A 60948-nucleotide genomic window follows, 5' to 3' on the forward strand; every position below is an offset into this window, starting at 1 on the left:
TTAAGTAAACGTCACAGCAGGGCGTCACACAATATAAAAAATAATATCGAGAAATATTAAACTACAAAAGAAAGGTCTCAATTTCGAGATCATATGCAATTATTAACTACAAACATTTTAACAATGATTGTATTTTTGGAAAAAAATATACACTGTGAAAATTTTGAATACTTATTTTTAACCGTCGTGATCTTAAAGTAGGGGAACTATATTTATCTCCATCTTGCTCGGAAATGTTCTCATTAATGCCAATAATGATCGTGTCCAAATCATAATATTTAAGGTGTATCTGTGACTTCTCGCACTGCTAAATATTTTGTAACACAGGTATGTTTTTTAAATGTTGTGCGTTTAGGAATTGCCGCTTTAACTAAAAGTAAAAATTTATAATATTTATTTACTAATCTTATAAAGTTTTATTTTAATTTATTTTAATTACTTTGATTTCATTGATTTATTTTATTTATAATTTGATGTTCAGGCATATTCTGCTGCACATGCAACATAAAAATATCAATTATTAATATTTTAATTACTATATTTTATGTGGAACCAAATATACGATTCGGACCCAAATCTTTAATATCGAAATTGAGGCGGACACGTGAATTTCATTTTGTCAAAGATTTTCTGCAGTGTTATTTTTACGAAAATAAAATGAGTTCTACAAGTACCTAGTGACAAAAATATCCTAATGGGCACACCACAAACTCCTAACTCGTAGCGCAGCATCTTTTATCAGTAAGGTTTATTTTTATTACTATTAAAGTCACATTAAAGTGTTCATTTTTTTTAGATTGTAGGTAGATTGTTATATAAACATATTGTATCGAATATTTTTTTTTTTGTATTATTTTTTCGCATATTTGGTGAAAAGCAGTATACAGGCCTCGGCAGTAATGTCATTTCCCGCCCTCTGCAGTATTATACTATTCTGTCACCTAATTTTAAATTTATCACTAATCGGCAATACCCTAATTATAATATCTGTCCCTAAGAAATATATAAGTTATCATATTAATCAAAACTGTCTATAAATATGATTCATGTAAACCTGTATCTTAAATTATAGTTTGATCATCAAAATTTAATCACCAAAATAATAGATCTGTCACCTAATAAATAGATCTGTACCTTAATTAAATGCTTCTACCTATTCTACTACATAGGTCTGGTTCGGTACGACAACGAGCGAAGCGAGGAGGAGTGTTAGGTAGAACTGCGACCCATAGCGCGCGAGCCGAGCAAGCGAAGCGAGCGCGCCGCGGTAGCGGCCGGCGAAGTGCCAGGAGCTAAATTTTTTTGCTAATACTTACGCCAGGATACTTTGTTATTTTAAATTTATTCAAATTACCATCCATAATCATCACCATCATCATCATAATCATCATCATCATCACCATCATACTAATACGAAACGTAAAGCCAGAAAGGGACAACCGCTTGATTTTCACGTAATTTGATAATTAATATTATTTGGTGATTCAATTTAGGTGACAGATCTACTATTTTAAGAATAAATATTATTTATTAGGTGACCAAAAATGTATATATTAAGTGATCGATAAAATTATACCCTTAAAGTACCTAGTACCTACAGCTGGGCGTCACACAATATAAAAAATAATATCGAGGAATATTAAACTACTAAAGAAAGGTTTCAATTTCGAGATCAGTATGCAAAGTACCTATACCTACAATAAACGCAATTTAAGTAAGTAAGTATTTAACTACATACATTTTAATACTGTACATTGTAAAATTATTTGGATTTCTGTGGAATGGACCTATCTACTAAATAAAGCTGAAATAAGTCATAAAGTAAAATAATGTGTTGCAATACGCACGAGGTGCTTAGTGGAAGCTAGGATAAGGCAATGCCCCCGATCTAGATGAACGTATTACTTGCACTTGGCCACATCTTCACATCATAATTACGGCTTTGGATCCTGTACACATGATTACTGCAAAAAGCCTGGATGAGGACTTGTCCAGTCCAATGCCGTGTAGGGAAACATAGGACTTTAACAAATATATACTCGATGTGCGATGATTACCTACCTAAGCAAGAGAAATCGAGTAAGTAGATAAGCCACGCATAACTGTAGAGTTTTGTATAGATGTTTAATCTATTTTTTTGTAGTTTCATTTTGTAACATTCGTCCTTTATGTAGTGTATGTATTATATTTAATGTATTTGTTAATTTATATAATTTATATTATATTTGTATTGTTTTTAATATTTATTGTCTATTAATTCTACGTTTCTCCTGTCTGTTATTTCTGCCACCTACATTAGTATGTTCATATTTATTAATTTCTGAGTAATTGGTTGTCTGGAAGAGATCGCTTCTTAGCGATAAGACCACCTATTGCCTACCTGTTTTATTTTATTTTTGTAATGTTTGCACTGCTTTTGGTGATCAATAAAGAATATTTGTATCGTATTGTATTGTATTCTTCCTTAGTGCATTCTTCCTTACTAATATTATAAATGCAAAAGTAAATCTGTCTGTGTATCTGCTTGATTGTCTGTCTGTTACATCTTATAGGTACTTAAACCGCTGAACTCATTAAGATGCATAACAACCAGCCAAGAGCGTGTCGGACACGCCCAAAATAGGGTTCCGTAGCCATTACGAAATAATTAAGTATTTTTTTCTTAAGATTTCGTATTTTATACGGAATGTTCCAAGTTTAGGTATATTTTATACCTTAGGCTGCTATTTACTCTTAACCTACTAATATTTCTCAAGCAAACTTAGCCGTTATAGTTTTCCTTGTAAAATTGATATACTTACTAACATCCTGATTTTTTTCAATTTTTTCCTAAGAAGTACCTACTATCTAAGCCCCCTCATTCTGAGGGGAGGCCTGTGCCCTGTGACGTACTCGTATAATATAGGCCGTCATTGTGCGTGATTTAATCTGTATTTCGCAAATTACATTAGACACTGACAAAATTGTCCTCTGATGGACTGTCTCTAAGTATGAGTCATCAGATTAATGTAAACCTGTATCCTAAAATATAGTTTGATCATCAAAATTCGATCACCAAAATAATAGATCTGTCACCTAATAAATAGATCAGTTCCCTCGATGCTTCTACCTATTCTACTAAGGCAGGTCTGCTTAGGTACGACGACGAGCGAAGCGAGGAGGAGTGTTAAGTAGAACTGCGACACCAGAACCAAACACTTTTTGCTACTTGTATGATGAATATGAATGTTTGTAGTAGATACTCGAGTCTTGGATGTTTGTATGTATTTAAGTTTATATGTGTATGTATGTCTACCCGTTGTTTAGCACCCATAGAACAAACTTTGCTTAGTTTGGGGCTGGGCCAATTGGTGTAATTTCTGAGAAGATATTATTATTATTATTTCATTCATTGTATATCATTATCGTCAAATTTCAGTTCAATTATTTGATGATCAATATTATTTTCCAGTGATATTAATTTTTAGGAAGCCATTTCTATATTGTTTGGTGATTCAGTTTTAGTGACCATCTATTATTTTGGAACCCAATTTAATTATTTGATGATCAAAATTATTTCCAAGTAATTTAGGTAACCGTTTTTAATATTATTTGGTGATTCAATTTAACTGACAGATCTACTATTTTAGGAAAAAATATTATTTATTAGGTCGCCGAAAACGCATTTATTAGGTGATCAATAAAATCATACCCTTTTTTACAAGCTTTTATTTAGTTTCACCTGTCCCGTGGTAATTCTGTCTGCTTGTCTATCGGTCTGTCTGGCTGTAGTCAAATCTTGCAAGTTAAATTTGATCAGCTTCCAGTAGTCAGATTGACTTGAAATTTGTAATACTTATGTACCTAAATCGCGTGACAATACAATAATTTAGTAGTGACTGTTGGCAACCCCAACACTAAGGTACAGCACTATCTCGACTGTCGATTCTTTGTTAGAATTAAGTTTTTTTCCCCCCCCTTCTCTATGCACCTGTGCGAGCGCAATACACGTTTCCGAGTGAGAAAATAATTTTTATTTATTAAATCCCCAGCACGCCTTAAGCTAGCCCTATAAAATCAACTAAATACAGTGCCTGCTCAACATGGTCCTTCGTTTTCTTATTTATTGCGTGCGGGGCTCAAGATAAGTAAATTCTCGCAAACGTGGACGCAGTGTGCAAGCGACTTCGCCGCCATTTTGGGTCGACCCGGCCAATTTCCCTACGCGTCGCGAATAAAGTGCTTCACTTCGACGCGTGCCGGTGTATATTTCAACGCTGCCAGCGATCCTGCCTTTATCTACAGTACGCGTAATTCCTAGCCCGATGGAGCCATCAGAGGAAGAATCGCGCAACCTTCTACAAACACGTGGATACGTGAAGGCGAGCTTGAGTAAGCTGCACAAACTTGCTCAACCGGAGGCAGCCTTGCAGCAATATTCGGTAGAATACCTGAAGGCGAAAAGAGAACGGGCGCAAGCGCTATTCATGGAGTACGATGACTACTGCCGAAAAATAACATTCTCTGGCTACAAGGACGCGGAGGACGAAACCACTGAGAACAAGTATTTCGACGTCGTAGCGGCGTTGGACGAGGAGATCAACAAACGCGCGGCCGCCGCCGCCGCCGCCAAAGCCGCCGCCTCCGCAGCTGTCGCTCAAGACAAATCAACCGAACACGTGTCAACCGGTAGTGTGAAAAAAGTAACCTTGCCTCCTATAGCAATTCAAACATTTAGTGGTAAGTTTTCAGACTACATTCCATTCATCAATCTATTCCGATCTCTGATAGACAATGACAAGAGTTTAGACACAGTGCAAAAAATGTATTATTTAAGGTCATTTCTGAAAGACGAACCCTTTGATTTAATAAAAAACCTTCCCTTGACTGGAGCAAGTTACCACGAGGCCCTAGAACTGTTAGACACTAGGTATAATAACAGGTACAAAATCATCAGCGAGCATGTAGCTGCAATAATAGATATCAAAAATATTATCAGAGCGACGGCCATAAGCCTAAGACAATTTGTAGCTTGCATTAGGCAAGAGCTAGCTGCACTAAAAAATTTAGAACCTCGTGTCGAGTATTGGGACACTATATTATTGTGCATTTTATCCCGAAAATTAGACAATTTCACCGCACGAGCATACCAACTGGAACGGGACCCAGCCACGGAGCCCAGCATTGAACACCTCTTGAGGTTCCTGGAGAAACGCGCCCTGGCACTGGAGAACGTCGAACAGGGACATGGCCCTCCGGCATCCGAAGCGCGCGCCCCCAGGGTAGCAGCACACGGAGTCACCGGCTCACCATGCATATACTGTAAGTCTAAAGAACATAAATTATATACTTGCAAATCATTTCAACTGCTAGCAACAGACGACAAATTAAAATTCGTCAAGCAAAATGACTTGTGCAACACATGCCTAGGCTTACATAAGGGACGATGCAGATTTCACTTCAGGTGTGCGGAGTGCAAGGGGCCACATAACACTCTGTTGCACTGCAATGAAAAGGCACCACCTGTCACATTAACAGGCAATACTGACAACAATGTGCTTCTCCCCACAGCTAGAATAAAGGTGTTCGGAAAGGATGGTACCGAATACCATATTCGAGCCCTCATGGACAGCGGCTCGCAGGTCTCATTGATCACCTCCAAGGTAGTCAAGCAGCTTGGTTTCACACCCAAGCAGATCAACACAAACATCATTGGCATAGCCAATGCGAAGAGTAATGTAAAATTTTGCATTCCATTAGAAATCCATGCGATACAAGCCCCCTTTAAGACTGCTGTAAATTGTCACATAGTTGACCAAATAACCTGTAATTTACCACAGTATACATTCAATATATCTGCAATAAAAATTCCAGATCATTTAAATTTAGCCGATGAAAAATTTAACATCCCAGGTGAGATTCACATGTTAATCGGAGCGGACGTCATGTTTCAGACACTGTTGCCTATGCAACAGTCGAGTCAGCTGGAGCTGACAGCGGCACCGGACTGCCGACCGCAGCAACACGACGCGCCGAGCTCCGAGGCATCGGCCTGTAACTCTGCAAGTCTGCACATCGTGAACACCGTGTTTGGACACATTATTGGAGGTAGCCTGCCACAATATTTAAGTGAACCCACCTGCAATAAAGTCGTACTTAAATGTGAACTAAGTCTTAATGAAACACTGGCCAAGTTTTGGAATACAGAAAAAGTACCTGAGGTGTACAATGAAAGTACTTCTGAACAACAACTTTGTGAACAAATTTTTCAAAAAACAGTAAAGTTAAATAATAATCAGTTTGAAGTAGCATTGCCCTTAAAATTACCTCTTTCTGAAGTCAATGATGTACTTGGAGAATCTTTCCGGTATGCTCTCAAAAGATTTTTAAATTTAGAAAAGAAATTACAGCAAAATCCAGACTTATTTAATCAGTACCAGCAGTTCATACATGACTATTTAGCTCTCAACCATGGTCACTATGTGGACGTTGAGGTTTATGATCTGCGCAAAGACCCAGTCTATTTCCTACCGCACCATGCCGTCATCAATGAAAACAGCAAAACAACAAAATTAAGAACTGTTTTTGATGGCTCAATGCGCACAGATAAAAAAGTTTCACTTAATGATTTACAACTGACAGGGCCAGTGGTTCAACGCGACTTGTTCGATATAATAATGCTTTTTCGCTTTGGAAAGTACACCTTTACGGCAGATATTAGGCGCATGTTTCGTAATATAAAAATAGATCCTGCATACACTTCTCTCCAAAACATTCTTTGGAGAGACAATCCCAACGAGCCAATCAAGTGTATAAGACTTGACACCGTCACATACGGTCTAAAAAGCTCTAGTTACTTAGCGTCACGATGTCTAGATGAGCTAGCAAATAGGTATGGAAATTCACATCCCCTAGCGACATCTGTGATTAAAAATAATATTTACGTCGATGACGTCATATACTCTAACAATGATCTCGAAACCACTCTTAGCGCTAAAGACCAGTTGCGTGACTTACTCAACCTAGGTAGCTTCTCTACTCATAAATGGTCTTCGAATCATGAGGTAATTCTATCTAACATACCATCAGGTGAACAACATTTTGATAGTCTAGACCTGCAAAAAGATAATTACAATATGAAAGCGCTGGGTTTACAGATCAACATAAAAGACGACAATTTCATTATCTCCTCTCCAGAGCCATTTGACTCTGCAAATTTTACTAAAAGGAGCATTTTGAGTTACATAGGAAGACTTTATGACCCAATGGGCTTCGTAAATCCCATAATCGTCACAGCAAAGGCCATCATGCAAAAATTGTGGAAGCTCAACACTAGTTGGAACGAAAAACCACCACCTAATGTAGAACAAGAGTGGCTTGAGTTCACTAGTGACTTAGCCGTGATGGAACCTATTTTACTAAGTAGAAACATAGACATTTCAGAAGCAGACACAGTCCAGCTCGTCGGGTTTGCAGACGCTTCGAGCACAACAGCCTACGGGTGCTGCGTGTACCTGCGACACACGTATAAATCAGGTGCAACAAAAATGCATTTACTCTGTTCCAAATCGCGAATAAATCCAGTTCAGAATAAAGGCTTAACAGTACCCAGACTTGAACTAAACGCTGCTCTTCTGCTTTCAAAATTAATAGCAAAAACCTATGACACTTTGAAAATTAAAGCAAATGTTAAAGAAGTTTACTTGTTTAGCGACTCACAAATAGTTCTCGCATGGCTCAAAACCGAACTAACAAAGCTTCAGGCGTATGTGGCGAACAGAGTAAATGTCATTCGTCAGAATACCGCTAGATGGAGCTGGCTGTATGTCAACACGCACGAGAACCCAGCTGACCTCATAAGCAGAGGAGTAAGACCGAGCGAACTTCGTAGCAACGACCTCTGGTGGCATGGGCCCCAGTTTCTACGCAACAGTGAGTACGTTTTCGCTTGTCACGAACCTTCAATAGCTCTAGACCTCCCAGAGGTTCAGTCTGGCATGGATTTTTCCAGCAGTCATGTGTTTGTGTGTGCCATTCCGAATCCACTTGTTAATTATTCGGATATAAATAAAATTTTAAGGCTTTTTGCATACATACTGCGGTTTCTTAATAATACTAACAAAAATAAAAGTAAATTAAATACTACTTACCTTAGCAGCGCTGAACTAAAACAATCGCTCATGCTTATAATCAGACATGAACAAAATAAACAATTTCATGCTGAGTTTGATGCTTTAAAGAAAGGTCATGTCATTAAAGGAAAACCACAACTCCTACCTTTGTATGCTAACTTTGCTCAATGTTTGCACTAGCTTTTAACGATCAACTAATATGAAATTTGTAGCGAATTCTTCCTTAGGGTTCTTCCTTACTAATATTAAAATGCAAAAGTTAATCTGTCTAAGTATCTGCTCGATTGTATAATTTGTTTTCAAAAGGTACTTAAACAGCTCAACTCCTTAAGATGCATAACACCGGCCAAGAGCGTGTGGACTTCGCCCAAAATAGGGTTCCTAGCCAATCCGTAAAAGGTAAGTTATATTTTTTTAAGGGTTTCATATTTTCATACGGAACTTCCAGACTTAGGTAATTTTATAGCCTAGGCGGTTATTTGTCTTAACCATAATTTGCGACAAGCAAACATTCAGCGCAAGGAGCCAATTCCTGAGTTTACACACTGCAGTCTTCCCAACCCACCAGGCCAAAGTTCAAATTTTGCCTCAGAAGTATTTATTATTTAAACCTAGTTATTCAGACGGGGGGCCTGTGCCGCTGTGAAGACACAAATAATTTAGGCCGTGCAAAAAACTGATTAACTTATTTCAGCTCAATACAGTACTAGAAATTGAGGCAAAATTGGCCTCTGTTACCACTGTCTTCGAACCCAGACGATTACTGTTAATTAACGCCTGGTCATTTTAAAATATAGTTTGACATGTACAAAATGTCAGTATACCAGAAATTAAAATTCTGGCACCTAATCTAAAGCAAAAATCAAATTTCCACGAATGTTATTTAATGTTTTACTAAACAGCCTGGTCTGACTATTAGGTAAAACGAGGTAGCGTAATCTTAAAAGAGGATAATATGTCCAATGTCCTGGCCTACCAGAATTGTAAAACTTTTTGCTAATGACTTGTATAGATGAATAATAAAATACGCATGTGCGTAGCATACGCAAAATTTGTATGTTTGTATGTATTTATTATATATGTATGTATGTCTACCCGTTAGTTTAGCACCCATAGAACAAACTTGCTTAGTTTAAGGCTATGCCAATTGGTGTAATTTCTGAGAAGAATAAATTAGTATTATTTCATTCATTGTATACATTATCGTCAACTTTCACTTTAATTATTTTATGAGCAATATTATTTACAGTGATATTAATTTTTAGAAGCCATTCTATATTTTTGGTGATTTTAATATTTAGCTTACCTACTTAAGCATTATTACATAGGTCTCTAGGTTAACTTATTTGATGTGTAGAACTATTTGCCAAGAACTAAGTACCTTGCTTTACATTCAATTAAACCTTGTTTTTAAACTCATGATTTCGTGATTTGTTAATTGTATATTCATTATTTTGATTAATATTTCAATATTGATACATATATATGTATAATGAAAACTTGCAGAATAAGCGTAATAGCATTATATAATGTATGTTTGTTCTCTAACAAGCTGGCTGGCAGCATGTTGGCAACCCCAACACTAAGGTACAGCACTATCTCGACTGTCGATTCTTTGTTAGAATTAAGTTTTTTTTTTCCCCCCCTTCTCTATGCACCTGTGCGAGCGCAATACACGTTTCCGAGTGAGAAAATAATTTTTATTTATTAAATCCCCAGCACGCCTTAAGCTAGCCCTATAAAATAATTTAGTAGTGACATCCAGCCAGGATCGTCTCTCCAGGACGGAACTTTTCAACAGTTAATAGCATCGAATGAAATTTGGTATGCAAATGTAGTTTGGGTGACAATGCAAGTACAGTCAGCAAAAAAAGCTTGTATTAAAAATGAAATTTTTATGGTTAGGTTATTTTTCGTATTGTTTTCTAAATATGTAGTTAACAAGAAAGAGTCATTGAGTTGTATTGTAGTGCCTCTAAGCTAAGGAATCGACATTATTAAATGTGGCTTAAAAATGATAAAAATGAATTAATTACCTCCATATTTTTTTTGGTCTGTAAAGAAAAATTACAACCGCGTCGCAAATTACGTAAATACATTATTGACTTTAAAAATGAATTGTACTTGAACTTTCGTTAATTTGCAAACCAGTTATTTAAATTTTATAGTTAAAGCGTACGTTTATCGGCCAGGCATTAGAATTAATGAATATACAATGTCCTTCCGGAAAAATTAACAGCTTATTAGCTGGTTGTAACGGTGCTTTAAATGATTTTAACATTCCATATTGATTTGGACTCGAGTATGATAATCCTAGCCAATTAAAGTTACAGTTTTGTCTTGATTAGATTTAGGCTATAATTAGGCTATAATAGTCTAAAATAGATTTGCCTATAAACGCATCCGTCCGTTCTGAAGATGCCGTCTGACTTCCGCCTTATCATTTTGTAAATATAGTGAGAGAAAACGAAATAAGTGAAAGGACCTATACTGAAAATGTAAAAGTATCATTAATATATCCAGGACCGTGTTAGGCCATTGGGGGGGGCACACAAGTACTTGGGGCTCTCTTGGAAAGTAAAGTATTTTTTCTACTATGAATGTGCTATTTTATTTATTACACACATTTAATATATATAGGTTAGTATGATCAACATACAGGATTTCTTTTGAAAAAATCTTCTATTAAGTATAACTTTTTGACAGATTAAAATAGAAAAAAGTGAATATATCGGTCTTTGGGTGGGCCCCTGAGCTGAAGGCCCCGTGTGCCCCTATGGTAAAGACAGTATATCTCAAAAACATGCAAGATAGTTATATCACTTAGGTACGGTTACTGTCACTTGAAATACGAGTAGCGCGGAGCCTCTAGACTAGAATGATGATTAGTAAACGCATGCCTGTAGGACTTGAGAGCCGCGTAGTAACCAATTTTATTACCCAATTACGTACAACTGTGTAAAACTTCCTGTTCGAGCCTAAACGCAGATCCTGCGGGCACTTGTTAACGAAGCCCGCCCGGCTTGGTTGACCGCGGGCGCGGGCGTCGCGGTAGCAACTTACTGAAACGGCGCAGCTCGGCACGACAAACGGCCAGTAAGCTATTTGACACCGCTAATCAATTAACATACTTTTATTATTAGGGTTGTAATTAACGCAGCTTCTTTAAACTGTCATTTTTGCCTTCAAATTTAATTATTTGTCTTCTGAATTAATAAATCAGCGACTAATTTTAAGCGCCTAATGAATAATTTTCAAGCGACTGTAAATTGTGTAATCCAAGCTACGTTTTTAACCGACTTCAAAAAAGGAGGAGGTTATCAATACGGTTGTATTTTTTTTAATAAGTCAGCATGACGATTATTATATAGCAACTAAATTTGTAATATGCCTACAAATGTTAAGTTTCTAATAAGTGTATCTATTGCATCTTGAAAACAATTTTAACAGACTCTAATTTAATATTGTCACCTCTATTTTTATACATTAGTATATGCAAATTCTATTTTATGCTTTGAGGTACAAAAGGCAACACATGCGACTCGTTGCGATATTCTGAACGCAGCACGCTCATTGGCGGGCCGGCCGTTGCTAATTTTCATTAAAAAAGAAGACGAATTATTAATTTAGTTGCTAAGTAAATATTTACGATGCTCTTTATTGGGGGTTGGTTTTGATTAAATTAGTAGACAGATATTGAAGCTCAAAAATAAATAAAGTAGCTGACTTACAATATTAGTCGCCAAATCATCAATTTTGAAGATAATACATTTATCGGTAGCCGAGTTATATTATTTGTTTGTTTTGCTCGACTTTGCATAATTAGCTGGTGTTGTAAAGATGGCATATTAGTTTAATAGAAGTTGTTCTATTAGCCCGTTGCTTACATACAAAAAAAAATATAACAAAAAATTTAACGGATTACAAAAAAACATGAAAATAATTTTCTACCACTCTGAAGACGGTCGGTGCTGAAGCACGAGCCAGCAGGAGTGGACCTACAATCATCTACCTCACCTACGTACTATATATTGGGCTTCAATCACTCCTACTGGCTCGTGCTGAGGCACCGACCGACTTCAGAGTGGTAGAAAGTTATTTTCATGTTTTTTTGTAGTCGGTAAAAAATTTTTTTTCACGATTTTTAGTGTAAATAATCTAAGATACAATAGTTTAATATCAACTGCTCGTCACCTTTTACGAAAGATTGATTTTTCTGATGCAGAGACGTTCATTATTGAGGAGTCCTCGTGCTTCACCTAACCACCCGTTTTACCATATGCATTACGAGGAGCATAAATTGCTTACCAACTGCGTTAAAGTAATTGAAATTCAACTCGTGAAGTACTTGTTATTGAGTAATCGCTCCATTGGTCAAATTTGGTCTTCATCATCAGTTCCACTTCACCAAATGATGATTTTCAAGAGCAAATGCACGAGTTGCTCCTAAATATTTTGAAATTACCATAGGCGTTCCTACAATATTTGAAGAGTTCCCTCAATTTCCGTAGGATCCAATCATCAGATCCTGATTTGGTGCTTATGGGACCTGATTGAAAGCATTTCTAGACGAACGAAAAAAATTCAAATCGGTTCATAAATGATGGAGTTCTGAGGTAACAAACATGATCGGATTGTTCTTTTTTTGAAGGGTTTTTTTCAAACATTAAAAAAAAATTCAATCACATTCCTCTTTTTTTTGAAGTCGGTTTTTTTCTAAAATGCACACTCCCAAAACATTCGCAATTCAAGCACATTTGGTATGTGTATTATTCACGCCGACAAAATGGAAAAAAACTAAAAAAAAATTTTTACCTTACCTGTCATACAAAGTGGGGTAATTTTTTTTACTCCTACCCCGCTGTGTAGGATCTCGTTAAATAGGTCTTAGAAATATGGTAGTTGTCTTCAAATACCATTTTTCGACAAAATCAAGAGTGACGTAAATAATCGCCTGGAGAGTTCAAACATATACACCCCCCCCCCTTCTTACTTTTGAACCTATTGTGACAGTTGAGCAACTACGGAACCCTATACTGAGCATGGCTCGACAGCGATTGCCCGGTATTATTAAATTTAAATATTTATTAATAGGTAGTAAAGATTGTTCATATTTTGAGAAAGTCCACCTTCTCAGAAAATATATCTTACTAGCTGTTGCCCGCGACTCCGTCTGCGCAGAATTCAGTTATCGCTATCCCGGGGGTATTATGCATTTCCGGGATAAAAAGTAGCCTATGTCCTTCCTCGGGACTCCAACTATCTCCATACCGAATTTTGTCTAAATCGGTTCAGCGGTTGAAGCGTGAAAGTTAACAGACAGACAGACAGAGTTACTTTCACATTTATAATAGTACTAGCTTATGCCCGCGACTTCGTCTGCGCTAATTTAGGTTATCGCGCGGTGGCACCCTATACGGAATAAAAGGTATCCTATATGTTGATCCTTGAGGTTCAAACTATCTCTGTACCAAATTTCATCAAAATCGGTTCAGTGGTTTCGACGTTAAAGCTTTACAGATAGACAGAGTTACTTTCGCATTTATAATATTAAGTAGGGATGAGAATGTGCTCTATCTGAGAAAATGCACTTTTTGAGAAAGTGTACCTATTGGGTAGTGCGAAGCTTTTAGAGACAGTGTACCTTCCGAGAAAGTGATCCTTCTAAAGAAGTGCACTTTTGGAGAACGTGTACGTTTCGAGAAAGTGAGCTTTTCAAAATCTCATTAGATACTATGGAGTATTGTGTAAATATCGAAATCTACGCAGACGACGTCGCGGGCAAAAGCTAGTCATTTAATATGATTATGATAGACCACTAGACTTGTTTTCTTCTTTTTAGCACTTTTATCGCTCTCGGGTTTTTGAATTCCTTTTTTAAAATTTATTGTTTTATTTCATACTTTTTTGTCATTTCTGTGAAAATGGTAGATTACAACTATATAACCCATATACATTTAAAATAGGCTACATATGAGGTTTCATTTGATACCCATATTGTTACATTTTTTTTAATTTCTCCGCCATACTTATTTTTTTCGGAAGTTATAATGAAATATTATGTACCCTATGTCTCTCCGGCAGTTGACGAATCTAATGATACCTCATACGTTATAATCCGTCCAGGCGTTTAGGCTGCAGCGAGGACCAAAGAAATGGACATCCATACGTACATACATACATACGCTCGAAAAACTAACCCTCCTTCAGGCAGTCGGGTAATAAAATAAAAAAAGCAACGCTCGTGGCCTAACTTTCGTTACAGAATAAACCGTCCGAAGGAATTTGGAATAACCCTCCTTCTTCGCAGTCGGGTAAAAAGTCGTTATTCCCGGTTTACATAACAGCGAATCTTTGAAATATGCCAGCTTTAGGCTGGGCGTTTAGGCTAGTCTTACCCGTGACTTCTCTCTCGTGAACCAATAGATCCGGTAGTTGAATTTAAACTTCGCAATCACTATTTTATTTGCCCAGCCCAGTATAAGACAGTACAGGAAGAGACGGCAAATGGGATTGTAATTGTGACCTCGTTAGACAATATGTATTGGTTGTATATGTACTTGAAACGGCTTGGAACATGGAAAGCGGTTGCAAGTAGGTATTTTGTATGCATTTTTTTAATTATTCAGAGCTTGCTGAAAGTTGAGGATTACCTACTATTAATAATATTTTTTTAACAGTAATTAAATACTAAAGACAGTTAAAGTATGTGTGTATCTAAGTAAGATCTTCAGATGTCTTGCACATAAAATACAAACAGATACAGGTATTCAGAAAGAAGTACAAAGGCGAACTTATCTCTAATAAGGTATCTCTTCCAGCTAACCTAGTTAATAGATGAAAGTGTATAAAGGCCGGCAAACAGTCAAAATCACGTCATCAACTATCATCACGTCGTCGTTAACTCTGCCCCACTTCTGAATTCCATTTAACCATCGCAATTTTTTTTGGGTAGATTCTGCTTAGGATGGTAGTTTTTTTTAATTGTTGTAAAGCTAAATAGTACAGTTATAGGAATCGTAAAAAATACCGGTAGATAAAACATTCGACCCCTCGACTGTTAACACGATAAAAGGCATTTAATCGTTAATCACTATAGTCATTAATGTTTGGATTGATTTGCCTAATTTTGCGTGTAAATAAATCTCATTAAATATCGTAAAACATAGTTAAGGTCGAGGTAGTAAATGTGTCACTGATATTTTATGAGAGAAAAGTGATTGATGTTTCGAATGGTTTAGCAAGGTTAAGTTTCAGGAATATTCTATACTAACAGCTTTACAATACTTATTACCCACACCGTTACCTTACCCTACCATCAGGTATAATTAAACCAATATGCGCGTAGATACCAATTGCATTAGTTGTTGACAAAAATCCAAAACAAAGTAAATACAGTCGATTTTATAAACTTGTGAGCAAATTTTTGATAAAAAATATCTGCACACGCTTCTACGCCGTTAACAATAAAGAAAAAAGAAAGAAAGAAAATACGCAGCGACACATTACACAGGTTAGAAAAAAAAGAAGTGTTGTCGCTATAAAAAGGTCAGGAATAGAGTCATGTTCATATATTTTTGTTCAAATTTTGTGAGTGTAAAAACACGTTAAATTGCAAAACTGCATCCAAACATAAATTGCAAGAAGTGCCCTTTTTAATTAATTATCAACAACTTTACCTTCCCTATTGGAAATATACCTACAGCCGAAATAAAAGTACATTTACGCCTTGAGTATGTTCTGTCATTACGTCGTAATAAAAACTTTAGCAATCTATTTAAGTAGGTACTTTTACTAAGCAGAACCAATCGACAGCAAACAGAGCTATGGAGTAAGTAAGGCAAGTGATTCTAAAACTTTTCCGCTGTATTACACAACGAGAGAACTTTCTTGCTATATGACTTTGGAGTCACTCCGAAGTGACAGAGTTCTTAAAGTATACTGGAAGCATGGTCAAAGTCACATATGCAGGTAAGTAAATTTCATAATGGTTTTTAATATGGTAACTATCACCTCACCTCACCATAGCAACTTATATACACTTCACTGCAGGGCACAGGACTCCTCTCAGAATGAGAGGTCTTGGGACGTAGTTCCCACGCGAGTCAAGTCCAGTACACTTCACACTCACCATTTAATTTCTTCGTAGGTGCGTGCAGATTTCTCGTGGCGTTTTCCTTCTCCGTAAAGATCATGGTCAATTTCAAATGTCACGTATCGAATAGACAGATGTGCTAACCTGGGTTCGAACCCTCGACTCTGTACTTGACAGGCCATAGGTTATACCATTAGGCTACCACGACTGTTACTATACTTACCTATATTACTATAACTTATACGGTACTATACTTAGGTGATTAATTTTCGTAAAATCTAAAAGTAAATCGTAAAGGGCCAGGGTGCACGTGAAATGATGAAATGTAAGCATGCTAGAGCATTTTTTGCAAAAACACATACCTACATAATCTAAACTAAAAAGCAATGAAAAGGTACTACCATTAAAGCTTCATTCTTGCGATATTTTTATGACTTAACTATTAAAATGCTATTATTATGCGATATTCCTTCACTGTAATTGACAGTCAGTAATAGAAGAGCTTTTTCATCGTCTGTGATGAGACTACCGATCCGGTGGAAGTAAATGCCGGAATATCATAACGACAACAACAATGCATTACGTTTATGATATAATAGTTGTGTGAACTGGCTGTAACTACAAGAACATAACATACGCGCCGCGCATACAGCGGCCGTCGTGACATCGTTCGGAAGTCGAGGATTCGCTAATTGACTGTAACAGATAGATAAGCTATAACTCAATGGGGAGGACATCAGCTGCATCTTCAATTTATGTCGATGTGGAATCGTGATGCGTCGCGGGTCGGCGTCGGCCCCCGCCACCGGCCCTCATATTTATACGCTAAAGCGGGCGTCCCGAAGAGTTCAAACGTGCGTCGGGCGCTCGGAACAGTAGACGATTGAGAAGCGAATCGCACCGCGTGGGTAGACAAGGGCGAGTGCAGTGTGCAGTGCGTACGGTCGAGTCTTGTGTCGCTGAAAGCTCGCGGCGAAGCCTGCAGCTCTCGCCGCTCTTGGCGGCACCGCGCGAGCCCCGCTCCGCGTCCGCGTCGCGTCAGTGCCGGGCCGGCCGCGCCGCAGACACCACGCTCCGACGACGCATCTCGACAGCTGGACATAGTGACATAAACATTCATCTGACCTGCCCCCGACTACGAGAACACTCGCACCAACATTCATTAAGAGGTGAGTCAAGGCAATCTAAAAAAAAACGCATGTGCATATTTTCACGAATTTTCAGACAATTGTTAATAATTTAATTGTGAAAAAATACTTTAATCGAGTTGAGTGGAAGTGGTAAGAAAAAAAAGCACAGTTAACTGAAGGCGAGCTGTAAACTGGAAGCACTGAGCCGGCCGGCCGGCGAGCTTTTCCGCTGAGCTATTCAGACGGATGCGATTGAAAATGAATTGTCTCATGAATTAGCTTTCTTGATCTGTTCCATTTATAATTTTAGGTGCTTATCAATTGTTTTATTTAATAATATGAAATTGATTAGGTAATTAATACTTTTTGAAAGGTATTTTTGTAAACTTAAATGGTCGAATTCAATGATTTCAATCGTTTAAAATTTTATGAAATCTATATACCTACAACTTATATTTCATACTGAAAGTCAACATATATGAAAATGTAGTTATAAAATTGTATGTTGTGAAATCAATTTATCACAGCTATAATTGTGCAAAACGTATTACTTATTTCTAACTTTTTAATATAAAAGTAAATCATAGTAGTTTTGAAAATTTTAAATTAAAAAGTTTTTATAATACCTAATCAGACCAAATAACACTTTTAGTAATACTATTAAACCTTTCAGCATAATTATAAAATATGCTAGTACGACTTTTGCGATTAAATAAAATAGCTCATTGATTGACGTCCGGCGAATCGGCAAAAGTGAATAATAGTTTGAATAGGTGCGCGTGAGTGGAGCCGATCGCGCCGCGTGCCGCGAGCGTGGCGGATCCGATATTTCACACCGCCGACCACTAATCATTCACGATTGTACCTTACAAAGTACAAAATCAATTCATCTAGCAAATCCATAACACGTAATTAAGCTGAAACCAGTTAATCAAACCCAAATCATGTATTAAGTACCTACTTATAGGTAGGTACAAGGGAAAATGTAGTGAAAAGCGAAAATGTTTTTGTAGCTGCCCGCAAAATTAAGGGTTAGGTACTACAGATCTTTTCTCCAACGTAGCAAGATGCTTTCTTTTCACAACTTAAAATTATTATTGATTAAACGTCAATTTAGATATAAAGGCCCTAAGCAATTAAGCGACAGTCAAGGGATCGAGTTAAGGATTAACAAAAGATCATAATGAACTATTTTTAGCTTATTTAAAAATCTTTTGCAAACTTTTATCAACTTCTTTATGAATAACTGAGAACATTACCGTTTCTAGTAGACAACATTCAATTCCGTGAAAAATCAACCGCACGATCATTATTATCGTACATAATATTCAGATGTATGTTTGTGGTAGACAGATTTATAAACAGCTTAGTATCTAAATAATGTGCAAGAACGAAGAAGCCACTAATTTTACGCTACGACGTGTATCTAATGCCATCCTGCTATATTGGTTTCCCCCATTTGTTTTTGTCCATTACTTGCAAATTGTTTACTTGTTTAGTCACTACCTCGAACGTTGTTGACTGGAGAACTAAATTTTAGCAGATGACATGAGCAGGATAGTACATATTCATTATAAATTGCAAAAAATTTGTATGCATTTTTAAAATGAGTTATTCCTGTCATGTTTCTTATTATTGCTTGAAACAAGTGGAAGTAATTAAGACTTGCAAGTGTTTTCGGTTTTGTTTTGAGAAGGTACAGTGGATGACGAGACGACCTTCGGGCCTTAAAAAATGATTGTCATGTAACGCTCGTTAGCCGTCGCCGCAGTGCACAAATTGACAAGATGTCCTCAATCATTTGCCTTAAACGTAATAGGAAGACACTTACTTTGTCATGAGTACATATGTTATTTTGTGTTTGAAAGTTGTGCTCGTGGTAAAGGTCATTGAAGCTAAGCTTAAATTGCGACGTTTCATTTTATTCATCAGTTATTAAAGTACTTTTTTTTTTCCAAGTAATGTAATGTATGCGGTTAGCGTTTTTTAACCTTTTTTTTAATTAACTTTTTAGTTAGTATTTTTAGGAAAAATCTTATTCCAGTCGTCGGTTTGGTTTGACTTTAAATTTGGTTTTCCTATGCACGTTCGATTATTACAAAATTATAGTCTACAGTATATACCTACAGCGTGTATTTTTGATAATACCTCAAACTGTAACTAGACGAAGATTTAAGTGCTGTGAACCAATATCAACACAAATTTATAATTTAGAATTAACTACCAGAGCGTATTTATTTTTTGAAATATTTTCGAGCAGCAATGTAATGCGTACAACAATTTAATACGAGAGAGAAGCGTTCTGTGACAGCTGTCACGTCAACAAGAGCGACATTTTGAACAAAAAGAAAGTAGTATCACGTAGTGATACATTGCGTGCTAATTAATTTTATAAGGAAAGTAATAAAACTATTTTTTACTAAAACATAATAAAATGTGATAATTAGGGCCTTCACTAACTACCCTTAAAGTTTGAGGTAGTATGAAATATACACGCTGTATAAACTTAGCATAAAGCTTGCATTTAAGATTTTATTCTTAACAAAACCTTCTTTAGTTTTTTAAATAATTTGATAATTAAATAAGTTTTAAAAAGTAGATTTATAGGTCAGCGTGAATAAGCTGTTACAAATTTGAATAAAAAAACTTTACAAAGTATAAAATAAATAAAAATAAGAATCTTTATAAGTTACATTCTTCTTTTACTTCAATGCAATTACAATCACAAAAAAGAGTGAATTAGTGTAAGTTAAGGTACAAGCATTTTATGACAACCTGTGTAACTGTATTTAATACTTCGACAAAACAAAAATCATCAGCTTTTTGACAGTTAATAATGCAAGTGTCACAAGGATCGTGTTAAAAATATTCTACACTATAATAAGTACACACGCACACGCGCAAAAATCACGCCTTATTCCCAAATGGGGTAGGCAGAGCACACGAAACGTTACCGCTTCGGAGCCACTTTTAGCAATGTAAGGCCATCACCACCACCATTACCACAATAACCATTCTACCATACCACCATACCATAATAAGTGATAACCGAAAATATTTTTTTGCCGAAATTATAAGTCAGAACCAACACTTAAGTTTTCGGAGCAGTTTGTAAAGCAACGTCGATTCCGACGTTGAAGTTTCGCGATCTATTCGGATGATTGCGCAGCGGCGCTCGCGCCTGGGAGCCGAGTTCAAGTGCAGGGTGAAGGTTCCGCGGCGCGGCCACACGCCTGCGCGGTGCATTCTAACACCTCACCTTTTGCACTGGGGTTCGTTTATTACGTAAAATTTTCAAAAGGTATCGGAGAGAGTATTTGAAAATGTTTCAAAAACTTCACCATTTAAAAATGATTGATTACAAAAAAAATTGGAGGCTTTTTTTTGTTCTTTGTACATTTTAGTCACTGGACTTTCATTGCCGTAGGTAAAACCTGATTACTTATGTTTATCAACACTACTTAGTCTAACCGGTCACTTTAAGTGGTTCAGATTTAATTTGCAAGAATTGATTACAGACATACTAACAGATACCGGGCGGGACAGGTCAAACTAAACGTGGTAGATTTTTTTTTGACATTCATAAGTGCTTGTTTTGGCCTAAATTTAATAAAGATATTTTGACTTTAACTGAAACAAAAGCTTGTAATTATAAAGTCTTGAAGTCGACAATTTGGACTTGAAAGTGATAGCTACCAGTACTCATCACATAATCATCTCGTCTCGGCCTATGGGTATAAGACCGGCTTGGGCTGTAGTTCCCACATACATTCGGTGCGAATTGGGAACTTCACACACACACCCCTAATTGGTTCGCAGGTATTGCAATGTTTTTAAATATGTATTGGCATAACAATGCCTGCTTGTTTAGGTTAAAAATCTTACAAGTCAAATTTGACCAACTTTTAGAAGTCCAATTGATTTTATATTTAAGATGCATGCAGATTGGATTACAATTCAAGTACAGTTCACAAAAAAGTTTAAGTATGATTAAAACATTTTTTCAACAAAATCTTATTCAAAATCTTAACTTGAAATTACACTGACCGGCTCCTTGAAATTAGTCCGCATATGCACTTGAAAATAAATCTGATCTACATTGACGATCCCTTACATCAAAATGTAAGAAATGTTGCATAACGTAGAATTGTTTTAAAAAAATGTACCCTGTTGAGTTTCTTGCCGAATAATTCTCTACAGAGGTGATTTGATACCGATGATGGTCAATTTATTGATATCCATAAGTGCTTGTTGTAATCTTTGACGTTGTGCACTAAGTACGAAAGTCGAACTACATATAAGTTCAGTGTACTAATTCATGAGTGAGTTTTTTGTGAATCTTTAACGAATTTGTTACAAAAAGTACAGTACAGCGTTAATATTTATTTTCAAGAGATTGCACGGGTTACACCTGGCTAAGCCACATAAAAGTGGCTCGGATATATGTTAACGATAGCATATTTTTTACCAACTGGAAGGCTTAAATTACTTAATTGAAATTCTTGTTCGACGGGCGAAAAAAAACAAAAGCTCGAGGCTCGTTACAGCGAAGATAAAACGGCGCTACGGATTTAGCTTAACAGTATTAAACGTTGGAATTTGAATCTTTATTCCTTTAATTTGGGGAAGTCTTGAGCGTGACGAGTATTTTTAATAATTTAATTGAAGTCACGTATAAACAAATAGCCATTGATGACGGCAGAGTAGCGAGGTCGACAAAAATCAAAACTTCCGATTCTTTTGTTTCAAGTGCTCAGCACTTAGGCCGCGGATACACGCCTTGCCGAGATTTAAACGACTGGATTACCTTCTTCCTTTTTAGTTTTACCTACACTGCCATGCAATTAGCAGTTCTGACAGCAAAAACATTGCACGTTCGTAAACACTTTGTTCCAAAATGCGTCGTAGCGTTTATACAACTAGCTGTAGCGGCTACGTTAGCATACAATTCGTTTACCACTGGTTCATTCTACATTATTAAACATTTAAATAGGCACATAATCAAGCTTACATTTAAAATTATCACATTACATTTAAAAGTAATCATTATTATCTATAAAGTAGGTATATAGTGCAGTCCCCGCCATTTGTTTGGAAATTGGTGTATTTTCCGCTGAGTTACCAATTTTTTCCGTGAATTTTGTTTTAATTTAAAGTTGTTTTGCTTTAAAAGATTAAATTTAGTTATTTCAGTTATTATATAAGTTATTTACACATGAAAATAATCACTAGGTATGCCTTATATTTCACAAAACATTAATGGTTACTTAAAAGTAGAATGGCTCCACTATCTTAGAGGATCTTTGCAATTTTCCGGGATAAAAACTACCCTATGTCCTAAATTCCCAAGGTGTCATACTATTTCCATGATAAATTTAATCTAAATCGGTTCCAACGATTCTAGTATGAAGAGGTAACAGACAGGTAGACAGATTTACTTTCGCAATTATAATATTAGTAACAGTAGGGATAAGGATATAAAAAATAGTTTACAAAATTTTCGTTGAATTTCACAAAACGAAATGTAAGCGCAATATAAGTATAATAATATAATGTAATTTAATAAGTACTTACTTTAATTTTTTGTACCTAATTATTGTTATTGTGTGCCCTTACAGGGCGTCATGGACTGACCGATAATAACTGAAACACCTTTTATAACTATGTACAGTCACCAGCATTAATATCTGCCACAGCGGAGCGTGCAAAAATATCTGACACGTCCTTCCGACCCTAGAAATAGAGTCGTATCAGATATTTATGCACGCTTGTTGTGTCAGATACTGGTGCTGGTGACTGTACATGACTTTACAAATAATAAATGAATATGAATAAATTGGCTCTCGAAATTGGGCTTGTATTTGTACGTGCTCGCACACCTCTATGTAAATTAACAATTAAATTCGTAAGTTATACCTCAAGCTTTTCAGTGAGCAAATAATGCACACATAGTGTATCATCAATCAGTACTTACCTGGCCTTTCTCGTTATAACGAGTACATAATAATCCCATTAATATTAAAAAAATGTTTTTATTTAAACAAATAAATAAAAAATAACTGCGAAAGTTTGTCAGTCTGTTTGTTTGTTACCTTATCACGTCTAAACCGCTGAATCGTTTTTTTATGCAATTCGGTATACTTACAGGTAAATTGAGTCACGGGGCTTTCCCTACGCAACTATGCAATTTTCCGGGATAAAAACTATCCAATGTCCTTACCATAAAATTGCATAGTTCCCACGGGATAGCGATAAAGAAAATCTACGCAGACGGAGTCGCGGGCAACATTTCAATAATATTAATAATAATATTAGATATCGGTGATCTTTATTCAAAGCTTGTAGCTAATATTAAGTGTTAACTTAACGGGGACACTGCCGTTTCTCTTAATCAATGGGATAACTACATACGCTAATTCGTGTCATCCATGCTGAGACATAGGCATCATATAAATGGCAACTATAAAATTGAGTGTCCTCGAAACGTAGAAAGGTCTGCTGACTTCGCATTAATGAAAGCACGTCAATATGCGCGCGCGAGTCCCGGCGTGACAGAATGCGCCCGCTGCGCTGCGCGGGCGCGGTGCCACGCGCCGCCGCCGTCGCCGCCGCCCGCTTCCTGGGAAAATGGCAACTTATGGGGAACTGAATCTGCGCCGGTGCCATTGACCTCCGCAACCTACCACACTCGAAGCACCTGTGTTGCCATTCACATTTAATATTTACCCACATACCAGCCATGTAGGTTTATAGTCTTAGAAGAATTAAAAGCCACAATTGAATGGAATGGGCAATTTTAATGGTTGCGGTGAATCGCGATCGATAATAGTAATTAATTGCCGTGTTTTTTGTCTGAATTTTAAGGTTGATGTACCTATTAAATGACGAACATTTTCATATGCCGGTTTTGTGTCCGAAATTGAGGCGAGAGAGTGCAGTGCGCAGCGCGGGCGTACAGCCGGCGCGCACTAGGAACGAGCACCGTTACCGGACCACAAGAATGTCGCAAAAAGCTCGGAAACCGTTTCTGTTTCCCTTGCCATATCGTAATATCGTGACGTGACTTTGATTTCATGGTATATTCAATGAGATTTTCGCGTACAATTATGTAAGTATCAAAGCGTGCAGTTCGTGATAATGTAATCAAAGCATCGTGACAATCGTTATTGTATCGAAACTATTAATACCCATATTAGATGAAGCTTATATTAATGAAAATTAAGCTGAACGTAATGAAAATAGGCGCGAAGCAAAAGCACTAAGACAGAGTTTCAATGTCAAATTTTCACATACACTGCATACCTACCTAGCCGTAGGTACTCGTACAATTTTCAGACATTTTCAAAAGTTTTTTTAATCTAAAAAAAAGTTAATGCAATCAAATTAAATAACACCAACAACTAACAACAACAACAACTGATGGATCCTAGTTATCTGAATAAATAAATATTATTATTATTATTACTAAATCAACTGAAATGGGTAATTTACGAGTATATAATCTACATTAAAAAACTTTTACTCTTATTTCTTTAATTATGATTCGTCTCACATGATTTATAAATGTACAGATGACGTCACTAGCGTAAAGTAAAACACATTTTAATTTGGTTCCATTGTTTCATTCAGATAATAACCCAAGGCTACATGTCTAAGACTTACATCATTTAGCAAATAAAGTGCGTTACATGTAAAAATTAAATAAGAAAACTTCAATGGCAGTAGCTGCGGATTACATTTTCATGGGAGAACAAAAGTTTTCTCAAAAATTTCATAGCTTTATCAGGAATCCCTTACGTTCGCATATTTTTTTGACCCATTTTAATTACGCATAGTTAATTTCGCATAATGTATAATAACATAGTAGTATAGTCGCATAGTAATACTTTCGCCACTACTTTGTTTGGCATATTACGGTTGTAGAATAATTTTAGTTGGACTAATATATATTTGACTAACTTTGGCACAGCCTGTGTCGTGGAGATCCAGATCTTAGAGAATTAACAGAAAGTGCGGCTCTTAATTCAGTATGTAATATTTACCCTGATCTTACATTTTATTTATTTTATACATTTGACATAAACTAAATTTTGAATTGATACGCTTTATATTAAACTCCATCAACATTAGCAATTAGAAAAGGCTAAAGAAAACTGATTTTATGTGTGTGTGTGTGTGTGTGTGTGTGTGTGTGTGTGTGTGTGTGTGTGTAACAATATTATGCGATATTGATGTGAACCGCTTTATCATGGCACTGAGTCTTCGAGTTAAGTCTGAGTACCAGCACAATTTACCATTGATCAAAGCTAATGCAATGATGTATATTCCGCAACTTTTTGTCTTCCGACCCCACTCTCCGTGGGAATCCGTACGAGGACCAACAGGGACAAAAAGTTACTGCCATGTGAGCGAAACAAAGAAAAAGAAATTTCTTTTACGGCAGGATGGTTATTGGTCCCTAATGTAGACGAGTAGCGAGTGTAGTCGCCGGTACGAAACCTCGCGCGGGCGCCGCCTGAATATCAATATCAGAATAAGAGCTGTGATGCAGGTCACAATGACCGATAAAGAGAAACACACAAATATGGCCCTACCCGAGGTCCGTTTAAAATTCACATTCAATAGCGAGCTCGCTAGGCGCTCGCTGCCGCCAAATGGAATGTAGGTTATGATGTTATTTAGCCCGAGTTTTTTGCCGGTCTGAGTTTTTATTACAATAGTTATCTCCTTTCATGTCAATCAGCATCGTATAAGGCGTGAAAGTACTGACGACATTGTGCCAAATCTCGCCTCTTTAATGTGATATCACCCCTGGCTATTGGATCGACCTGCTTATTCGGACCCAACACCTCACTTATTGCCCGTACGTGGGAATCAGCTCACCTACATTAGTTTTGAAATAGTTAACTAAGTAAATTATTTTTCTTAGATACTTACCGGATACCGGTACTTTAGAGCTATCTTAGGTAATGTAATGACAATAAAGTAGGTGAGTATAATAGTTAAACCAACTAATCAAATGGGAGCCGCTCGCTATATTGATTAGGTACAAAGTAATTTAATCGATCACTTTCATCTAAAACGAATGTACCAACGTTTATTTAAGGACACCTGAAGTAAGATAAAATAATAGATAAAAATGAATTTGCATGGATAGTATAGGTTATATTAATTTATAAATCTTTATTTTTTAATTATTTTCATTTCAAAGTACAACAGTAAATTGCAGAAACATTTATGGTAAATATAATAATAATTAAAATTTATAGTTCTAGATTTATTTATTAACAATAAATAGATACTTTTGGAATTTACAGCGACATAAAATAAGAAATGTAACACTATATGTGCTTAGCTTTTTAGCACTTGTCGGATGCATTGTCTTGTAGATTGTTTTATAGGAAAATATATTTCGTTTCAACTTCAGCTATCTTGATGTAGAATCCTACATCTGGTCATCCTTCCTGCTTGTTAAAAAAAATAAAGTTAAGAACTCACTAGCAACAATGTTGCCATAAGAGGGTTCTTATTTGTTGCCCCAAGTCGACTAAAGAGAGGCTATGGCTACTCAGCCGCAGCCTAAAGAGGTTGAATGGGCGATGCCTGCAGTCGTGGCACACACGCTCTAAGTAACAAGACAAATAGACATGTCCACTTTACCATTTACCGAGTAAAAATTCTCATGGCGTGTTTGAATAGGCCTTTTACCAATTAGTATTTGTACCGATATACGACGTTTGAGTCAGAGAAGGGTGTCTGTTCCACTCGGTGCGCTTGTGTAGTGGCCGCTGACATACTGCTCGGCGGTCCAATGCGGCCTACGAGCTGCGAGAAGAGCCTTTCTTAACCACCATCAATGTTTTGTTCGTTTTTGAACAAAATGAGGCTTTATTTCAATCATTCCACATAATATTTTTTCACTTCTCATGCTCTAAAAATAGGTCAATATAGCCTTACGGGGCGGGAGTAAAGTGAGTACTTTAGTCCCTCGGGAGGTAAAGTAAATAATTTTTTAATTTACTTCGAGTGACTTAGATAAACTCAAACAGCCAGTACTTGCTTAGTTTTTGGCATAAAATAAGATTGTGTGTGGACCATTTTCATGACGAAAATGTTACGTTCTTAGTCTACGTGTTCTTAGTTCTATGCTTTTTCAGCATAGAAGGTGGCACCATTCTATTTATTCCAGTTTGTATATGGACCATTTCACCGATCCGATTGTGTTATATATCTGTATCTGGTTGGAAAAGAATACTTACCGCGAAAACTTTGAAGTTGTTGTAGAGCGTAAATCATAAACTATTAATACTTATTTGTTTCTCGCAATCGAAGTGAAAAATAGAGTTTTCACCTCGAGACTAAAACTCGATATAAACCTTCGGATAAGTAGACACCTTCGCTAAAGCTCGGGAGACTAACCACCTCGGTAAAATCCCTCGATCCCTCATCCCTCGATAAAAATAGACAAGGCAAACGTCCAAGGTTCAATCATGATCCTTTCCCTCTGTAAGTATTAAAGCTAAACCACTATTTGATGGACATGTCGTTATGTAAACGTCGATCATGACATCCGAGGCAATTTGAAGGATGTGCACGTTCGCCTTTCAATCATGAACCTTAGCCTCTTTTCGTGATTAAAAAACCAATGGATTTGCTATTTTTTGGCATTGATGTACCGTACCGTATAGGTAAAAAGCCTAAGAAAATTACCTGTTGTACGTACACAGTAGTAGTGCACAGAATTGATTTTGGACTAAAGTCATTTTTCGAATATAGAACGTCGACTTATCTAGATACGGCCATGTTACTAACATACAACAAGTAATCTTATAGCTTTAAAGACTATTTGAAACATTTTTGAACTTATGTTTACGTAAATATCGCAAGTGGATGTTCTCGAAAAAACAGTTCACTGTTCGCGAAACAAGCGTAAAGTTCTTAATGACGCAATTATAAGTTGAATCTAACAGTTTTTACGCGAGTAAAATGGCTCGAGCAGCTCTCCATAATGTCCAGATTGTGTTTTATCGTGCGGAACGCGCGATGTCATTGTCCTACGGCAGCAAAGCGCTTATTCCTCCACTGCCTCCAACGGATACTTCCATCGTCTCCGGAAGTCTAAGAAATATACTTTTTTTATATAAATTTGCTCTTATTAAAATTAAATAACTAGATACGAGTATGTAGAACATTTTATGAAGAGTTACGAATAAATTAGATAGCATTGATATCGAACTTAAAATTTGATTATAAAATTGAATGATGGCATCAGAGAATATTCCCCTAAATGAGTCTTTTCATTTCTCACTTCATATCAAAGAAAACACTTTAAAGGCCATGGAGTTGGAGTACGTTTATCACTCTCTACTCTTTTAGGGGGGAGAGACTCGATGAAAGTAATATGTCAACCGAGTCTCCACATGAATTATTCACACTTGAGCAACGCTCAAAGGATATGTGTAACGAAAATCAATAAATTGGCGAAAAAGGCTGCCAAGCGTTTACATTGAAGTAAAACTATTAAAAGTTGACAGTATTTATACCGCAAAAGTAAGCGGGGTATGCATAATTTTATAAAAAACCTACGCTTTCTTATCTTCAAACAGGTAATCCTTTGCCTATGCTATAAAATACATATAAATACTCTAAATACAGATAGTAATTAGTAACATACAAAGTGATGAAGGAATCTAAAAATGGAATAACCCATGTTTTGCAGATTAGTTCGAAAATTATGGAACGATAGATGTAGATTTAATTCTTATAATTTAACAACCGAAACGATCACGCAAGTATTAATCCGCGACAAGTACTTCCTGATTCGTCGCTTCCCTGAATTTAGCTCTAGACATTCGTGCGCCGACATCTTCACCTTGAATGAATATAATATAGGCATTTTTTGATGCTGGTTTTTTATAACAATAATTATAATTTTAGAAGTATATACTCATTCAATATCTTGATGTTGGATGGAGCTAATCACGATCGTTTCTGTTCTTATGTGCTTAAGAAAAAACAGATACGCTTGATGGCCATTATAGAGCTGATAACTATAGTAATGATGTAACCTTTTATATTTCCTTACTCGTTTTTATTGCTTTAATTCAAGTTTTATTTTCTTTCGAACATCTTTGCAAATACTGTTGCAATGTAGGTCACATGCGCAAATTGTGAGTATTGTGACTAAAACCAGATTCACCTTGTGCTTTTATTTGTCAAAGAAAGTAGAACAGAGCATACTGTAAGTTATAGACGTTTAATTAAAAAAATAATGTAAATGTCCTTCCTTGTAAAAAGCCAAAGTCGATAAAAACAACAATGACCGTACCATAATTTGTTAGCACAGTACCTATACAATTGACTGGTACTGAAGTGAGAGAACATATTTATTAATTAAGAGTCAAGCTATTTAAATTTGGCAAAAGCAATTTAATTATCACAGTTTTATTCAACTCGTATGATAAAATTACAACTACATTCATAGCAAAACAAAAAAATTAAGGTAAATTATTTAGTGTAAAACGAGTGTAAAGTAAGCTGGTTAGTGGTTTTAATGTAATAATCGCCCCTGACAAAAGAAATGACAGCCATGCCGAATGCGCGATAAAGATGTCAGCTTATCTCGCTCATGGATCTGAATCTGATTCGACTTTTATGTTCATCTCATTTGCTCTTGTAAATAAAATATTAGACACTTATTTTTTTAATATTTAAATATAATGTTTATTTGTATTACTATAAATAAAAAAAGTTTAAAACATTTCCAATTGGCCGCTCTGCCAGTTGACGGGTATAATATTATTACGGGCAGGTAAACATGTCTTTCGATGCGGTAAGTGGTTTCTTAAAAATTACGGCATCGCAGTAACGGTACAAAACCACCATTAATATTGCATGTTGCATAATGACAAGTACTTATAATATAAGCTCATTTCCTGCACTGGATTCTTCTCTCGTGTTTATTGGACGATAAGCTGTCCTTAGTTTAAGCTAAGTACTGATAAAGCTTTACGATTCATAAATACAAACCAACGATCCAAAACGTGTTTGGTGTATGTTTTTACTGAAGTAAGTACATGAGTTGTCTAATTAGGCGGAAGGAGAGGAGCCGCGGAAGGCGCCAATGTTTTTTGTTGAAAACACTTTACTAATCGGCAATTGATGAGACCTTTATTTATTTCAAATTGAAATATTTTAGACTGCGGACTATGTAGCGAGTAACACTAAATGAACACATAGACACTACTAGTTTTCTGGGCGCGGTCGCTCTACTAATTTCGAACCCATTCTTTTGTTTCTCACATTGTCTAAACATACTTTGGTCCAAAAGATGTAAAGATCTAAGATCAAAGATTAGCAAACTATACAGAATTATTTAGTAACAGTACCTGACTTAGAACTTAACATGTTTTGTATTCATTATTCTTTTTTTTTAATTTCTAAACCTCGCTATTCATTTTCTTTTGATTTAAGATCTTTGGATCACACGCGTGGGAAAGGTTTCATCAAATATTTATTTAATATCACGTGACCTGGTCATCTTGAAAGCAAGTAATTTAAAAAAACCTGATGTTAATATGGCATCTACGGCACTCGCGACCGCAGCATTAGGCTGCGCGGGCGCGCCGACCGCCGCCATTGTGGTTCCGACTTACTAAATCAATATTTGCGCAGATGTCGGCGCAAGACCATGCTTTACTCGTAGCGACCTAATATCCATACAGCTTATATGGCGAAGTTAGCGGTAAATTTTCTCAACAGCTACTTGTAATCCTTCAAATGTGGGTCGATGCTGCACGCACAGGTTGACCCCGGCGGGCTTCGCGAAGGGTAAGCCGCTCATTCAAATTGAAGCTCGCTCTCTACTGTTATCTTCCCTCGTTCCCATGCACGAATGTCGCATGTATTTTGCTGTGGTATAGGCCCTAATTATTTACTTCCGCTTCAAAATTTTGTTGTAACATCAGACAGTGTTGTGTCAGTCTCAAGTGTACCATTAAGCCTATACTTAATACTTTATAACGCACTGTAATTATCTCAAACATAAAATAAATCCATAACTCATAACGTTTATGGCAGGCTCGCAGACGAGACTGCATAGGCCGTCATTAAAGAAAGGCTATAACCCTATGCTGCTATAAATACACGTGAAGATGGTTTTAAATAGTTGATTAAAAGTCAGTTTTTATAGTCATCCCTTTATAATGCCTAAATAACAATAAACCTAGGAGGATCCTTGATAGGAGTTGTGTTGTGATGTGCATCGTTAAGCTATCACGCTATAATAATTACTGCTTCTCGATTGCAAAAATAAGTACCTTTGTGTGCAAAATAAGTCAAGTGCAGGGCAGTGTATCGCGCGCCTCGCTCCCCTCGCCTTAGTTTTTTAGCACAAGAATTTTTTGTTCATATATTTTTTTATCGCCGTGTGATTTGCAAGTGAAAACGAATCGCATTATTTTCTAAGCGATGACCACGATTCTCATGTAATATGATAATGTAACGTATATTATTATAGCTAGCGATATATACATACTTATTATAGTTTTTTGAACTACAACCGGTTGCCAACAATACAATTCCATAGCAAAATATGATCCATGACTCTATTGTTATTCTTCAACACATACGCAGGAAAGCGAAACAGATATGTTTCTTATATATTGAAATTTCAATGTCCGTGTACCTAATAATAAGTAAGAAAGTTGTTTAGGTTTTTTGAGCTGAACGTTCGGTATAAAACTTAAATCTTTGACATAACGTTCAAGTTGACTTTTAACTACCTATAAATAAGGTTGGTAATTTATGAATTATATTCCGTTTCGTAAATGTATCACGTATTGCAATTATTATTTTAATGCTTCTATAACTATTAAGCTCCACGTTCTGAACAATTATTTCAAAGAGATCCTTATAAGACTTCTTGCTGTAAACGCAGGCTTGGCGTTCGTCTGTAAAGCTTGCCATTCATTCCTTACATAGAGATATGGGCGGTAATGACGGGCCGGCCGGCTAGCTATCGGCCAGGCGCTCGTAAACACAGTTCGACACGAAGCATTCGAACATGCCTGCGAATGCAACTCAATAGACATTGCCCTGAAGGCCCTCACTTCCTGGTAAAGCTAACTGTTAACTCAACAAAACACAACTCGCACGCCATCACAAAGCATATCAACTGGGCTTTAAATCTTAATTAGATTTCGTTCTCAGGGGAATAGAGTTCAAAAGTCACCGATTTAGTACCCGATGTATACTTATAGTTCAGCTGTACATGAGAGGGGCGCGTAAGTGGCACGGGTCAGCGGTCGCCCTAATAGGCGGAGGCAGCGGGGCGCGGACACTCCGGTGCAATATTGCACTGGGATTCTTAGCACTAGAAGCTGTTAAAAGATGTATGTGGAACTTGATACTATACCAAATGGTTTGACGTTCTATTCCCATAGAGTATTGCGGCTAATTGGCTTTGCTCGAAAGTAAGGCGGAACTTTTGATATTGCAATTCGTAAATTTAAATTTGAGCGTAGTATCCACTCTAAGTACATCACGTTGACACCGGCGTGGTGTGCGGTCGGCGAGGGCGCGTCGCCGCTGCGCTCGGGGGCGGCACTTCTCTCGGAAGGGTGCACGCGGAGACGTTATTTAAGATCAACGCTTGTCGACAACAGATCACTATACTTATTCGTTGACCATTAACGACAAATTGACTGCATTGTTGAGCAGATAGAAGTCGTTGCTTCAAGAAAATTAATTTGAGGGACATGCTTAAAATAAAATTGTCTACCTATTAAAAATGTTTTCTAATGTTACCATATTTGCTCTTTAATTTGGTAAAGCGATCGTGTGGAGTGCTACCTGGATCTGGGTATAGCACCGCGGTAGGTAGTGCATAGGTATGCGACCGGGCGGCGCGGGGGCAACGCTCATCGTGTGAGCGACGCGGCCGCGGCCAACAATCGCGAATTCAACGTATGCCTAGCAACAACCAACGAGCTTGCACGCTGCACTCTCCACTCCACAAGCACTAACGGTGGCTTCACCTTACACACACACCGGCCTTTCAGCATGTTTGACATCGAATAAGTTTTTATACGCTACGCGGAATAAGTTTTCAGCTCACATCTACCTATCTAGTATTGGTAAATCTAAATCACGAAAAAACGTGGAAATAAGATAATTCGACGAGGTTGCGGGCCGGAATGTTAACTCGTGTAACGGTGTTGGTGCGTCTAGAGTGGATTTACCTAAATTATTCGGACTACGTTAGGAGTACGTACGTGCGGGCGCGCGATCCGATATCGCCGACCGCTGCCTATCTTATCCTTTTGAGCTAAAAATCCCAACGCATGCACCTTTGTCATTTAACATTCGTTCCATCGCAGCATGTCTAGGGAAGTAGGGTACACGAATGATTTGAACGCGGTATTTTATAGTATTTCGCAAATTTGTAAAAAACTCGTCACGGACATATTTTCCTTTTTAAACTTTCGTGATTTTCACTCAGTCAAATACTACAAACGGGACTTATCACGCCAAAACACACGAGTAACATTTACCTCGACGTTTCAACCACATTCTCGTCTACTCGTGACACGGCCACTGTAATGTGGTTGAAACGTCGAGGTAAATATTAGTACTCGTGTGTTTTGGCGTAATAAGTCCTGATGTGATCAAAGCTTTAATTTTACTTAGTAAGTAGTAGACAAGTTTTTAAAGACTAAACCGATTGAATACTGGCTGTCTGGGTTAGTAGGTGTAGACTAACTATAGCAGTCTCGACCTAGGCACACGTCCATGCAGGCAGATGCCTTACGCGATAAGGCGTACAAAAATGTGCTTAAAAAAACCCAAGTACTGTTATAAGTGATGATACAGTCTAGATAGCTTTCACTTTAATCCTCTGACACAAAATTTGCACGGGTCAACGAACCGTGAGTAGATATCTTACGAAGGAAACTAATATTTGCTACGTTCCTACCGATTTCCCTAAGGGACACGCCCCGCCACGTCGAGTTACTTCCACACGTATAATCTCCAGTCAGTTTCCATTAAAGGTATCTCATTGTGTTAAACAAATGTATAGTTCAAATTTCATGATATTTTTGACTCTACCTATTCAAGCATGTACGAGTAAGTAACATATGGCAGCATAATGGACTAATTCGAAAATGATATGCATTTAAACCAGCATAATGATTCGACATACATCTGGGTACTTGGTGGCGCGCGACGGGCTCCATCTACTTAGTATGTACACAATTGCGTTCGTCTGCCGTTAATCGACCGCTACACTTCGATGACAATTATCGCCTAATAACGATGCGATGTCACTTGTACCCGAAACTAATAACGACTCGACGTCGCCATGTTCACGACTTATATGCTAATCACTTGTAATTTACGACGATCGATAATCGCACTACGTGAGTGCATTGTGCGAACAGCGCGCGCGCAGCCGACCGCAGACATAGACAAGACAAGCCTCGAAGCTCGAGTCACGCGTGAATTTATTAATCAAACTTACACATTCTTACTAGTACCTTCTATTAAGATCGAGATAAAGAAACGAGCTGTCCATCGTTATCGGGATCTCTTGGGGCGGCATTAAAGAACACAAAAGTGGTTTCCGCGCTCGCGCCGCATTCGCGATACGGCCGGGCGCTGCTCCCGCGCTGACCCCGGCCATCGCCGAGAGAATCTAGCACGCTGCCTGCACTCACTGATCCCTATGTGCTTAATGTAACACATAACTTATCTCGGAAAAAGCTCGTGGTATTACTGCTCTATTAAAAGTTGAATTTATTTATTACCTGCTGTTATTTTTATTCTTGACTTGTAGTAACAAATAACTTATTTTGAAATTCTTTTGTAAGCCTGGCTTCAAACAACACTAAGTACCTATCTAATAACAGTCAATCTTTTATTATCTTGGTCGAAATGAAAACAAAAGACACTAAAGCTTTCGGACCTCCGAGTCATTGGTCCAATATGCAAGAAATTGGTGTCAATGCTCGCTGTGGTTGCAATGTTCTGAAATTATGTGTTGGGCAACATTTGGAGCACGCCGCGCCGCGGCGATCGCCCGTTCGCAACGCCCATCCGATCGGATCACTTCACTTGCTGCAAACTTTGTAATGATAATGTTTCACGTAGATTACAACACATATATTATTCATATCTCAACATAGCCTCGGGAAACTCGAAAAACAAAACTATTAACTGGTCAAACATTTTTCCTTAGAGCGTATAAAAGTGAGTGAAGTGCCTGCTCGAATAGGCATCGAACAATAAGTGCGTGCGTAGCGCCTCGTAGCACGTAGCGTAGATACCCCATGATCAATAACAGAGGCACCATCTACAGTTAGGAGCCCGTGCCGTGAAACCAATTAAGAGCGCCACACATTTGTGGCTTCCATCTCCATGCTTTTCAAATTTGAGTATATTTAATCGGATTAACTGTTACTCTCCGACGCAAGCACCGCTGGAGTAAACGGTATGCCAAATTAAGCTTGGGAAGTGGGCTTCTATTGTGTACATAAAAAGAATCGGAGCACGGTGGTTGGGTAGGCAATCAAAACATTATAATGGAGGTAAACAAGCTTTTGTCAGTTACTTACGTTTTTTTATTTGTAGCACCTAACCTCTTGTGGCGCAGCAAAAAACCACGGTTGATTTGATCAATCGCCTGAACGCTATCTTACTATATGTAAATCTCTCTGTGATTCACTCTAAGTATAACTAGAAACATTTGAATGTATTAAGTTTTATTTTTCTTAAATGGTAACGAATGTTATGGCTTTCTTTAAATGGCAACTTTATCTACAAAGAGCCATATTTAACACCTCCAGGTGCGTAGCTACAGTAAAAGCAGTAAAAATTTACGTGCAGGGATGTTTTTACGTATTCTATTTCTAAAAAAAGATAACTGGAAGTCTGCAGGTTTCCAGCACACGGTAACACGTGATGTGAATAGCTCTTCACGTCCGTAACACGTGGTATCTTAGTAAAGCAAATAGTGGCGAATATCAACCCTCACCCTCCCGCCCGAGGCTCGCGAGAGCGTCTAGACGAAGGACCCCTACTGTCATCTACACAGTTACCTATTTATATTTATAGCAAAATAATAAGGTTAGTTCAAAGTGATCAGAACCTGGGCCGACTTGTGGCAGTTGCTACGCGCTACCTTATCAAAATGTATAAATTATGTGAGTTCAGACTTGCGGAGGATCTAACAAATAGCACAAGAAGGGTATAAGGTGAAAATCTACTGTGCTAATATATTGGACGATCGATATATCTTTCCCAGTAGGTTTTATTGGAATTCTTATTTGTGTAAGCATTTAAAATGATTCGTAAGTTCTTTCACAATGTCAATTTAATAGAAATCTCGAGTTGCGTCGAAAGTAGACGACAAAAGAATGCGAGAAGTAGGGAAAATCTCCCCTCTCAAGCACCTGCATAGCTGAGGGAGACTGTGAGGCTGTCGTACCAGTGCTTATTCACTCAACAACAAACATGGCTCCGTAACTCGCTGAAACCATGAAACGGCAGAAATTATATAGCCACATTTGTGGTTATTAACCACAATTATAAACCTATTTAGTACGGTGTCCCATTTCAGCATATAACAAGCAAAATCGTATGCAGTGTATGATGGTCAAGTAGGTACAGTTAAGTAGACATAAATACAGGCGGGCGTAGGTGCGGGAGTGCGCGTGTGTGCGCAGGCGGCGCGTTCCCACGGTAACGCGCCGCGAATAAGCCGGAGTTACGACCAGCCCACCAGAACTTGAAACTCTTTCAGTTAAGACTAAATAATATTTCCCTCCTGCCAAGGAAACCGGATGTGCTAATGGTTACGTTTATTTATGCAGACATGAATCACGGAGCTTCAATTGAATGGAGTGTGATGATAGCGTTAAGTGCCAAATTAAAATCAGCTTAGCACTCGTCAACGGCAAGACTTGATAGTTTTTATGATCTCTTGTTTAACTCAGACGTTGCAGTAGGTAGTTATTTCCATTAATTTCTTTAGGGTTTCAAACATCTCCTCGTATTAAATGTCATAGATAAAACTGTTTTCTAATAAAATATTGCAAACAAACGCAGCTTCAGTGAAGAGCTCTAAGTACGCTGCGTTGCTTCTTATTAGTTGCACTTAACGTGTTCCTTTTGATATCGACACGACGATAGACCACGTTTCGTCGCTGCTTAGGCTACTCGATGTTGATGCAGCCAGCAAATAGTTAGGTTAGTGATGTTACACTCCGTCCATAAACAAATCTAACCAGTTGGGTGAAGACCAAAACTTGCACACCTTAAGGCGGTAGTTAGAGTTACTATTAATTGTTTTCATTGTGACACAAAAATTAATCATACATTTGTATGGATAATTTCCGTGTTACAATGGAAAAAAATAATAGTAATTATAACTACCTGCGTTAAGGTGCGTAACTTTTTGGTTTTCACCCAGTTGTAGAATTACAGTTACAGAATAGTATACTACAGAAATGTTGCAGTAAGTACCTACTTTAACCACAGTTGACAGAAGTAAGTTGTAATTCATTGAATTTTGCCGAACAACAATGTTTGCTATTGTCCAGCGTGCGCGCTTTGAATGGATAGTTAAACTTCGCATTCACTCAGAACTAAACGGCTACCTGGATTTTTGCGTTGAACCCAGGTTTCCGCGTTCCGCACGTAGCGTTACAAAGTTCAACTTAACTACTAAACTTTACTCATGTCACTTTACTTACTAGGAAGCTAGGATCACGTTTCCCTTCCGTCACTTTACACATTACTTTTGGAGTTAACTTCAATACATGGTTATTTTAAAGAGTTGTTCTTTAGTTAACACCGGTTAACAAAGCGACGGAGTCAAATTTACTGTACGCCACTTTCAACTCTAATATTAGTTTAAGTTTCTTCACTTAAAATTTAGTACACTTTAGTAGTTACTTAGTCTCAAATTAAGCATATCGTGCCTCATTATTACAAGGTTATTTGTATTCATGTTGGCATAATCACATTAGTTTCTTTTGGTTTACATCGTTTGAATTGTTAAGGTGTGCCTTAAATACATTTTGCAGCGGTTCGCTCCCTTTCGCTCACAATCCCACTTAGGCTCGCGTTCCCGCTGCACCACGCGTATGTGTACCCACTTTAAGTACATTTATACCTATTTATAGTTAGTGTTGTTAGGACCTTACAAAACCACAAGGAATTTTGTAAGCTTCAAGGTGCTGAGCAAATTTAATGGACGCCGGGCAGGGTAGAATTTTGACGTTATTATAAAATAGCTTGTACGTGTTTAGTTTATTTAACATAGCTGTGTATTTTGCTCGTATCAATAAAAACACCGGTCAATAGTAATATTTGTAATGAATCTCCATAAACACCGTGTGCAATGAGAAAGAAAGAACGTGGGAACTGGTGCCCGGTTATCTATTATTCTCACTTCTTTACGACTTTTAATTATTACTTAATTGTACAGTAAAAGCTTCCGTGTAAAACTAAACTGTAACTAACTCTTTTTGATTGTGCCTTTACTTAAATGTAGGTACATATATATGCCGCGATCATGTCGCGATAGTATTTTATTTTATTTGGAACGTGTTTGTCTTATACTTTTATTTTGATACAAGATACTTTTAAAATGGCTACCTTTGGCATATCTTTTTGTGAGTAATAATATAAATTCTCGTTTTTGTCCGTTGTTGTATTTTGATAAAATTGGTAATTTTTCTACCTGCATTTATTTTTAGGGGTGACGCTCCGATGTTTTCGGCTAAAACACTTTATTTTTGGCTTCACCGACTCTTAAAACGATGATCATATGACTACATACATACAGAAATCTTGAAAAATATGAACTGAACGAAAATGAGATTTGTCATTCTCGCTTCCGAAGCGTAATTTGGTCTGTGGGGAGTCCCTGCTCCGTTTACCCATTACCGGTGTATTCGATCCCCACTGCCCTTGAGTCGGGAGAGAAGTGGTGAGGCAGGGTAATTGATTCGATTGTGTGATTGTTACAGGCAGGCCGCAGATGGATCGGCGGTGCGCGGGAGCGCTGCTCGCGCTGGCCGCATGCATCGCGAGCACGGCAGCGGGTGAGTCATATTACACATAATAATATAACAAAACACAAATTCACTTCCCTAACGGGATATTTAAAGACTCTCCTGATGTTACCGCCTTGAAGAACGGAACATTCGACTTGCTAGCACGGCACTTCAATCGCAACGATGTTCACAAAAGCCTTTAAACTAGATTTTTCACATTGTCATAATTTTTAGTATAATAACTAATAGTGTAAAACAATAGAAATAACAGACATTGTGTAGTTTTAATTTATAAAACGTATACAAAATAGTCAAATACCGTATACCTATTGAGTAAGCAGCAGGGTGGCAGCGCCAGTGCTTGTGGCGCGCTGCTGCGGAGCAAATTAGCAACTGTACCCAATTGGACCCAATGCACGCCAATGAGGGCTATCGTTTTTTGTCTCACTAGATGGCGCACTGTTGCGTGAGGTTTTTAAGTATGGCTTTCAAAGTCTATTATTACGGGCGTAAAGACAAAGTTTAGATTAAAATCATATTTAATACACCTTAAAACCGTACTATAAAAATATCGAGCATGCCACAGTGTTGCATAGTCCCCGTTTTGTTCGGAAAAAAGGGAGGAAAAAGGTTTCCGAAAGACAAAACTGTCTCAAAACACAGACATTCATTGCCCCGGAACGCATATTTGCCGTAATTAATTTCAGATATTGCAAATTATTCTAATTATAAATAAACCCGCGTAGCCCACCCAAAAGCTATGAGATTTGACATTTCGAAGACCTCACGCTACACTAGCGCCTCTAGTGGTGAATTCATACGCGATAGCCCTCATTGGTGCCATCTACCGCAACTATAAGAAGTTCTGCTCCTATGATCCAAATTAGTTAGTTAGTTAGTTATAAGGTATGTACTACAAACGTAACTAATTCAACCCTCCTGACTGTCACCAAATTTATATCGTGTTGGAAAAGCGCGCTAATCCTAGATTAACCGTCGTAAAATTCATATATCTGCTTTCTTATGATAGTTAAATCAGAGAATGCTTATATATTAAACCAACCCTTGCCACTAAACAAAATTAACTCATTAGGATAATCAAATACCTACTTGGGACTCCGCCAGCCTTTGTTTCAAACAATACATAAGCTAAATATATACTGTGAGATTTTGAATTAAATTCCCATTGTGCTGTCGTATAATTAGTACCGAATTATTAAAGATGTGTTGCGCAGTTACATTAATTGACCTATAACAGGCACGCCGTATTCGCGTAAATAAATTTAAAACACCAAAATGCGGTTCTCAGCAATATCATTCACTATGCATATTTCTAGAGAAGATGAGTATGTGAATTGCAGAATAATAAGCCGACTAGTTTATCGGAACAACACCCTGTAATGAATAATGTAAACGTAATACAAATAGACTATCTATACTCAGACATAACCGCTTGACAGGTGTTATAAGAATAATATGCTAATAGAGCTTTAACAATGGATTATTGTTCCTGTGATATGCTGTTAATAAATCTTTATAAAACGTTGAAAATTGATCGTTTGTATAAGCTGACCTATTGAGTTATAAACGGTCAAAGTGGTATATGTAGAACACGCTTTAGAGGAGGCGTAGAAGCGTAGGCGTAGTGCTACGAATTGTCACAATACCGCATTACAATGTTGGATATCGTCAGCCTGAATTACGGTCATACCTAGTATTATTTGTGACGGGGGTCGGGTAGAGTATTATACACGATACGCTGTACAGTAATGTTTTAATTAGGTTTCCGGTCAACAGCTCTATCCTCTAACGACGTGAGCAATAGGTACCTACAACTTCCGCTCCTAGGAACCGTAATAATATCTCTATTTTCGCAGATACACCAAAACTCGTTACAGCTAGAGTTGTAAATTTCATTTGATTATATTTTAAACTGGTTCCTGGGGCATCGAACCTCTATTGATAAATTATATAATTCTAAACCCAGATGCACCGTTTTATGGTAATTTCTTTATGTTTATTCTAGTAACGGTCCATTGGAATCACAATAAAATGTATTGGTAGATTTTCTTTAGGCATTAGATACGTAAAATAGAAGAGAGCTCCATTAGTCAACGCAGGCTTTATCTACCAGAAGGCGAGTGCCTGCAGCAGGCTGGGCTGGGTGAACGGACCGGCCGCCGCCTAACTGTACAGGCTGTGCGTGTCTGTTTCGTGGTGCATGTTATTAGATGACGCTATTTTGGTCTGCAGTCGCAGAGATTTAGTATCCGCTGCACGGTTATTCCAAAGAATTCGCGTTCAATTTATGTTACATAGGAAGTATATTTAAATGCGGCCTACAATGTTTAGGTCTACCGTGTGAACTTCATCAGGCATGTCGACCATGGCGACATTCATTCATTGAAACAACAATCCATATTAATGTAGTGCAAATTTTAAATTCAAGCCGGCTCCTGATTTCGATTGACTTGGGCCATGTTTCTAAGCGCACGATTTTGCATTAAGTAGTTTTTTGTTCGTGCAAAGCCTTTTATAACGTCACAGTGGTACATGTGGACGTACAATCTGTTCATTAGTATGGGGCTCGTGGGACGGAGGGCTACGTCACGAGGACTTTGGTATTTTTGCTCGAGACTTTCATATTAGCAATCGTTGGCATAAAATTGGCATTACCACATAACGGAATTTATAAATATTAAATGACTTTAGCGTATGGTGATATGACGGTATATTTCAAGTTCAGACGATAATACCTCAGATAAAGTGGGAAAAACCTTTTTGATACGGATTTTATCTCATATTTTGTAAAACTCAGATAAGACAGTGAAGATTACAGTTATGGAAGCTGTTCGAGCAAGTTTTTGTATAATTTGGCCGAATTCTCAAACAGTTACTGGTTTTGATTGTATTTTTATTTTACCTGACGATTTCTATCTGCACTTTTTTGTCTGTTCTAGATTGTATTTTGATGGCTTTTATGTTAAAGGAATAGAAACATAGAATCTCTAGGAAATCCTTTTGTTAAATGCTGATTATAAGTTTTATTTATGAAACAATACAATACAATAACTCTTTATTGTACACCAACACATAGTAAGCAGTACAGAAAACACAGGTATATACACAGAGATTGAAATCATTTCGACTTAATTATTTTCCTTTTTTTGGTCAATCTTTCGTGTCTAGTTAAAACTTTAAGCAAGTATACTTATCATAATATGTACTCAATAGTGATTTGCATAATTAGTAACACCTTAAATTGGTGCGATAAACAGGATGTCAATTTCCGTTTACGCCCTAATTATTTTAGATTTACGATACAATATTTTAAGCTGCAGCAGTATCGGAATAATGTTTGGCAAAAACTGGATACTGACGACATTCCTGGTGACCGTTAGGTGGACGAACTGCGAAGTGGCAGCGCTGAGTGCACCCACGAAAGGCTTGGCTTTGGTCAAATCCATGCGCTAGAGCAAGAGGCAAATGCTTCTGTGTGACTCCTGTAATGTTGTCTTGGTCTAATACACCAACTCCAGACCAAGTTTGAACTTCTATAGCCTTATACGGCGCAGACAAGGGAGTCGTAACGGGCCTGCAAGCGCTGATAAGCAGCCGCGTAACCTGTGTGATCAATTATACGGCATATAGAAATTATGCACGCTTCTGCGGACACGCGCTGGAAACTGACGTCTAAGGCATTAGTGAAATATTCTCGATTTTATTTTTAAGTACTCAGTAGGCAGTCAGAACATAACTCATGATTCGTGTACCGCTCTAAGTAACGTAAAGTTTAATAATGCCAATACCCAGGGAATAATCACACGGGAACATTGCTAACTGCAAATCATTACAGACACCGCGTTGCGTGTAAAGTATAATAGTCGACGTGTCAGTTAATAATAGGTCATTACATTTATTTAAACTTGTTTAAGACTTCAATAACAACTCCCGCTCACCCTATACTTGAAGTAATAGATTCAACGGATGATAAACGGATAAAAAGTGAGATTATGGTGAAGTATGTGATTATTACTACGCTACCTATTAGAAAAGGCTTCCAAGGATCCTCAGATAATTTTAGATCTTATGTCATAACTGGATCATATCTCACATGCCCGATTTTTTTATTATGCATAATATGTTCTACACCATATACGATTTTAACACTTTCCTTGCTAATAAATCTTCCTTAGTTTACTATTTTTCACGAAAAAGCACGCTTGGCATGGTAGGTACTTGTCCGACTAGGCTCGCCGTGAATATTGTTTAGTTATTCTTATATGCATGACTCTGCAGATTTTTTAATTTAAGACATTTACTAAACTAGCGCCGGGGACATGGTTAAGCTAGTAAATACTTAAGCTTGCTACTGCCCTAATTGAATAAATGGGGTGTACATCAAGTTATGGTCACAGTTATGGTCAATAAATTTCAATCCGACCGTGTAGTAACTCTGATGGACAACAGGGATAGAAAGCCGACCACAGAACGCAAAAAAAACGGTACCTTTATGCGTTTACTGTCATAATCTAAGTCGATTCATTATTTACCCATTTCCTTTGGCGTTATTAGTTGAGCCCTAAGTGTCAAATCGGCATTAAAGCAATGAGTAAAATATTAACGACGCCCTCCGTTACTTTAATTGCGGTTTTGTCACGACTCGCTGCTCGGCTTCAGTCATTATATGCAGTAAAGCGGATATGTAAAACGACTTTAAGACGGCGCGTCTTGAGCGATTTGCAGCTAATACTCTGTCCGACTGTGACGTGGCTAATAACTCAACCCATAAAACGGTTAAAAGTGCAACGTTCCGAGAACGCTAGCGGTGGACGTCTGTAAAGATGTTTTCTGCAATTAATCCTTATCCGTCTAAAATAAGCACAAAAACGAAAGTAACACGGCACAGCGTTCAACTATGCTTCTTATTAAAAACCTTCATTTGTTATTGCGCGCACAAAAATAAAGGTAGATAGTCAAAGATAGATTTTGATATATTCTTTAGATAGCTCTACGTTCGCACAGCTGAAATCGGTGGCAGTAATAAAAAGTTAAAAACCGACAGCCATCTGTCTGTTTTAATTAAGATATAGTCCCAATAAAACACGGTTGTAAAAGTGATGGATGACAAAAGTTCCGGTAGGTGGATTAACCGATGCCGTGTTAACGTGATTGATAAAATGATATACGAAGGACGTCGGACTGGTTTCGGGTGGTTTCGTTATTAATTAAATCGTTACGTAATCCTGTTCTTACAACGTGTAAACGATATCTTTTACAGATACAGGCATTCGTGTTTGAAAATTATCTACCTACCTATTTAATTAAAAAAATACGTTACATTTTCGCCAGAAACATTGTACTTTGAACAAACGTTTTACATCATCCATTTACTGCCGACGCAGTAATGGCGATTGTAAGGTAGTACGGAAGTTATTACGGATTCTATAGCGCCAAAGAATTGGAATAAATTTGGATCAATATGATTTATGTTTTCTTTCTTTTTTTTGCCACATAAATTTTCGCATAATTTTTTTGTTTTGATTTTTTTGGTCGAAACTATTTGCATACTTACTTAATATATTTTTGTCGAAATATTTTTAAGAATAAAATCACTATCGGTAATGGTATACACATATGTCGCACTCTTTTATTTCGAACATCGTTTACGTTTACCATAATATTTTTTGGATCACCTGTCATCGTGTTTATTATACCTCGATAATTATAATTCGAAACTTTGTCCTTTTCCCCATTGAACATGTCAACTGCTCTGGCGTGGCGAGAAATGCAGCCTTCCTCCCCCTTTAAGTAGTATCCTTTTCATCTTCCGTTAGTTTTGCGAAGGTGTTTTAAAATTAATCTTATTCTATTTATGAGAGTAATATTTCAGTACATGATTATGTTAGTTTGACTGAACACCCCTCAGGTACCAGGTGAAGGTTTTTCATCTAAATTTTAGTCTCAAGCAACGAGTACAGTCGCCATCAGATATTTCGGAGCGGCCAAGGTGGTCACAAATATCGGCACATGCACTCCATCTATAATATAAAAGTGAACCGCCAGAACGGGACAAAAAAAACGAGACAGAGCAGGATGGCGCTCTACAACACCATTTTAACACGTTTCTCCCAAACAACGCATTATTTCTCTGGAATATTAAAGCAATTCGATTCTTTAACCTTGGGAATCGCGAAAAATTTGAGAAAATATGATTTTGGGTCTGTACATTTTGTGTATTAAGCAAAATAAAATCACAAAGTTCGAATTTCAAGCAAAAAACGAGCGATTTATTATATATGCCAGTTTTGCCATTTAGGGAAAAAGAAATCTATTAATTATCCTGCATTGCAGTCTGTAAAGCTCTTTACCTATTTATTGCCGCGCGCCCGATTACGCTGGGCTTAGAGTCATGAAATTTGGTATGTAGATAGCTGGATGTCTGAAATAACACATAGGCTACTTTTATTCCAATATTCCCACCGGATAGTTGTTCTTAACACAACACCTCAATGAAGATTACGATATAAATTTTGGGACTTCCCACAGGAATTTTGTACATAAAATCCCGCAATTTAATTGTAACTACCAGATCGAATAGTTTACGCGTGCGAAGCCGCGGGTAAACTCTAGTTACTAATAACTTTGATCACCTTGTCCGCTCCGAAATAGGTATCTGATGGCGACTGTACCTAGTCAATAGTCACACCTTTGATGCGAATAACTTCCTGAAATATTCTGGAAGAATTGAAGGCACCTTATAAATATATATACAGACGCAGAGGTGCATACGAATTTATTCCTAAAGGGATGTTACGGTTGAGTTTTACAGTGTGTTACCGGCAGCCAGGCTATTTTTAAGGGAGGTTAAACTAACGTATTTCTGTAACTTAACCATGATATTAATTTAATTAATAAACCGTAATTCAAACTTTGTTAACTTTCGTACAAAACTATTTGCCAGCAATGCACAGGAAAGTAAATTGACAAATAATAATCAAAGTATCTGTCGGCTGTCATTTACACTTACTTAACAATTTACTTTGCTGTACATTGCTGGCAATTATAATTTTGTTAGAAAGTTAACAAAGTCTGAATTTTAATTTATTAAGTAGGTAAATTAATGTCATGGTTAAGTTACAGAAATACGTTACTATAACCTCCCTTTAAAAAAGCCTGGCTGCTGGTGTGTATATTTCTTATATCCTAGCTTTATGAGGGATGACGATTAAGGAATTAATGATTGTTTATTTTCTTTTACAGCACCTACAGCCAGCAATCAAACGGCACTAGACTTATATGACGGTAAGTTGGAATCTACATATTCATTTTCATTAGGTTAGGTATACCGTATACGTAGGTGCACTTAAAACTTGTTAGGTAAAGCTACGGATACGTCATAGTTAATTTATTTTCACTAAAGAAAATTAATAGTAAATAAGGTAACTATCGCATACGAAGATAAATTATTGTTAAAAAATCATTTTCTCAAAAATGACCGTAAAAGTTGTCATTATTCTTTACATATCAGAAGGTGAAGTGCATAGTTTATGGTCAGCGAAAAATAAAAAAGCCAAAAAGATTGCAGGCGCGCTCGCTTGACAATAATAAATTAGCGCGCCTACAATCAGACACAATTTTTTTTTAAGTTATAAAGGCCATGAAAATGGCACAAGTCGTATACAGCCACGGCTAATGGCCGGTATCAGATATTTTGTTAGAACTCCTGACTTTTTTTATTGGGTCTGAAATAACTTGTGGTGTTTTCGGTGGAAAAATACGCCTGCAGTTTATTTTTAATGAAAAAAAGGCGGCAAAACATAAGAAAATGTTGGAATAAAATTAAATGTTATAATATATTTTGAGAATTTATCAATTTATTATTATTTATATATATAGACCTGATTCCGTAACCGACTTACTTTCTTCTGGTGTAGTTTTATCGCTTATTGACATTTCTGGTACATCTTCATCTATGTAGTTTTATATATATATAATTTATCATTATATTATTATTTATATTATTTTATCCTATTTCAGAATTATGCACCATTTTTGAGAAAAGCTTTATATTAGTCTCGGCTGGAATAGCAATTGCTGGCTTCGTATTAGTTAAACGGACTCGCAAGCTCGTCCGTGTAATACTCATACTCAGCCAGCAATTGGCTACTTCCAGGCCACGACAATAATCTACTATTATAAAACAGAATTTTTGATTATTGTGCTTTTTCAGGACTTTGATTTCACTTTCATCACTTGGATTGTCCAACATTCTACCAAACATAATTAGAAAATAAAATAATGTAAATATAAATAATGTGAAATAAGTCTATGTTTTGTACATTTCAGGAGCACATCAAGGATGTTACTACAACTTCCAGCACTATGGCGAGGGCGACCGAATCATGACAAACGAGCCCTGCCTTAACTGTACCTGCCACAACCGAATGCTGATGTGCTACCTCAGGGTCTGTCCCTTCACCAAGCCCATTGGTCAGGACTGCTCGGTCGAGAAGCGCGCTGATCAGTGCTGCCCCATTGTCACATGTCCTGATGGTAAGTTTCATAAAAGTATGTTTATTTGTTAGATTGTCATGTTACACAAACCGTTTACTCTTTATTTTAAACATTCACAATTTTATTTTTCATGAACATCACTAGAATGTTGTTAACCCACATTACACATGAAAAAAAACTCAAATGAAACTAAAGAAAATAAACTATTCTCACTAATTACACTACCTTTAAGTTAACTGAGTTGGGTAGGGTTGATATCCATATTCATTTATTCGTTGCAGCCATGGTATTATGAGATATGATCATGACCATTATCGGCCCATAAGTAGTACTTATGTACTTATTGTATCTTAAAAGCTTATGCTCTACTTTTTTTAAGTTCCAGTTGACTTACTCACGTCGACGTCAACGACGTCTCCAGCTGAATATGGCGAAACTGGACTTGGCAAATTGGACAGATATGGATGCAGCATCAACGGGAAATACTTCCCAGAGGGAGCTAAAGTGCCACCAACCCCGAGCAAGCCTTGCGAACATTGTTACTGCATACGAAACATGACGACTTGTGTTATGCAAGAATGTACACTCCACGTAGATGGTTGCACACCAATCTACCATAAAGATGTGTGTTGTCCAGTTCGTTACTCTTGTGGTGAGTTAATATTATCCTATCTTCATCACGGCTACACATATTTTAAAATTTAGTTTGGACATTGTGGTCTTAACTAAAACCTATATATGTATGTAATTGTAAACTCTTTATTGCACATAAAAATAAAAATACAAATACACAGAAAGGAGAAAAAAGGCGAGCTTATCCCTAAAAAGGGATCTCTTCCAGCGAACCTAAATTTATTTATATATGTTTTTAATACGATAATGAGGAGTAGGTGTAGGTAGTAAATATAAATTTATAATAATGAATGTTGTGTATCATACTCCTATTATTAAATGTTGCACCTTATTTAATTCTAAACCTGATGAATTTGCAGATCACCCCGAAGACGAAATACCGCTCTTGGATGACATGACCACTACGGTGCGACCTACGCCTGGATTCCTGCTGACTACCACCACACTCTCACCTGTAACGCAGATGACTCAGGACTGTGTTCATGACGACAAAGTATTCGCAGACGGGGCACTAATTAAAACTGAAAAAGCTTGTGAGCATTGCTATTGCATGAAAGGTGACATTGTCTGCGTAGTACAAGAATGCGGCACTCCTATGGAGAATGAAGGCAAGAATTGCACTTCGATGCCTCCTCGAGACGGTCAATGCTGTCCAGATACATACATTTGTGAAGGCGATGAAATAACAAGTGAACCGAAACCTGACTTTACAACGCAATCTTCTTTCGACGACATCACCACTTTGAATCCACCAAGAAGAGTTATTGTCGAAGGCAGTGGATACAGAAAAGAACCTGGTGAACCATTTACGGAGGAACCAACATTTGGACCAGACACTGAAGGTAGCGGAGATGAAACTTTCAAACCAATCGATGAAGGAGAAGTAATTATTCCCGAATCTGAAACCACTAAACCACTTATTACGACAGAAAACGACGACGACATTGACCAGTATAGCCCAAGTACGTCAAGAGTGCCTGTTGTAGATTCAGAAATAATTGATATGGCAACAACAGAACCAGATAAGGGTGAAAATACAGTTCCAAGTGGTAGCATAGATGAAGATGTACCAGAAATATCAATAAGCGATAAAACTACACCAGAAGAAAGTAAGTCGGTTACGGAATCAGGTCTAACCACAGAATCGTACCTCGTTGCTAAAACAACTGTGATACATGAAGATGAGTCCTCTATTAAAGATGCAATTACAACTGAAGCAGAGGCAACACCTACAATACCTGCGACCGTGTCCGAAACCACTACTGCTGATTATAAGTCACCTGAATCGTCAGATGACAAAGTTACTGCAGAACCTACCAAAGTGACTGAAAGTACACCGAACAAACAAACAGATGAAAAAACGCCTATCGAAATTACAACACTCAAAGACAATGAAGAGGTGGTTACCACAATAGCAACTAATTACGGAGCTGCAGATGCACAAACCACAGAAAACACACCATCATCTGTAGAAAAAGAAGTTAAAATAACGACACCACAATTACCAGAGCAAGAAAATGAAGTATTGGTTAAGGAGCCTACTACGGAGTCTTCCTTGGAATCTTCAACTAAGTCAGATATTATTAAGACGGAAACTGAACCCGCTACTACAATAACAAATGAAGTTATGACTTCAGCAGAAGAGCACATGATAGAACCAACATCAGTTAATCCTGTCGATAATGAGATTGATGAAGAATTATACCCTACTTCATCACCTGGCCGGATACCAGGTGAAGGAGATTGTTTACTTGACGGTGTCACGTATAGTAATGAGAGCATCGTACCCAGCAGTAACAATTGCCATACAAGTTGCAGATGTATCAGTAGCATTGTGAAATGTGACCCTATCATTTGCAGTGCACCACCAGACTATATGGATAATTGTCAACCTATGTACGATCCTCCAGAATCCTGTTGCCCTACTTACGTTTGTGACCATACAAGAGAGACTGTTCCACCTCAATCACACAGTCAAATGGCTGGAACAGAAAACCCTATACCAACGCCATCCGTTGAATGTAATGGAGACCAATGTGAAATAAGTAAGGACAAAGAAGAATCAACTGATTCGAGTAAGAAGCCTGATGAATGTGGAACGGAAGGATGTCAAGGAACTGATAAACAGCCAGATCATGAATCGCGACCATCTATTGAAGAATGTGTTGGTGAAAAATGTACATCACCACAGGCTCATTGTGCCGATGGAAAATGTGAGTCGCCAATTACACCAGATCAAATCTGTGATAGTGAAAATGGTTGTAAAATTCTTGTTGATCAAGCATGCCAAGGTGAAGATTGCAAAACTCAGTCCGAAGTTAGTGCTGGTGAGGACAGCTCGGCTCAGTGTGATAGCGTTAATGGTTGCAAAGATAGTCAAACTCCTTCATCTCAGGCTCATTGCGCAGATGGAAAATGTGAGTCGCCCCCTACAACAAATCAAATCTGTGATGGTGAAAACGGTTGTCAAATCCCTGTTGAACAGCCTTGCCAAGGGGAACAATGCCAATCGCAGTCTGGAGGTATTCCAGAGAAAGATATCACGACTCCTTGCGATAACGCTGATGATTGTAAAAAGGATCAAGTTCCTGAAGGGGTACCAGAATGTGCAGGGGAATCATGCTCGTCTGAAACACATCCAAAAGATACAGAAAGTTGCAAAGATGGTGGCGATTGCACCCAACCTGAACAGAGTCCTACCATTGAAGAATGTAAAGAAGAAAAATGTAGAAGAAAGGACGTTCTGGATAATACAAAACCTGCTACTGGTGAATGCACTGGCTCTAATTGCGTATCGCAGGACAATATACCGCAAATAACAGATGTTCCAGAATCAGCTACAGAAGCTGTACCTAAAACTACTGAACAGTCTGGCTTTGATGAAACTATACCTAACGAGCCTATTGCAGATAACTTACCAAAGACACCTGACGTTGAAAAAGAAACTAACGCTTCAATATTCATCAATAACGAAGAAAGCGAATCAACAACACACTACGATGAAACTGATAAAGAAAAAGAAGAAAGTTCAGTACCTTCTGTCACTGACATTCCTGAAATAAAAACGCTGGCACCAGAAATACAAGAATATACTACTGAGATAACTAAGCAGAAGGAAACTACAGTGGCCCAATCAGAAATCACTGCACCTTACGAAGAATCGTCCACAAGTGCACCAAAACTGTCTGATAACGAAACTGATGACAAATTTACTGAACTTCCAGTTGTTCTTGAATCAGAGTCACCTGAATCAACACCAAAACCAACTGAACATTCTTTAGTAGATGACCATTCAACTGAGGTACCTCAAGTTGATATTATCAGTGATCAACAGAAGCATGATATTACAACAGCGTCGCCTTCTATATCTAATATTCATGATGTAGCCACAGAAATTATTGAAGATTCTACTGCCTATACAGACAGGAGTAGCCCAGATATAACTACCGAAGAACCGAAAAATGTACCTGACCAGGATGGAATCTTAACTGTATCTCTGACTACAGTCAGTTCAAGCGATGAAGTTAAGGAACCAGATAATATTAATGAAGATTTAGAGCCTAATGTCACAGAATCTGCTGGAAGTGATACATCAGCGTCAGAAGAAAGCAGTACTGGAAACCTTGACAAAGAGCCAATCGAACACGAACATCATGATGCAGTTACGACTCCAAAATCATATGATGGCGAAACAAATCCCCCAGGTACTTTTGAAACTGAGATACCCATTCACGATGTCTCTGAAGAACAGCATGACACGCAAACAGCTAATCCCGAGAAATTAAGCACTTTATCACTGGAGGGCCAAGATGAAACAAAACTGCCAAACCCTAGTGTAACATCTTTTGAACCTATTACCAGTAAGCTCGATGACATGATTTCGGTTACTGAAGGCTCGTCAATACCAAATGATGAATTGGAAATAAAATCGACTGTATTACCTGAAATTTCACCAAGTGATACTCCAGTTGCTGAGTTTGCAAGCACTACTCAAGAAGAATTGTATACCAAGATACCAAGTTCTGATACTTCTGATGAAAACCAAATTCCTACTGAAGCTCCGATGTCGATACCAAAGGATAAAGAAGAAAATGAAATAAAACCTACCCAAGCATCTGAATTACCTGAATTCACGAAGCCCACGGAATCTTACGGTACTGAAAGTGAACACAAAGTACCTAGTGAAAAAGAACCCAGTCCAGATGAAGAAAATGTTGAGTTAGCGACAGAAAAGGATGACAGTAATCTTAAAACAACATTATTACCAATACATGAATCTTCCAGTGAACAACCAAATAAAGAAACCGAAGCCAATGAAATTCCCGAGCAAAATGTAAGCACTGAGAAGACTCCAGTAATGGTTTCCAATGTCGAAGAGCCAGAGCAATCAGAACCTTCAGTCACTGAGGCTGGAGTTGTTGACTCTGTTACTTCAGTTGAACAAACTAGTGAAATCATGCCAGTTACCTCTATACCCACCGAAGGCCTTGATGAAAAATCACCTGAGTCATTTACTGAAGTTTCCGCACATGCGGTGTCCGAAGATAATGAAATTACACCCACTCGAGACCAGTCTGCTGCAACAGAAGACTTGTTTACCGAAATACCTGAATTAACAATTCATGAACATACTGAATCTACATTAACTACTGAAAAACCTGAGCAATTTGACACGAAAGAAGACATTACCACCAAAGTGCCTGATATGTCAGTGACAGAACCACACGATATTAGTACCCAAAAAGAGACGGAGGAAGTCCCAGATCTGCAAGATAGTAAAATTAATGCTCCAGATGTCTCTGTAATCGAACCGCAGACCGAAGCGACAGAAGCTCCAGAGCAAAATGTAGTAACACCAGATCATCGACTAACAGAACCAAGTGAATATGAACCTAAGGACGTCACAACAACTATTCAGGAGCCAACAACTACAGAATCACATAGAAAAACCACTGATACTCCAGAGGTATATGAAGTTCCAACTGAGGGTACAAAAATAAATGCCGTGGAACCAGAGAAAGTAGCGACAGAAGGCCTTATATCACAAGATGACACAACCAGTGATTCGAGAATTTCTGTCACCGAACCAGCGAATGAAGTGACTGAAAATCTAGAAATTCAGGACATTGCAACAAATATTCCAGATACATTTGTAACGGAAACTCAAAAGGATATTACTGGACCTCCAGATTCACAAGTAACCATTATCCCTGATTTATCTGAAGAAAAACCTGATAAAGAATTTACTCATGCACATGGCCCACTGGATATCACAACAACTACTCCAGAGATTTCTGAACAAGACTCCGACAACGAATATTCCGAGTCACCATCTTCACCAGATACAACAACTAAGGTTTCAGAAATAACTGATGCAGCTGCTACTGTAACGCAAAAGGAAACGCCAGAACCAGAGTCGCAAGAAAGTGTTACAGTAGCTCCGGAGACCAACACACAGAAGGATGTGACAGAAATTCCAGAAAGTCAAGATATAGCCACAAGTGCACCAAAAATATCTGTAACAGAAGCACAAGAGGAAGCATCAGAAGCACCTGAGTCTCAAGATTCTGCTACTCATTCTCCAGAAATGCTTACAACAGAAGCACAAAAGAGTGAAACAGAAATCCCTGATGGTTCTGCCACACAAATTCCAGAAATATCAGTTACCGAAACTCAGAAGGAAACAACGGAAGCTTTCGTGGCTCCAGATGTTGCAACAGACATTTCTGAAAGTTCTGAAACAGAAACACTATCGGAGGTCACACCAACTTCAGTGACAGATGATGCAACAACAAACATTCCAGAAACTCCTATACCAGATATCTATAAGGACACAACTGTATCTCCCTTAGTAGAGAACGTTGCAACAGAAATTCCAGAAAAATTAACAACGGAATCTCAAAAAGATACTTCTGAAACATCTACTATAGTATCTCAAAAGGAAGTTACAGAAACTCCAGTATCCCAGGATATTGCCACCAGCGTTCCAGACATTTCTTCAACAGAATCTCAAAAAGAAGTAACGGACGTTCTAGAGGAGCAGGATGTTGCAAGCAACGCTCCAGAGACCTCTGAAACAGAGTCTCAAGAGGCAGTAACAAAAACTCAAGACATTGCAACCAGCGCTCCAGAAACTTCTGCTACAAAATCTGAAATGGAAATAACAGAAAGTCCAGTGGCTCAGGATGTTGCGACAAGCGCTCCAGAAACTTCTGCAGCAGAGCCACAAAAGGAAGCAACAGAAACTCCAGTGGCTCAGGATGTTGCGACAAGCGCTCCAGAAACTTCTGCAGCAGAGCCACAAAAGGAAACAACAGAAACTCCAGTGGCTGAGGACATTGCAACCAGCGCTCCAGACACGTCTGCAGTAGAGCCTCAGAAGGAAACATCAGAAACTCCCGTGGCTGAGGACATTGCTACCAGCGCTCCAAAAATTTCTGCAACAGAGCCTCAAAAGGAAACACCTGAAACTCCAGTTCCTCAGGATGCTGTGACCAGCGCTCCTGAAACTCCAACAACCGAGTCTCAAAAGGAATTACCAGAAACTTCAGAGACTCACGATATTGCAACTAGCGCTCCAGAAACTTCTGCAACAGAATCTCAAAAGGAAGTTACAGAAACTCCAACGGCTCAGGATGCTGTAACCAGCGCTCCAGAAACTTTTGCAACAGAATCCCAAAAGGAAGTTACAGAAACTCTAGTGCCTCAGGATGCTGTGACCAGCGCTCCTGAAACTCCAACTACCGAGTCTCAAAAGGAATTACCAGAAACTTCAGAGACTCACGATATTGCAACTAGCGCTCCAGAAACTTCTGCAACAGAATCTCAAAAGAAACTCACAGAAACTCCAGTGGCTCAGGATATTACAACCAGCGTTCCAGACATTTCTGAAACAGAAACTCAAAAGGAAGTAACAGATACGCCAGAGGAGCAGGATGTTACAACTAGCGCTCCTGAAACATCTGCATCTGAATCTCAAAAGGAAGTAACAGAAACTCCATTGGCTCAAGATGTAGCAACCAGCACTCCAGGAACTTCTGCAGCAGAATCTCAAGAGAAAGTAACAGAAACTCAGGTGAATCAGGATGCTACGACCAGCGGTCCAGAAACTTCTGCAACAGCATCTCAAAAGGAAGTAACAGAAATTCCAGTGACTCAGGATGCTGCGACCAGCGCTCCAGAAACTTCTGCAACAGAATCTCAAAAGGAAGTAATAGAAACTTCAGTGTCTCAAGATGCTACGACCAGCGCGCCAGAAACTACTGCAACAGAATCTATAAAGGAAATAACAGACACTTCACTGGCTCAAGATGCTGTGACCAGCGCTCCTGAAACTTCTGCAACAGAATCTCAAAAGAAAGAAACAGAAACTCCTGCTGCTCAGGATGTTGCAACCAGCTCTCCAGAAATTTCTGCAACAGAGTCTCAAACGGAAGTAACAGAAATTCTAGTGGGTCAGGATATTGCAACCAGCGCTCCAGGAATTTCTGAAACAGAGGCTCATAAGGAGGTGACAGAAGCTCCAGTGCCTCAAGATTTGGCAACCAGCGCTCCAGAAACTTCTGCAACAGAATATCAAAAAGAAGTAACAGAAACCCCTCTGCCTCAAGATGTTACAACCAGTGGTCCAGAAACTTCTGCAACTGAATCTCAAAAGGAAGTAACAGAAACTCCAGTAGCCCAAGATGTTGTAGAAGAGGAAATTACAGAAATGGCAGTGCCACACGTTATTGCAACCAGTATTCCAGAAATTGTTGAAACTGCTATTGATACACAAGCTCCTGATGGCGAGCCAACACATGAACAAAGTACAAAGGTTCCAGAATCACTTGTCACAGGGACCCTAGATGAGACAACATTATTAGATATCGCTACAGATAAACCTACTACAAGCTTGCAAGATAACGATAATGATAAACCAGTGGAGGTCGAAAAAATTGACACGGAAATTCCTACTGTGGAATCTGTAAAACCAGATCAACATAAAGAACCTGAAAAGTCAGATGCTAGTTCTGAATTACCAATTACATCTGAATCAGTTGAGCCTGACATAAAATCACCGCAACCAAGTGACTCTGATTCTGATATTACCAAAGCCACAGAAACACCAATAACAGAACATCAACCAACGGATAAAGAAGAAGACACTGTGACCAAATCTCCAGTTCAATCAGAATCCCAAGACCAAACCACCAAAACTTCGGAAGAACTTGAACAATCCTCTGAGTATCCAGAAACAACACCATACTTAGTATTATTGGAAGAACATACTCACAAAAAAGATGTTTATACTATGTCACCTGACGGAGAAATAACTACTGGAGCCTTTGATGAACCATCTGAGTATGAACCAACAACTCAAGCCTCAATAGATAAGGTTACTACTGAATCTGCTTTGGTTACTGAAGCTAAATTACCAAATGAAAAAGATGAATCTACACCTGCAACAGGGGAAGCAATTTCTGAAAAAGTAACAGAACCTTCATTGATGTCTGAAGAAAAAACAACAACATCAGCTGCACATGTTACTGAAGAGGTACAATTAACAGAAAAACCGCAGAACGTGGACTCTAATGAAATTTCTACCGCTGGACCAGGAGAGGAACAAAAAGAAACTGATAAACCATTGACAGATATGCAGGATGAAGCGGACAAGTTAGAGCCTTCGGCTACAGAGAAACCTCATGAAACAACAGCTCCAGAAGAAGAGTTTATCCTAGCAACAACCAAAGCTACAACTATTAAAACAGAGGAAGATCTCCCAAGTCCTTCTTTAGTTGATAAATTTGGAAAACCTGATGTCCCTAAACCAGTCTCTGAGTTGGAAACACAGAAACCTGATGTTGCTGACGAACTACCCAAGCCTGCAGTTAATGAAGTTCAAACTACTGAAGAAGCGCCGCTGCCAGACAGCGATAGTCAATTCCCGCCAAGTGGAACCAGTGGTTACGGACAAGAACCTGACTACGGAGAAGAAGATCAAGCGTTTGGACCCGGAACTTGTCGGTATGGAGGAAAGGTTTACGTGTCAGCCCAGCAAATACCAAGAGACGATCCTTGTGACTTCTGCTTCTGCTTCAGAAGTGATATTATATGTTTACAACAAAGTTGTCCTCCTCCTATTCATGGTTGTCATGAAGAGCCTATCCAAGGGTTCTGCTGCCCGCGGTACGAATGTCCCGTATCCATGGCGACTACTCTCAACGTGACGACGACGACGACGACTACCACCACGACGTTGCCGCCGCACTTCCTACCTCACGCTTACAAGGGCGCGGCGCAAAGAAGAGGTTGTCAAATAAAGGGCCACACATACAAAGTAGGAGAAGTCGTGCGGGCGTCATCAGGACCATGTTTACATTGCACGTAAGTATTTCATAATTAAATACATGTAATGAAGAATATGTTAAATTATACCGTGTGAAGTTCAAATAGCTGGACAAAGTTAATCGATAAAATTAATTATTCAAAACGACTACGACCCACGATGGCATAATTCGAATTATTTTTATCTACCGGTGTTAAATGTTCAACTTTTTGAACTGTACACCGGTTAATATTGGGTTAATGTTATTAAGAAAGGTCGGGTCAGGAGTACTCTAAACCGACGTGCATGCATGAAAAGATTGATGAATGTAGAAGAAGCGAGAGTTGTATGCCAGAATCGTAGCAAGTGGAAGGATTGTAGTCTCTGCCTACCCCGTTGGGAAAGAGGCGTGATTTTATGTATGTATGTTATTAATAAAAATTGGGTCCTGTCGGTCTTCTGCAAACTAAGCTCGACGATCTACTTACATCAAAACACTGAAAAATTATATAGTTTTGTGCAGCGGCTAATGGTAATAGACGAGTAGTGTAGGAAATGAAGCAAGTTGTTGTATGGAGACCCATGCATTAATTTCTCAGTCGATGAAATTTTGCTTGGTTATTGTATAGTATGAGCCGAAACTAACATATAAATATCCAAAAAATTTAAGACTTTAGGTATTTACTTAAATCCCATTATAATTATTCTTTGGAAATTTATACGATACTATTTGTTTATTGATACTTTATCGTACTGTAAAGTTTTTTCTGGCAGAGGAATTACTGTAGGGGTCCAATACCTTTATTTCCTACACTAGAGCTGAGCACAAGCAAAACAAAATGTTCAAGAATCCAAAATAAAGTTACCCATGCAAAATACTTTCACAGAGTAGTTTAACTAACCATAAGCAAAACTCTGATCTCGTCGAGTATATCAAGTAGATCGAGTACTGCCTTTTCGCAACGTAACGTTTGGCAACAGGATTTATTTCAGGGCCATCGTGTAGAACCCTTTAAGTTAGGTTAGGTTAGTTTTATAAAAACCCTGAAATATTTACAGTTTCAGAAATATTAAACAGTTTAGAAATGAAAAGTTGCGAAATGAAACAGGTTGCCAAACGTTATTCGCCGAAACATTAGTAAACCCAAGTAGATTGGAAAAAAAAGATAAGCATTAAATTCGTTAAACATTGATTTTCAGATGTGGAGGAGACGGTCAGATGAAGTGCGACCCCAAGGTGTGCACGCCAGAGCCCATGCTGCGCCAGATGATCGCCGCGGCCGTGTCCGCCAAGAGGCGAAGGTGAAACGCCCCCGGGACCTCACTCACTCGCCTGCGACGTCACTAGGATGAAGGACCTATGTGATAATACTTCCATCTACTCTTCTATGCACAAGAATAATGCTCAAATTATCCCGAAGGAGTAGTATAAGATTTCGTGTCATATATGGTAATTGTTTTTTGTAACTTTCATAAAGTCGTGGCACGCACAACTCAGTAATACTTGACTGTGATTAAAATATTGAATTAGATTTTTCCAAATCTAAATTGTTAGTGTTTTCGGGTCTTCATTATTAAGGCTAATTTATTATTATTATTTATCTTTTCATTAACAAAAGTCAGTGCCAAACGATAGAGCTAAGTTGTAATCGACTAAGCCTTTATGATAACAGAGTTTCAAAATTTATGATAAATCTCGAAAAGTGAATATTGACCAAAGCGAAGCAATTTGATGTCTAAAATTTATAAAAAACGTAAACAATGCCAGCTTCGTGTCGTAGGTCACTAGATCGCCGAAATCTTGACCATTTTTACTCGTACACTTAATTTACCGAAATAAGTTTAGTCAAAATCTTTGTTTTTACACGATGTTACAATAAGCGATCTAGTATCGTGTAAATATGAAGTAACTCATAAGGATCCCTGATGTAAATGCCTTACTTAATTTGTAATAATTTATATATTTTAGGTGTATAGTACTTAAGCCATGTTTTAAGACCAGTGACTATTATAATTTAGAAGTTAGAAAAAAGAAGCCACTTCATGATGATAGGGCGAAAAGCGTCCGTCGACGCGGCGCGGCGCTCGCGCACCCTCGGCCGTCGCTTTTCCTGCCCCCGCGTCTGACAGAAAGTGACATCGGGACTGATCTTGTTTTCTCTAATTCGCGAGGGCTACAGTTTTTACTAGCACTTATTTAGTGATAGTGACCAATATTTTTAAAAGTGTTTTGTAAAGAACTTTTTGCAATATGATGTTAACAAGCATATTGTAGGATCTTTTGTAACTTTTGATATTAAAGTGCTGGTAGACTTAAATACATGATGTTTCATGTGCCACAGATCGAGGCGGGTACGAAAGTAGGCACTTTGCGGTCGCTGCAGGCAGGGAATTAAGCAGATGTAAGGAGCGATTGCATTAATTCGTACAAATCTTCTTCTGTATATGTAGGTTGTAGTTATATTTTTTCTTATTTATTTAAAGTTGTAGTTTTGGTTTGAGATCATACCTAATCATCCGAATAAAAATATGGAAAAATCACACACGTTGATATATTAAAAGTGACGCGATAATATTTAGGTTTACGTGTTAAATCCAATAGATCAATTTCAGCCTTATGTTTTATTTGTTTTATTAGTTATTACCAAGCTACAATCTAGCTGTCAATGCAAACTGTGCATGAGAGTTTTAAATAAAATATTTCAAATTAATTGGTATCGTTTTACTTTTCCCAGACAAAATAGCTTGTAACAGATTAACAAAAAAAACAGCCAGTTTATTTAAACTGTGCAAGGTCCTGTAACTAAGTAAGTACCCATATTTATATATTTTAATAAAATGCTAACTCCGTTATTAAAGTTTTAAGCTGAGAACGCTTTCAAGAAAAAAATCTTGGATTAGATACTGTAATAAAAATCTCAGAATCAGATCGGATCACAGAATTGCGAACAATTGACAGAATATAATTGAGTCATATAAAAGCAAACTCAGCAAACATCCACTTTTTTTACTGTAGCGACTTACTATACTTTAGAAGATGCTGCATGAAGTGTAAATAAAAATAATCTTCTGTACGCTCTTCAGTTGAAGTGGA

The 60948-nt window shown here is 37.8% G+C and overlaps 3 protein-coding genes across 3 annotated transcripts; all 3 read left to right on the top strand.

Annotated features, from left to right (window-relative positions):
* Positions 1 to 4304: 4304 nt before the first annotated feature.
* Positions 4305 to 6120, top strand: LOC141427725 (uncharacterized). The gene is made up of 2 exons (XM_074087320.1): positions 4305 to 5301; positions 5934 to 6120. Exons 1-2 carry the CDS (start codon positions 4305 to 4307, stop codon positions 6035 to 6037), a joined length of 1101 nt encoding a protein of 366 aa, XP_073943421.1. The 3' UTR covers positions 6038 to 6120.
* Positions 6121 to 6704: 584 nt separating this feature from the next.
* LOC141427726 (uncharacterized) lies at positions 6705 to 8828 on the top strand. Its single transcript, XM_074087321.1, has 2 exons — positions 6705 to 7911; positions 8806 to 8828. Exons 1-2 carry the CDS (start codon positions 6705 to 6707, stop codon positions 8826 to 8828), a joined length of 1230 nt encoding a protein of 409 aa, XP_073943422.1.
* An 8242-nt stretch (positions 8829 to 17070) lies between these two features.
* Positions 17071 to 60565, top strand: tnc (tenectin). The gene is made up of 7 exons (XM_074087868.1): positions 17071 to 17375; positions 39371 to 39445; positions 46661 to 46702; positions 47747 to 47953; positions 48294 to 48566; positions 48907 to 57913; positions 59055 to 60565. Exons 2-7 carry the CDS (start codon positions 39382 to 39384, stop codon positions 59158 to 59160), a joined length of 9699 nt encoding a protein of 3232 aa, XP_073943969.1. The 5' UTR covers positions 17071 to 17375; positions 39371 to 39381; the 3' UTR covers positions 59161 to 60565.
* The last annotated feature ends 383 nt before the right edge of the window (positions 60566 to 60948 follow it).

The sequence above is a fragment of the Choristoneura fumiferana genome, chromosome 5 (assembly GCF_025370935.1).
Source record: "Choristoneura fumiferana chromosome 5, NRCan_CFum_1, whole genome shotgun sequence".
NCBI lineage: Eukaryota > Metazoa > Arthropoda > Insecta > Lepidoptera > Tortricidae > Choristoneura > Choristoneura fumiferana.

Excerpts from the sequence above, each read along its gene's own strand:
- tnc (XM_074087868.1), top strand. The coding sequence starts at position 39,382 with ATGGATCGGCGGTGCGCGGGAGCGCTGCTCGCGCTGGCCGCATGCATC. Across the intron at positions 47,954-48,293 it reads CATTGTCACATGTCCTGATG|TTCCAGTTGACTTACTCACG; the intron begins GTAAGTTTCATA and ends ACTTTTTTTAAG. Across the intron at positions 57,914-59,054 it reads GGACCATGTTTACATTGCAC|ATGTGGAGGAGACGGTCAGA; the intron begins GTAAGTATTTCA and ends ATTGATTTTCAG.
- LOC141427726 (XM_074087321.1), top strand. The coding sequence starts at position 6,705 with ATGTTTCGTAATATAAAAATAGATCCTGCATACACTTCTCTCCAAAAC. Across the intron at positions 7,912-8,805 it reads GCCCCAGTTTCTACGCAACA|CTCAATACAGTACTAGAAAT; the intron begins GTGAGTACGTTT and ends AACTTATTTCAG.
- LOC141427725 (XM_074087320.1), top strand. The coding sequence starts at position 4,305 with ATGGAGCCATCAGAGGAAGAATCGCGCAACCTTCTACAAACACGTGGA. Across the intron at positions 5,302-5,933 it reads CGGCTCACCATGCATATACT|ACACTGTTGCCTATGCAACA; the intron begins GTAAGTCTAAAG and ends GTCATGTTTCAG.